Raw genomic sequence first — 72,089 nt, 5'->3', positions numbered from 1 at the left:
GCTGGGGGATTGGGCCCCTTGTTGGACAAAAGATTCCTGCATTGCAGGAGGTTGGATTAGATTATCCTTGTGGCCCCTTCCAACTCTGCAATTCTGCACTTCTATTAGATGTTCTTGGGCTCCAGCTTCCACCAATCGCAGCAACCAGGACTAGTGTTCAGGGATGCTGGGAGCTGCACTGCAAGAACACCTCATCCCTGATATATTCATTATAAAAAACTGTTTGCCCAGCTGCCTAAGTAATTAGCCCTTGCCTTTTAGGAAGGGGCTGTAAGTTAGTGGTAGAGTACGTGCCTTGATTTCAGGAGGTCCCAGGGTCCATGCCTGGCAACTCCTCTCAGGCTCAAGCAAGCATGGCCAATGCTCAGGAGTGATAGGAGTTGTAGTTTAACAACCTCTGGAGGGCCACAGATTACACACACACACACACACACACACACACGATGTAGACAATCTTGAGCTCGATGGGCTTATAGTGTGGCATAGGATAAGGCAGCTTCCTAAGGCTGCACAACTTCTGGATTATGCCGGGTTGGTGTGGTCATTGCTTTTCTGTTTGGCGTTAGGTTTCAAAGTTGCTAGCAGCATTTCTCATCAATGACACATCCTTTGGCTGAAGAAATCCAGCATCTCCTCTGCAGGCAGCAACCTGGCAAAAGGGACTGTGTACATTTTTTTTTTTTTTTGGTAAAAGGGCAAAGTGGTGCTTCTTCGCTAGCAGCCACCCCTCCTCTCTTTCTGTTTGGGGAACCACAGACAAGCCACACTAAAGCCCTTCTAGCCATGGGAACTCTCTGGCATTCCAGATGTAAACAGAGCTGTTCAACTATCTCTGACCTTCCACATGTGTTTTGCAGCCATTTCCTATGAATGGCGCACTTATGAGGACATTCGGGCCTCAAGAGCCACATAACTCTAGTGGTGCTTTTTACACACGCGAACCTTACAGCGGATTCCTTTTTGCCTACATCTCTTTGGAGATGAATGTCAAATCTACACTAGCCAGAATGCTCATCGAAGTGACCAGTGCCTTCCAGTCTGACAGCACAACACCACATAAGGAACGTGTGGGAGAAGTTCAATGGCTATTTTAAAGCCCATGCGTTGAAACTTTGAGGGCTGAATATTAGATTCCTGGGACTTCTGTCTTGTTTCAGTACCCTAACAAAACCAAATAAAAAAATTCTTTCCAGTAGCACCTTAAAGACCAACTGGGTTTGTTCTTGGTATGAGCTTTCGTTGGTGTTTAAGGTGGTACTGGAAAGATTTTTTTATTTTGTTTCGACTATGGCAGACCAACACGGCTACCTACCTCTAACAAAACCAGTGACACAGTCACAGTGTCAATACATTCAATTCAAGAAGATATGCCACCCAGCAGTTGCCTTGAGACCCTGAAGAGCAGAGAATTACAACTTGGAAACTGCTCAGCAAAAGATCTGGACAAGCGAAAGAGCTGCTTGGCTGCTGCTCCTTGGCTAGCCATGGTGGTGCTTGGAGATGGCTAAGGAGGAAGGTATTTTTATACCAGCCATTATTTATCAAGATAAACTCTTTATATACATTTCCACTGCAGAGGTGAATCATGCTTCCTGGAGATGAGCTTATCTCATCCTGTCCAGGAACAAAAATCCTGGAGACCTTGCAAAGTGTGAACTTTGCCGTTCCCAGAGAGCACACACCGGTCCTTCTAGTTTCCTCACTGCGTTTCCTGATTCTCAGATTCCCTCACACAAATCCTAGGCACACACACAAGGGGACACACCTAGCTGCTGTCATCATATGTGATGGAAGTCCAGCAAGTCCTCTCGGCCTTGAACACTCATTTGGAAACAGGGTTGTCAGGAGAATTCTTTTCATAAACAAACAGAAATTGGAAATGTTTCAGGAATGAAATCATGCGATCGTCATGCTAGTGCTTAAACTGTACCAACATGGGTCCCAGAGATGACACAGGGAGAATGATCCCAAAGCTTAACAGCTTTGCTGCCTGCTCTCTAAATCCCCTTTGTCTGATGCTGCGCACATAGTCTCCCAAGCTCCAGTGCCAATGTCTAGCAGAGAGGGCACCCAGCATCATAAAGGAAAGGATTCTCTCTCCATTCTTTGGTTCTTCACTAGATGGTTTCCAAAGCTAAAACTGTTTTTATATGTAATCTGCCCAAGTTGTGAGTGGTTATTTCAATTCATGCCATGCCAAATTGTTTTGCAGGTGAACAGTTTTGGTGCAAAAGGGGGACTTGGAGAGCAAACTACATTTCCTTTTATTTTGGTGCCAGCTTGCGTGCTTTTTACTTTTTACTTCCACAGATAACATATGCTTTGGGGTCATTTCTTTAAAAAGAATTCATCCTGATGCCCACATGATCCTAGCCAACCAGTGCTACCTTCTGGAACCATCCCTGGAGTTATGACCAGAACCACTTCATAACTGTACCAACTGACATTGGGCCTACCAGGCTATGCAATTAGGGTTGACCCACTTCTCCAGAGGATCAGACCTTTTATGATAAGGAAATGGATGGGGAAATGTGCTGGAAAGTGTGGGATAACATTGGCTCTGACACAATGTCATCTGACCTTCCTGAAAACAAATCAGGATGGATGCTTCAAAACCAGGTCATCTTGAAGTGCTCTACTATTCATTTGAAGAAGAAAAATGCTGATCACACACATCTAGTTTAGCCCTCAGCTGAGGGGAGCAATAAAGTGGGTTGAGCCTGCAAAGAAGAAACTGTTAACTAACATTGCTGGGAAACTTTGCTGAATAGAGTTTACTGAGTAAGCATTATATGAGGATATTTTACTATGGGAAAGGGTCATTGTTGGATAATATGGCTGTAAGTTAAGGCTGCATATTCTGCACCTGTTTTCCTGAGAGGAGACATCATTGAATTCAATAGGACATATTTCTGAGACTTCTTTTGTAGGCGAGTCTGTGTGACCTCTTTTAATATGCATCATCCAGGTAAGAAGAAGGACTCTAGCATGGAAACAGCCCAACTCTCCATGCAGCTAGACCTCTTTGCTGCTAAATTCATTGTATGATTCTCCTTTATAACTTGTAGCAATGTGTTGTGTTGCTTGATCCAATTCCCTTTGAGAGACAACTATGAACTGAATAATCTGGGTTAAACTGCTCGTTGTGTTTTCACATCAAACAGCATGCCCCAAATTTAGTAGGTTTCTCCATCTTCCACCCCATTCCATCTGAGCTATTACTCTTTTCTTTTGCTCTGCTACTCAATTGGTGTTGGATTATTCCGTATTTATTTAAGCAAGCAAATTCTCTTCTTTCTCTTAAATCACCCCCTGGCTGCATTAAGTAACAGAGGGCTGTCCAGTTCCCTGAGTGCTGCTGTCTTTCGGTGACTCCCTTGGATGGCTGAAGATGCCGAGGTTGCATTCATTCACACTCAGGTGACAAGCACAGCTAGTTAGAAAGACGTGTCCCTGCTCTGCTGGCCTCCAGTGTTGATTGGCAAGTTAGCTGAGCAGGAAATACTATTCCTGTCCTGTTCCAACCTTGCCTTCTCCGTCCACCACCTTTCAGCATCAGTCAATGAAAAAGAGCCCCCTTCTGCCTGATTGTACTGAACATTGCATTAAGGGAAGGGTGTGTGAAAATGTTTATAGTGTGAGCTCATGGAAAGAGAAGCGCTGGCAAGAATCTAGATTGCAGAGCAAATGCCAGAGGAATCTCAGAGCCCCAGCATAAAGTGCATCATTGCTTTTAGTGAGTGCTGACTTGCTGCTAATGCTGATGTGCTGGTCGGAGTGAGGGATTATCAGGGAATGCAATAAAATTGACATCATGCTTCGGAGCTGAGGCAAGGTTGCATCTGTCAACAGCACGACCCTCTTCTTTGCCCACAATTCTAAAAATATATCAGTATTGAATGAAGGACTTCATCTACCTCATCCTTGGCCGAGAGAGAGGCTTCCTACAAATGCAAACAGGATTTGTGAATCCATTGGGTAGCTTTCCAGCCATCTTTGATACTCAAGGGAGACATGGTGGGGGAGGTTTTTTAAAAATGCAATTATCCCATTAATTCTGAAACTTACACATACACAGAATATTATTCCCTTCCCTCAAAATAAGTAGCTTTTCCTTTTTATGTAATGAGGACACTCTGTGTGTACCAATGGGGCCTAGAGTCAGTGGGTGGGGGAATCTGTTTTTGCAGACCCTGTACCCATTCTTCCCACTGGAAGGTCCACAACACAGCCACACAATATATTTAAAGCACATGGTTTCTCTCAAAGAATCCTGGGAACTGTAGTTTATCCTTAACAGAACTACAATTCCCATAAACCTTAACAAACTACAGACAGGTGGGTGGGGTATAAATAATAAAATTATCATCATCAACATCACCCGGAGTCTGGTTTTTTTTGGGGGGGGAGGTGCAGATGTGACCATAGTCCTTACTTCCTGTCTGACATCTAGACTCTTTAGCAGAAGCTTCTTATACATCCTGAAAAAACAGGGAGGGTGGTCCTTCTGTACCAAGCATGAGAGATCCCAAATTGAGAAAAACTAACATTTAGGGCTGGGTGATGTATTGATATATCATCCAAAATTGGTTTGAAGGCCAGATCATGGTGACAGTTTCATAATATTTGGCATGGCGATATATCACAAATCAAGATATGTGTGTGTGCTATGTAAAAAATCATGCCGTGGGGGGAAATCATTATTCTCTCACGATTCCTGCCATCCCTGTTGCTCTATACTATAAAATAACAGTTGTAACAATATGTTAAAGGTAAGTAAAGTTTTAGACCCCCAAGTAGTAGCAGTTGTCAGGACATTCCCATTCGCTTCCGCATAGTTCCATCCTGATTTCAGACATTGCCATATATTGGTATATTGTGATGTTTAGCTGGTGATATATCATGATGTTGAAAACTGGACATCACTCAGCCCTACTATCCTTATGGATCGCAGGATCTAGAATCAGTTACGGAGCAAGCCAATCGGACACCTGGGGTGATGCATGTGCCCTACATCTGGGGGGGGGGAGGCAGTGGGCGGACTGTTGGGCAGCACGCAGCCTGAGGCCGCCAAGCACAGCATCTCTCCCAGGAGAGACGTGTGGCTCAGGTGTGCTGCAGGCCCCGCAGAGAGTGCCACCCGGCATTTTGTCACCCCCCTCAGTAGTGACACCCAGGGCTCCCCCCCTTCCTCCACTCCTGTCTAGAATCAATCTAGATGGAAAGCAGTATGTTGAGCATAGATGATTCCTGATTGAGGAAAAACTACATTTTCCTTTCAACAGACAGGTTTGTGCATAACCAACCTTAGCGTCATGATGTCAGAATCAACCCGACTGCAACATGTTGTCTTCTTACCTTATCACAGAGGAAACTGCAGAAACCTTAGGTTGCCCTGTTAACAGGTGGGTTCAATTCATATGGTGGCTCTTTGGCTTAGGTTGTCTGTTCCTTTCCTGAAAGTGCAAAGTTCAATTTTCAAGTATCCAGGATGGAGCTTAGATCATGAGTACAAATCTTCACCGGGAATTCAAACCATGGCCTTCTCCTCTGTTGACAGAGTATCACATTACTGCCTAAGCTTGATGCCTTATTCTAAAACTTCAGCCACAGTGACATTTCTTTATGGAGCCTTTGGTGGGAGGGATGACTGTAAAACACACCAGGTAAACAGTCACGGTCTAGTTCTTTATGTCTCCTATCGAGCCAAAGCTTTCCCCAGTGGGATTCTACAAAGCTGTTTATACTGGATTCAGTTATGACAGAGCTTGGATTCCACTGGAGTTCGCGTATTTTCAGGGAATAACACGTCAACTCATCGTTTTGGAGTTGCATTTGCTGTTTACTTTCAAGCCACCTGTTTTTGGCAATTGGCATTGCCACTCCATTTTGTATGTGTGTGTATATTTACAAGTATACACATGTATGTATCAAATCTTCATCTTCACAGATATGCTCAGAGGTCAGTGGCTACATAGCAGATAAGAGTTATGGCCCTACAATCTGCATCACAAACACACTATGGAGATTAAATGTCTGTTCAGGTATTATACAGGGGTTGTTTGTTGCCAGTGAATTCTACTCTGTCCACATTTCCCACCAACAGACTGGACTACAGCTGAAATGGGGGTGGGGAGGGTCAAATGGGATGAACTCCCCGTTTTGAAAATTCAGATTCTGATGGTGTGTGGATTCAAAAGGTCTTTGTAAGGCAAAAATATGATGCTTTAATAGAACTAGGGACCTTCTTAATTATTTGTGCCATTTATATCTCGCCACCAAGAAGCTCAAGAAGAAGAAGAAGAAGAGTTTGGATTTGATATCCCACTTTATCACTACCCGAAGGAGTCTCAAAGCGGCTAACATTCTCCTTTCCCTTCCTCCCCCACAACAAACACTCTGTGAGGTGAGTGGGGCTGAGAGACTTCAAAGAAGTGTGACTAGCCCAAGGTCACCCAGCAGCTGCATGTGGAGGAGCGGAGAAACGAACCCGGTTCCCCAGATTACAAGTCTACCGCTCTTAACCACTACACCACACTGGCTCTCACTGTGAAGTAGGCTTGGACCTGTGAGGTAGGCTTGGCTATTTATACCCTGACTGACTGACCTCCTGTGTATCAGAGTGGGCACCCTCAACTGCAAAGACCTCTGTATAGATATCCAAAACTATCAAAGTGGAATGTAGAAAGAAATGAGCCTCAGATGTCCCTATTGGTATAAAAAAAAATTTCCCTAAATACTTAGATTAAATTATTAAAAAAAATTTTGGTACAGCCAAGACTACCACAAACCCGACTTTTACTCAGATTACCATGATACCCAACATAACAAAGACACCCTCCTCTTCCACAAACCCACAAACACACCTCCTTCTCTATTTTGGAACTGACCGCGGGCAGAGCCTCAAAATGCTCTTCTGCCTCTTGTATTTTTGGCTCAGTCTCCACTTTGAAATGTGACCAAGGTGACATTTGGATGATTAGCGTAACCAGTGGTTATCAGCTTTCCTGGCTGCTTAGGACCTTCCCACAGCCTTGCCATTCCTCAAACGCTGTAGATGCTTCGTGTGGAAAAAAAACACCCCTTTTCTGGTTAGTCGCAAGAAGACGGCTAAGAGAGAATCGGGAATAACCCTCTAAGTAGCACCTGCACACTAGAGCCAGTCCCAGATGCTGAACGTTTATCATGGCGGAAACAGTTCATCGTGCAGCAAATACCTTCTTTGGGCAACTTTCAAGTGTCACTGGGAGGAACTCGGCATTGCATTAAGTTGATCGTTCTGACAGCTCAAGCACTTCAGCTTGCAGTGAAAGCTTCTCTCCACTTTCACGCTTTGTTTTGGGGGTTCTCCGGACCTGCCCAGAGCCAATATCAGTGGGTACATGGGGTGAGGTAAAGGGTACAAGCCTCATTGCATGAAAATAAGTCAGGTGAACCCCACATACTGATTCCTACTGTGACAGAAAAAGATAATAAACTTTCAGAAATTTTAGCCAGATTTTAATTGCTGGCTTACGTGTGTGCACATTTGTACAACCAGTTTTACATATTGGACAGTATTATATATTTAAAAATACTGATTAAGATTATATGGTGAATCTATTGGTTCTATTTTCACCTTTTTAATGGAGGGGTGGGGGGATTCTCAGATATTTAGGGCATGTCCAGAAGGCTACTCCCCAAGTTTCTACCCTTGCCAAAGCACACAGGAATGCAGGAAGTATCATCCTTGATCCTGAGAAATCTGGGGGCAATGTGGACTGTGGAGTCTTTAATGGTCCTTGTCAACTAATGGCCTGCAGTCTCCATCCACCTCGAGATATCTGCAATCACTTTAAAGAAAATTCTCATTTTTATATCCCCATTAACGCCATTCTTTTCTCATCCTCATGTATGTAACTGGATCAAAACTCTGCAAAATTTGAAATCCTGCTCCCAAGGAGAGCTGGTCTTCAAGCAGAGGCTGGACAGTCATCTGTTGGAAGTGATCCAGTTCTGTATCAAGCAGGGAGATGAATTAGGTGGCCTACAAGGTCCCCCTCTGACTCTATGGTCACCTCCACATCATACTTTTAACTCATGGTTCTGTGTGGTTTTGCACACTAGGGACGAATTTGTGGGATGGGCTGCTAGCTCCAATTGCAAGGGGCCCTCCTGGTCTTTTGTGGGATCTCAGAAGGTCTTGCCCTGCACTTGTGTGGCCTTGTGGGTGGAATGCTGGCCTTTCAAAAGGGCACGCCATGTCTTCCCTTCATCAAGTTTCCCCAGCTCACCATATCTCAGTTTAGAGTCTTTTCACTGAAGCTTCAAATAGCGGCTGGTTTTCTGGGCCAAAGGGGAATTTTACTCTCAGTCACCATTTGCTCATGGTTGTGAGGTGGGGTTTCTTTTGTGGCTTTTCTCTCAGTAAAACAAGCCATTTTTGTTAGGTGTTTGTCATAACTGTGGGTGAAAATAGCATTGGCTGAATGTGGCAGGTGCCCTGGGATTCTTTCCCATAGTCCATTCCAAACCCCACAGGATCACCCTGAGGTTAAGATGTGTCAGACATCCCCACTGTGCTCCACATTAAGGAATTTCCTTTGGAAGAGCCAAGGTCTGAACACGGGGGGTGCGTCTGATTCATGAGGTAACTGCTGCTTGTCAATGACATACAGCCTGGAGGCATTTGGGTTGAGAGGAAGGGAGACTGCCCAGGGAAGGAAAGGAAGAAAAAGAGGCAAGGCTCAGGGCTGTACGGCCAATCAGTCACGCCTGTGTGTACAGACAGAATCCTGGCTGTGTAGGTGGTGATCTCAGAACAAATCATTCACTAACATATCCTTCAAACATACAACGGGGCTTTGCCAAATATCCCTTCCTTGGAACAGTATTCAAACGCACATGTACTGTTTGTATCTCTGCCCAGCGGTTCATAGCAACGTGCTGTTGCATTGTCTCCTGCTAGTTCCACCCCACCCCCCTTTAACCCAGAACAAAGGAAAGAACAAATGTCTTTGTGGCTCACGATGGCAGTAAAGAGAAGGAAAAACTTATTCACTTCCAGGAATGCTAGAAGTCAAGGGAGCACTTGGCAGCACTTCAGCAGTTGATGACACTGCCTCTCTCCATGAGACCATGCGCTTCACATCCAACGAATAGATGGGGGAGCAATGTTGCTTTATTTACAGCGGGGGATGCTTCAGATGGTTCTGTTCCCAGAAATAATCAGTACCCTTTGACTAAGTTAATCCCTGATACAAAATCCTCTAAATGAGGGGTGGGGAGACTTCTTCAGCCTGAGGACTGCATTCCTGCCATACGTTACCTTCCAGAGTTGACATGCCAACAGAGGGTGGGGCCAAAGCTCCATATACCTTCCATTCACACTCATCCCTTCATCCATCCACATGCTCCCCACCCACCCTCACTCTGTGCTCATCCACATCTATGCATCAGCAGCACATGGTTCCTCTTGGGTTCTTCCCCGATCATGAAAGTTACAGTTTGCCTGATGTTATATAGAGAATTGTGAAAGTGCTAGTTGTGGCCTGATTAAATAATGGTCATTATGATCTGAGCCAAGGCTGGCCCAATACATTTGGGCACTTGAGGTGAACCACAAAATGGCACCCCCCCTTCCCTGCCTGGAACAAGGAGGAGGGGGATAAAGACATCAGGTTCTGCTGCCCTTGTGGGTCCTGCCACCTGAGATGGTCATCGTGACTAGTGTCATCTACAAACCCCATAGCCTTTTCCTGCGTGGCTGGATTTCATGCCACATAAGCAAAGCTAAACACTTTACTTGACATGGTGACATTAAGTGATTGACATGTGGTGACCCCACCCACCTGTCAAAATAGCCCACAGGACTTGCGGGAGGTTGGGATCTGGCTGACCGGCTAGATCCAATTCCCACCCCTGCCTTAAAGCAGCACTTGGACACCTAGGATCGGAATGTTAATAGCTCAGGGTATTCAGGTGATGTGTCTCCATGGGAGATAATTGTTAGATGATTGCTTCTTAATACAAGACCACCCTGCATTGTTCTGAAAGGGAAATACCTGGAAGGTCATGAAAAGTGACGTGCCTTTCTTCTCCCGGACAGAAGTTGCGGTTGGATTCGGGAAGAAGAAAGGCTGAGAGAACCAAGAGGGTAGAGAGGTGAGTTTGGGTTCTGTAAGCAGCTTTGGGACACACCTCTTTGGAGATCTGAAGTGGACAACGGTTTGGCTATCTGCTGTCATGTGCAAACTGGGGATCCAACTCTACTCAATCTATGTATCTGCAAATAAATTATACAAAATGCTAGCAAGACTCCAGTGACAACCTTCCGAAGGGAACAAAACTTGCGCAACTGCTTTGCCCCAGAAGCTTCCTACTGTGTGGAGAAGTCACAATAGTTTAACAATATTGGTAGCAGTGGTGGTGGTGGCTAGCAGGTAACAAAGAACCAGTGCCTGTGTCTATGGGTTGCACCATGCCCCTGAAACGGATGCAGAGAGGAAATGAAAGTGAGAAAGAGGCTGCAGGAAAACAAAGGAGAGAGGATGTTGTTACACAGTGTCCAGCCACTTGGAGTGGCAGCCTTCCAATGGACTCCAAACACAAGAAGGAGGGATGTTGACTTGGAGCCTTAGATTTCAGGCCAATCCAAGTAGCCCTGGCCTTTGTGGTTTCTTGCATTGTCTTTTCCCTAGTTGACTCCCTGCCAGTTGTTTGTGACTCCCACACTGTACAGCGTCACATGCACAGTTCCAGTGTGAGCCATGAGCCTGCCAAAAGGATGACTGAATCTAGATCTACAAGATGCATCTGGATTTCTTTCTTTCTTTCTTTCTCTTTCTTTCTTTCTTTCTTTCTTTCTTTCTTTCTTTCTTTCTTTCTTTCTTTCTTTCTTTCTTTCTTTCTTCTTCTGAGGAAGCCAAAAAAGTGCATCATTGTTTGCTTTGACAGCCTTGATTTCACCTCAGGGAAGCTTCCCCCACAGTGACTCTTCCAGTATTCCTGTTAGAAATCATTTATCTCGGATGCTTCCAACCTGGCAGCAACAGGAACAGAAATATCTCCTGCAAAAACATACCATTTACAATGCTCAGTCCAAACAGGGGTTTGAGGAGGAATTATTGTAGCATTGAAATGTTAGTGAGGGTTAGAGTTCTGTCATGGGCATCTGTGGGTTAGGAGATAAAGTGGGCAGGTGCTCCCTGCCATGACCCATAATCCCCAGATTCCTATCATTTTACCAAAAAAAGTAAGTTTCCAGCATTTTTAGAACCTCAGATATGAGGCAAAATGTACAGGCGGTATTCTCCTATTTGTGTGTATGTCAGAAACTAGCCTGCTCCTCCCCTTTCAGTGTTTTACCTCTCTGAGATAATTCCTGCAGAGGCTTGTGGGTATCACCATCACCTTGATAGGGAGTAGCACTTTGGTACTACCCACTTCACAATGTCACCTGTGGGCTATAACAACACTCTAAGGCCAGGCCACCAATTCAACAAATAAGTTTGTTGCCATTTGTGGTACAGTTGGGCTACGGTCTTCTATCAGCCCCTGTTGCTCAAACTCCATCACTAGGTATAAATCTTCCTTGGTCAAGGCCTCTGGTGGGCCCCACAGAACCTCTTGCCATATGGGTTGCCATGCTCAGTCACAGACTGCCTTCTTGTTCCATCATCTTGGCCAGCTGAGAACTTACTTCTCTGTTCCTGCTTCCTTCTCTGCCCCATTCTTTATGGTTTTTTAGTTCTCAACCTTTTGTCCTTTGCCTCCCCCACCTTTCCATAGAGCTCTGTCCATTTTCTTAAGGGGGAGGGCCATAACTCTGTGGTGTGCTATAAAAAAAACTTATCCTTGGTATGAAAAAGGTCCCAAGTTGAATGCCCAGGATCTCCAGATAAGGCTGGGAGAGGCCCCTGTCTGAAACCCTGGAGAGCCACTGACTGTCAGTATAGAGTCAATATTGAACTGGATGGACCAGTTGTCTTCTCAGTACACACCAGCTTTCTCTCACTGTCCTCTTGCCTGTTTTTGGCACTCTCTCTTCACCTGCTTTTGCCTGCTCCTCTGGGGCTCTTCATCAGCAATTTCCCACCACACCATCTGTCTAATTCTTATCCACCTAATCTCCCTTTCACTGCTCTCTGCCTACTGTCCATCTCTGTTTCTCTCCTTTCCTCATCTTCACTTTCTGCCAATGCCAACCAAACGTGGCAGAAATTGCCAGCTGTTTTACATAAGGCAGAATGTTATTGAGTTTTTGTTGAGCTCATAGGGCTAGAGCCCACCACCACCACCTCAATCTGCAAAACAACAGGGCTGATCCCCATTCATCAACCCAAGAGAAAGGGGACATTTGCAGCATCTGCATTGATGGAATTCTGCAAAATCTTCTCAACAGGGTATGATTGTTCAAATGATGCTTTGTACACTTTAACTTACCACAGGCTGACAGTGCAGGAAGCTTCCATGCAGTCACATCCTTAGAAAGCATAATCAAACTCTCACTTAGGCTCCCATGTGCCTAACTCTTCCATGTATCTGCCCTGCAGTTGCCTGGTAGCTGACACAACATGTTCTCAGTTGTAAATCTTTTAATTCCACCAAGGCTTGAAGGCAACTTAGCTAGCAGAGCTGCAGGATGCAAGATCCCTAAAATGGATGCATAATATAACTGGATTACTGTGCCAACTATGTCATAATCCCAGCTCCTAGCAATAATCTACAATGCTATGTTGGTGAGTGATATGAGGATGCCACAATGATTTACACCAAGGGAGCCTCAAGGAGCAGGGCAGAACAACAGCTGCATGAGTATCGATTCCTAATTCTATTTGCAGGAGAAAACTACTCCTACTAGCACGATAACACATGTGAGGGTTTCTTCCAGAGGGACTTGAAGTTCCCATTGCACCTGATAGTCAGGAAAGAAGAGAGAGCCTTACTTAGATACCATATACTTCTTGACACCAGGAAGGGCCGTAGCTCAGTGGTAGAACACATGATTTGCATGCAGAAGGTTCCAAGTTCAAACCTTGAAATCTCTAAGAAGGGCTGGGAAAGGCCTCTGCCTCAAACTTTGGAAATCCAGTGTCAGTCCATGTAGACCAGGGTTTCCCAAACTTTTATCTCTAGATGTTGTTGGACTACAACTCCCACCATCCCTAGCTATCAGGATGATGGGAATTGTAGTCCAAAAAACAGCTGGAGATCCAAGTCTTGGAAACCCTGGTGTTGACAGTACCGAGCCAGATGACACTAGTAGTCTATGAAATTAATAATAATAATAATTTATTATTTATACCCTGCCCACCTGGCTGTGTTTCCCCAGCCACTCTGGGTGGCTCCCAACAGAACCTTAAAAACATGATAAAACATAAAGCATTAAAAACTTCCCTAAACAGGGCTGCCTTCAGATGTCTTCTAAACGTCAGATAGTTGTTTATTTCCTTGACATCTGATGGGAGGGCGTTCCACAGGGCAGGCGCCACTACCAAGAAGGCTCTGTGCCTGGCCAAGGGCTTCAGGCTACATTGCTCTGTTTTGATCTGATTTAATTTGCATTGCTCCATTAGCCTAAAAAGAGGTGGTAAATGGCATGGAAAAAGAGATGCAGGGAAGGTAAAAGGTCTGTTTAGTACTGGTCCATGAGTAACGCCGAAAAAGCACTGGTCCCCAAAGGGCAGCTTGATTAATTATGGCAATGTGCATAAACTTTCATTCTGGAATCATAGTTTTTGCATGAGGCATTGACTACAACTGTTCATAGAAAACGCTCCCTGGTTATCGCACTGCCTTGTGTTGTGTGAAACAAACTTTTGCACCGAAGCGCCTCATAATTATGGAAGTCTATGATAAAACTCCCCTTCATTTTAGATGCTCTGTGAACCTAGCAATGTCCCTCGTGAGCCTTTATTTCCTTGAGCAAGACTTCAATATAGCAGCTCTATGGCAACCGTCCTGTTTACTGGCAGGCATTTGCAACTTTCTAATCTGCACCTACCTTCTGGGAGAGCAAAAGAAACAGAAATGCATCCTGTTTGCTGTGTGACAACCTGTATCTTACTAAGCCTGAAAAATGGATATTTTCTTCAAGGATCTCTTGGAGCCTTCTCAGAGGGACATCTTCAATCACTTGACACGGATGAAAACAACCATGGCAGTCCCTTTTAAGAGCGCACTGAAAGGTAAGGCATTCTGGGTTGGCTTGCTATATCACCATCAGAGAGCCGATCATCTATTGTGGCTAAATCCCAATCTGAACGAAATTACTGAAGAGTTGGGGTACTGTCCTCTATTTTGTTACGAAAGCTTATGAACTGCTTAATCAATAGGAACATCCAAGTGGTGTTATATTACTGGTATTGATGTTACAGGTGGGTAGCCGTGTTGGTCTGCCATAGTCGAAACAAAATAGAAAATTCTTTCCAGTAGCACCTTAGAGACCAACTGAGTTTGTTCTTGGTATGAGTTTTCGTGTGCATGCACACTTCTGAAGATACGGTATTGATGTGTTTCCCAGACATCTTCATTGAATTACATGTTTAAAGTTTTCTTGGTACATGCTGAATTTGCACAGTTGCAGTCCTGTATATTCAAATATATTGGATGAAGTGATGCTATTAATTTTTAAAGGTGGGTTTGGGGAAGAGAGTGATCCTTGAGATGGGACTATATAGTACCTGTGTTTAGCTTATGCCAAAAGAAATTAATAGAAGTTACCATATTCTCAGAGGCAGGGTGGGCAGTCATGGATGCAAAGGCATAAATTCACTTTCATTGAAAGACTTTCATACTGAAGAAGGAATAGAACTATGGCTAGGAAGATGACTCCTATCCAAACTAAACAAAAATGTTTTGCACCTATTTTTTGTGGAGTTCAAGAAAACAAGAAAGTGGAGAATGACCACTGAATGACAATAGAATGTGTAGTGCAGGCAGCCCCACTTCCTTGCATGATTATACTCAGCAGATCACATGAAAAATTGCCATACACATTTGTCCCAATTCAGCAGTAAGTAGCCGGTTTTCCCAGGGGAAAGTGGTGGGACAAGTGGAAGTGTGTGTGAGCCCTAGGTTGGAAATGTGCATTGTGAAATATGGAGAGCACAAATTTTGAAGCACTGCTGTTTTTCAGTTACAGGTAGGTAGCCGTGTTGGTCTGCCATAGTCAAAAAAAAAAAATTCTTCCAGTAGCACCTTAGAGACCAACGAAAGCGCATACCAAGAACAAACTTAGTTGGTCTCTAAGGTGCTACTGGAAGATTTTTATTATTTTTTTGCTGTTTTTCAGTTCACATATTGTTTTGGAAAGTGCAAATTATATTGGTCATCTTCATATGCAAACTGAATTTACTCTTCTCCCAGTTCCTAGGCCCCACCACTGGGCATGAGAATTTTGAAGTGAAATCCAATAATGTGAAGGTTCTGTGTTGACAGTTCCAACCTGATAATCTGGCAACCCCAGTTTGTATTCCTTAATCAACCACTGTCCTTGCAGCCAGAATTAATTTCCTTCTTTCTTTATATATTGGAAAGCACAATGGTTTGTTTTAGAAGAGAGAGTTCACTATTATTACTGCAAAAGTGCTGAAGCACAAAAGCAAACCCTTCTCTCTTAATCCACATGTTAGAGCAATGTTTTCCTTTTCACTGAGGTCTGAAGGACAAAGCCAGAAGAAAGCTCGGTGTGTGTTTTGGATAAGGTTTCTGGCAATACTTTCACTTGAAGTAGAGGTTTGGGGTAACTCATATAACTTTTGGTGTTTATTTATTTTTATCTCAGCAATTTCTAAGTGTTACATTTTGGTTTGAGAAGGCAATGAAAATGTTCAGAATTTCACCTCGATTGATAGTTACCTGGGTGCCAAGTAGGGGAGTCCACCCCACTGGTGCGGGTGGAACTGTGGGTTAAACCACAGAGCCTAGGGCTTGCCGATCAGAAGGTCAGCAGTTCAATTCCCCGTGACGGGGTGAGCTCCCATTGCTCGGTCCCTGCTGCTGCCAACCTAGCAGTTCGAAAGCACATCAAAGTGCAAGTAGATAACTAGGTACCGCTCCGGCAGGAAGCTAAACAGCGTTTCTGTGTGCTGCTCTGGTTTCGCCAGAAGCGGCTTAGTCATGCTGGCCACATGACCCAGAAGTTGTACGCCAGCTCCCTCAGCCAATAAAGCAAGATGAGCACCGCAACCCCAGAGTCGTCCGCGACTGGACCTAATGGTCAGGGGTCCCTTTACCTTTACCTTACCCCACTGGTGGAGGAATAGGGGAGCAGGGGGAGTGCACTGCCCCCGGCAGCACAATCCCGGTGGGGTGCCATCGTGACTGCTCCCAGCCTGCGCTGGGCGCCACGCCCCTGCAGATGGTGCGCCATGCCCCCAGGATGCGTGCCACGCTCCTGTGGGCAGCGTGAGTGCCAGCCACACACACCCCTGCTTTCCGCCCCCTGGTGCCAGAGCATGAAGCTCTGCCACTGGTCCACCCCATCCTCGGCAGGCTTGCTTCTTAGGGATGTGTAGCTCTCTTTGAGTGGCTTCAGAAGGCTCCTGTGGAAACTGCCCAGAGAAATTGGTGTTATGGGACCAGAGTCATCCAAGTCTCCCCCCAAAACATGAAATAAACCCATGACAAACAGTACTTCATGGCTTTGAAGCCTTAACCAGGTCTGTGGCTCCATAATGTTAACTCTCTCCATTAGCCTCCTTACCCAGCACATTGAGTGATGGCTAATGTGCAAGGGCCACGGGGAGTGGAAGTAACCAGGATTCACTGATATTCTTTTCACCTTTGTCTGCCTTAACACAAGAGTGTTCTGCTAGATCAGACCAAAGGCCTACCTACTCCATCATCCTGTTCTCACAGTGGCCAATCAGATGTCTTACTGAGGAACTTAAAGGATCCATTAGAGGTGCATCACTTCTGCCACTCTCCTCTTTCTCACAAGCAACCTTTAAGTTGCTTCTGCATTATTTGCTTCCCCAAAAAATGCCTAGGCTTGGGCCTTAGTGTGTTGTAGTAATGAAGGTTGCCATTCTATGTGACCTAGCTACCCTGGGTTGGTTCACTGATAGCAGCTTGAGAAAGGAAGCTGTTCCCAGTCATGGAGAGAAAGTCACTAGAAAAGTCATGAGGAACCTCTGGCCCTCTCAGATGTTGCTGGATTCCAGCTCCCAATCATCCCTGACATTTTCCTATGCTGAATGGCACTGATCAAACTTTTGGGTCCAATTATATGTGGCAGGTGATTTGTTCTGCATATCTTCACTAGACCCATCAGCCCAGGTGGGTAAGGGTGGAGCTGATGAGAGGCTGCAAGCTCCCAGATTCCCCCTGATGGCATATAAGCCTCAGAGGGAACCATGGAAAAGAGGGAGAGAACCAGCCTGAAATGGCCTCCTGAGGAAGGAACTGGTGGGGACTAGCAAACTGTGCTATCTATTCTCCCTTCCCAGGATGAACCCAGCTTCTCTGATCTGAAGTGAGCGAGGTACAGTTGTCCTGAGTTCCGAGGGGTTTGGGACCCAGAAAATGTGACACCTGCCTTTAAAACAGGGATGGGGAACCTGTGCCCCACATCATCCCTGATCATTGACCATGCTGCTGTAAGTCATAGTCCACAAACTCTAGAGGGTGCCACATTGGCCGGAAGAACTTCTAGGCCAGGGCTAGGACCAGAAATCTGTGTCTAGCTGCCCCACGTTGTAACCTATGAGAAGTACAGTTCCTGGCAGCAAAGTAGGCTATGGATTGGGTCGTCTTGGATTGGCTCCACCCCATTGGGTCATCTTGGACAGGAAGACCTATAAAAGGCTTGCCATTTGGGCTGGGATCCTGCCTGAGTAGCAAAGCCTTCCTGGCTTGGTTCCTCAGCAATGACTCAACTCCTGGCTCACCTTGCTCAGCTGCCAACAGCTGTCAGACAGCATCCGGATAAAGGGAGCAGATTCCAGAGCCTGTGCCTGGTGGAATGAAAGAGACTACCTCTTCCATGGCTGACATAGCTGTGGGTGCCCGAGCTGCTTTTGAGGTGAAACCTGGAACTTCTTTAAAGTTCTAGGAGCAGACGGCTGAGAAATCTGAATTGCATTTGCAGTTCTTCTCTCCCTCCTCCTTTTAGCAGACGACGGAGCTGCCTTCTGGAGAACAGGAGGGTCCAGCTCTGCTTTAGTTCATCCAGGCAGCAGATGTCCTGGTTGCCACCCAGGTGTTGGGGGTTATGAAAACACTGTCTGCAGCGATTGGGCTTGTCGGCTGTGGGCTGCGGAAGCACCGCCTCTGCCTCGGGGAGAGGGTGCTCTTCGAGCCAGAAAGATCATTAGCTTTCACTCAGAGCAGCCTCCTTTTCATGAGCCTTCTTGCGAGCCTTCGAAAGCGGGCAGGGCAGGATGGCGCTTGTGGCAGATGCTGCTGCTGCTGCTGCTGCTGCTTGCAGGGCCCCCACATGGAGCTGTTGCCATCTGAGAGCTTCAGAAGGCAAATAAGACATCACGGGCACAGATGGGTCTATGAGGCTGCATATTGTTAGAAGCCTGGCGCTCTGCCCAAGAAGACACAGAAAACAGATGTTGCTCCGATGGCGATCCAATGGATAAGCTGTGTGCACGCATGCTGCCAGCTCTGATGTCAGCTTCCTTCTCACTCCTCAGGGTCCTGAGGCATTTGGCTCTCAGCCTGCAGTGGAAGCTGCAAAAGCTGAGCAGCTCCCACTTGCTCTGGGTGGGTAAACGGGGGGGGGGAGGACTGTGTTGGAGCATCTGCTTTGCATGCAGAAGGTCCCAGGTTCCATTCATCCTCAGCATCTCCAGTTTGGACTGGAAACAGCTCCTGTTGGAAACCCCCACTTACAGTCAGCATTGATTCAGACCAGGCAACAGTGTGTATGGCAGGGTATGCTCAGCAAAACCCCGTTTGTTTGTTTGTTTGTTTGTTTGTTTGTTTGTTTGTTTGTAGCAAGACAAACCATGAGACCAGGTTTGCATGTAATGCTAAGCCAAACCTAATAATAATAATAATAATAATAATAATAATAATAATAATAATAATACCCCGCCCATCTGGCTGGGTTCCCCCAGCCACTCTGGGTGGCTTACAGATTATATAAAACATAGTTTTGCTCAGTGCTTTTTTTCTTTTAAAAAATGTTTAGGGGTACTTTCATTTTAACTCAAGAAAATCACTATTTTATAGTTCAAATCAGGAAATATAAATACAGTAAATGGACAAAAGTACAAAGATTCACAAAATGTTTAGGGGTGTGCATACGCCTGCATATCCCCAGAAAAAAACACTGGTTTTGCTGTTGGTAAGGGACGCGGGTAGCGCTGTCATCTAAACCACAGAGTCTAGGGCTTGTCGGTCAGAAGTTTGGTGGTTCGAATCCCCACGGCGGGGTGAGCTCCCGTTGCTTGGTCCCTGCTCCTGCCAACCTAGCAGTTCGAAAGCACATCAACATGCAAGTGGATAAATAGGTACCGCTCTGGCGGGAAGGTAAATGGCATTTCCGTGCGCTGCTCTGGTTCGTCAGAAGCAGCTTAGTTATGCTGGCCACATGACCCAGAAGCTGTATGCCAGCTTCCTTGGCCAATAAAGCGAAATGAGCGCTGCAACCCCAGAGTCATCCGTGACTGGCCCTAACAGTCAGGGGTCCCTTTACCTTTACCTTTGCTGTTGGTAATGTGGTAGCAGCAAGGCCAGGTTTCTGCTCTGCAGTGCCGCATCCTTGCTCATTCACACTAATCCATAGGATGTCTTATCATTATGTGTGAATCAGGCCACTATTTCAGACATCAGCCTTCTCTCTTCCAATATGCTTCAGGCAGCCAGTCGCCCTCATGTATCTTTAACAGTGTCTCACACAAAAGTTTGTGCACTTATCCATTCATTGCCAATTAAAAGAAGGAAATTTGCTTTTAAAAACAGAATTGTGTGTGGTCTGAGCAGGAGGTTTCTGGGTGATATCATGGGAAACTGGGGCAGGGTGGAATTCTGCTTTGAGCTCAGTGCCTGAGCTCCTGCTTTGAACTGACAGACACATTTCTCCCCAAGGGCTTGACCCTGCAAGAGAAAGGCGCATTTGGACTGTATTCGGTGAGAGTGCCTCTAGAGCTGCTCTACTGCTCTCACAATATTTAATAATGATGATAATGACATGTGTTCCTTCACCATGATGTAAAGTACAAGGCAGGCGCTCCATAAACAGGTTATTTGGCATAGCTCACAGCTAAGGGTGTGAGCCTATAGAACCGGTTGCTGTCATTCCCAGTAAACAAGCACCTGTTTCTAATTAGCCAGGAAGGGAGAGAAAATCTTACAAAAGCCACCCCTCAAGCATGCCGGCTGGAGGCTGCTGGTCCTTTGCCTCAGAGGAAACACAGATAGGAACAATCTTAGAGGAAACAGTGTCACTCTATCGTGGCAAGCAGACAGCTCTTCTGTATGATAAAGAGCGGCAGCGGGGAAACAATCTCTGAAACAGTCCCTCCATTTAGTCACCCCCGACGGAGGCCTTAAGGGGAATCTGGGCCACACACACCCATCTCAGCAAGAGTTGCTGAGTTCAAGGCCATGCTGGATTAGCATTCCTGAATGATGAATGAGGGGTTGAAGTGTTTTCTTTGAACACCGTGATCTGTGTCTGAATCTACTAGGCATTAAAATCTTTCAGATTTCTGAATCCATGCTGCAGTTGCAGAAGGGAAAGCTGGCAGCCCTTGTATTTCGGAATTTAGGCTGTAATACAATAGCCGCTTACCTGGGAATAAGCCCTGTTGAACTGGGTGGAATTGACTAGGAGACAGGTGTAGGATTGTGTTGTTGTGGTAGGCATTTTAAGCCCTACTCGGTGGTATTAATTGGCACCTAAAGTGGCACGAGAGACTGCTGAGAGACTGTGACTGATTCAACGCCACCCAGTGAACTTTGTGGCTGAGTGGGGATTTGAACCCTGGTCTCCCAGGTCTTAGGGCTTAGGCCAACACTCTAACTGCTACGCTACACACTGCTGTAGTGTGGGAGAGCTCTGCCTGAAAACCTAGATATGTGCTGCCAGTTAGAATAAACAAAAATGCACTTGACTTGACTAATAATACCTTCACTTGGTGTAAGACAGCCTCTCTCTGTTCCTAAAAGTAGATTAGGTAAATTTATGGCTAATCATAATAATAATAATAATAATAATTATTATTATTATTATTATTATTATTATTATTATTATTATTTATTTATATCCCGCCCATCTGGCTGGGTTCCCCCAGCCACTCTGGGTGGCTTCCAATAAAATATTAAAACAAAATAGTTTGTCAAACATTAAAAGCTTCCCTAAACAGGGCTGACTTCATATGTCTTCTAAAAGTCTGGTAGTTGTTTTTCTCTTTGACATCTGGTGGGAGGGTGTTCCACAGGGCGGGCGCCACTACCGAGAAGGCCCTCTGCCTGGTTCCCTGTAGCTTTGCTTCTCGCAGTGAGGGAACCGCCAGAAGGCCCTCAGCACTGGATCTCAGTGTCCAGGCAGAACGATGGGGGTGGAGACGCTCCTTCAGGTATACTGGACCAATGCCATTTAGGGCTTTAAAGGTCAGCACAAACACTTTGAATTGTGCCCGGAAACGTACTGGGAGCCAATGTAAGTCTTTCAAGACCGGTGTTATGTGGTCTCGGCAGCCACTCCCAGTCACTAGTCTAGCTGCCGCATTCTGGGTTAGTTGTAGTTTCCGGGTCACCTTCAAAGGTAGCCCCACATAGAGCACATTGCAGTAGTCCAAGCGGGAGATAACTAGAGCATGCACCACTCTGGTGAGACAGTCTGCGGGCAGGTAGGGTCTCAGCCTGCATACCAGATGGAGCTGGTAGACAGCTGCCCTGGACACAGAATGAACCTGCGCCTCCATGGACAGCTGCAAGTCCAAAATGATTAGGCCTCCTCTAATATATGTCATAGGGAACCAGGAGATTCACCCCTGGGTAGACAGATATGATCTTGTTTGAATGATAATTAGTGGATCTTATTTGGGGTTGGAAAGCTATTTCTGGAAGAAGAAGAAAATCGGTTCTTTAAAAACAAAGCTTCAGGATTCAATTCTCCACTATTATCTTAAGGTCAAAACAAATCAAAGTAACCTCTAAATTCAGCTGTGGCTTTTTTTTTCTTCTACCAAGAAGTGAAAGAAAGGTAGAAATGTCATCCAAATATGAGATCAGGACATTTCACATTTTAAACACTCCCATGAACTTTGGATTGGAAATTCTATATTGTCTTCCTGGAAACAAATTCAATATATCCTCAAATTGACATGGAAGCATGAGCTCATTTGGACTTCTATAAGAGAGGAGCAATATAAAGAGCAGGGTTAGTCATTACTGTCAAAAACAAATGGATGATCATTCAGCAGTTGTCTATTAGAAATGAGCAGCAGAATGCACTAAGCTTTGAAAATCTGGCATATTCAGAGGATGAATGGGTAGCTCAAATCCTCAGTTAAAACAACAATTTTGTATGTGCCTTCTACATCCCAGAGTGTGCAGTTCCTTGCTGTAAGTCAGGGATAGGGAAGCTCTGGCCCTCCAGATGTTTTATTATTTTTATTCTTTAATTTTTATACTGCTTAACACCAAAATAGTCATTCGACTCCAACTCCCAACATCCTTGACCTTTTGCCATGCTGGCTGGGGCTGATGGAAGCTGAAGTGCAACCTAATTTGTAAGGCAATTCTTAAGGTATCCTGGACCCAAGTTATTAAGGGCTTGTAAATCTACCAGCTTGGCATTCCATCCTGTATTTACAAAAATCACATCGCTCCGTGCTATAATTTTTTTAACTGAAAACATTTAACAGCTGATGAAACAGAGAAGTTATAGGCTGGTGATTAAGGAACAGAGCACTCAGCATTTCTGGCTTCCATAGCAGAATTCCAAGGATCTCTTCGGGGGGAGGACCCCCCCCCCCGAAGATTACAAGAATATACCACATATTATGTGAGCCTGAATTGTAGCTGAAGGCAATCTTGAGGAAAGGTTCTCCCTACAGAAAGGCTCGGGTTTTGGGGGGGGGGGTTGTTTTTTTGCTCCAGCTACAGGCCTTCACTGGGATTGAGGGATGGTTGCAGAATAATTTAACACAAGGTTTTTAAGAGCTTTTTTATGAATCCACAAGGAAAGAGCCCTTGGATAGGGATGCTGGCATAAGCATAATATCGGACGTGCCATAGAAACATAGAATTGTAGAGTTGAAAGGGACCCTGAGGGTCATTTAGTCCAACCCGCTGCAATGTAAGAATCTTCTGCCCAATGTGGGATTCAAACACATGACCTTGAGATAAAGAGTCTCATGCTCTTCAGGCTGAGCTCTATCCCATTACATTACATAAACAACTACCTGACATTCAGAAAAAACCTGAAGGCAGCCCTTTTTAGGGAAGTTTTTAATGTTTGATATTTTTGTATTTGATTTCTGTTGGAAGCCGCCCAGACTGGCTGGGGAAATCCAGCCAGATGGGCGGGGTACAAATAATAAATATTATTATTATTATTATTATCTGCAGAAGAAGAGCACTTCAATATTTGCAGCTATGTTTACTTGAACTTCATCATCTAGGGAACGGTTCAGACATGCCAGATCACATTTTGCAGGCATCTGCTTTGCCTCTGTATTCATGGTAGCAATAGAGTGGCTCTTAAGTAGCCACATGGTGACAATTTCAAAAATGACTCATGTTTCTACTCATGCTGACCTGGCCACATGAAGGCTCAAGAATAACATGCAGCCCTAAGATGACTCACATACATTGCATCCTTGAGACAGTGAGTGAAGGGTGATACTCCAAAATATGAGTTTTTATGGGGCCTAAGTGCAATGGAGTCGGCAGGGAGGGAGGGGCATACCAACCCTTCACTCCCAGTTCATGTTTACCTGTCGATACCTGTTTCTATTTTTAATTTTTTTAAAAATATAGCAGTTTTGTGCAAGAGCCATCTTTTGCAAAGCTTCCATATTAAAAATAATTTTAAAAGGTTGGTTTACCTTCTAAATAAATGAACCTGCCCTCAGTATGCAGCAATTTGAAATAGGCACACTTAATCACTCAAATTAATGTGTGTTGTTGTTTAGTCGTTTAGTCGTGTCTGACTCTTCGTGACCCCATGGACCAGAGCACGCCACCAGGCACTCCTGTCTTCCACTGCCTCCCGCAGTTTGGTCAGACTCATGTTGGTAGCTTCGAGAACACTGTCCAACTATCTCGTCCTCTGTCATCCCCTTCTCCTTGTGCCCTCCATCTTTCCCAACATCAGGTTCTCTTCTCATGAGGTGGCCAAAGTATTGGAGCCTCAGCTTCAGGGTCTGTCCTTCCAATGAGCACTTGGGGCTGATTTCCTTCAGAATGGATAGGTTTGATCTTCTTGCAGTCCATGGGACTCTCAAGAGTCTCCTTCAAAAGCATCAATTCTTCAGCGATCAGCCTTCTTTATGGTCCAGCTCTCACTTCCATACATCACTACTGGGAAAACCATAGCTTTAACTATACGGATCTTTGTCGGCAAGGTGATGTCTCTGCTTTTTAAGATGCTGTCTAGGTTTGTCATTGCTTTCCTCCCAAGAAGCAGGCGTCTTTTAATTTCGTGACTGCTGTCACCATCTGCAGTGATCATGGAGCCCAAGAAAGTAAAATCTCTCGCTGCCTCCATTTCTTCCCCTTCTATTTGCCAGGAGGTGATGGGACCAGTGGCCAGGATCTTAGTGTTTTTGATGTTGAGCTTCAGACCATATTTTGCGCTCTCCTTTTTCACCCTCATTAAAAGGTTCTTTAATTCCTCCATTAATTTAGTCAGCCCCAAATTCTTTTGTGTGTGTTCACACACACATACCGGTACTTTCTCCCTGTATGTCATGGTGGGCAACCCTCAACCCTCTCTAACATTGCCAGGGTTGAGTGGGATGGCCTTCAACAGCAAGGGCAAGATGAATTGGAATAGCAGTCAATGCACTAGATTCCTCACACTTGGCAAAATTTGAATTCTCATCAAAGCAGGAACTTTGATGCTACATTGATAATCAGTTTTATTATTGGTGTTTTTATTCATCATTTTACAGCTAGCTTAGTAAATTGTTGGCAATTTTGAATTTAATTAGCCGACAAACAACGAACAGTATATATTTTTTCCTAAATTATTTCAATATCCAAGAGCCAAACACTTAGAATTTTTAGACATTTCAAACTAAGCAATTTCCCCCCGTCAAAGCTAGTCAAGGTTCGCTGGGGCGGGATTTGAAGAGGGTGGTTTTAAATTGGAAAAGTCAAAGGAATTGAAAGGACTACTCTGTTCTTGAATTTGGGCCTCTGAAAGACCCACTTGTTCCATTCGGTCTCTCCCAATTTGCAGACCTGAAAGAAACAAGTTGAGCTTTGCTGGGACAGTTTTTCAGGAGGCACTGAAGCATTCAGCACATGTCGGGATTTGAGCTCATGTAAGCAGGTTCTATTTGAACGTAGTCAGCCAGAACAGGAAGCTTTGACAAAGTTATCAAGCCAAGCTGGACTTTGGGCTGAAGCCACCGCAGTATTAACACTGGGAACACTGGACCAGCCTGACCAATCCCATTCATCGATGGCTCCGAAACTTTGCGCTGTGTTTATTACGAGTTCCAGGGAGAAGCTGATTTAAACCAAAGCTTGCTGCTCGCTCAGTGGGAGGCAGGGTTGTGATTGCTGGCGTCTGAGGCTATCAAGCCGAGCAAGCGAGAGAGACAGAGAAGGGGAGCCCAGAGCCACTAGCCTGGTTCTTGTGGGGAGTCCAGGCAGGAAGGAAAAGCTGCTGTGTTTATTTATATGGTTTTCACCATGAAGGATAACAAATTCACACAAAACCTCAGCGCATAAGACAGCTGCCAGTGCTTAAAACAGAATTATTGTTTCATTAAACAGTGAAAACAAGCAGAGCGCCAAAGACAGCAGTGGGCTTTCGTAGTAGAGGAGCCAGCATGATCACCGCTGCCCAGTGAAACTATTTCACATGGTGCAGCCATTTGTTTGTGTGTTTGTTTCCTTCCCTTTCTGGCTAAATTCTCCTTTCTCGCATCAGAACTTGCAGATTTCACAGGCTTCTTCTTACTAATTCTTTTTAACATGGAACCGTCTTTATTAAAAAGACAGGGAGACCCACACTTCTGGTTTGGAATGGAGTAAATGTGCATCTGGAAGAGCTTCTTGGTATGAAAAAGCAGCTCTGTGTGTGAGTGTGTGCATGTGTGCGTGTGTATGCATATTGTAGTTTGAAGGGAGAGTTTTCCGTGAAAACTTTTCTGCTTCCAATTGCCCTCTCATGAACCTGTGTTTCCCATCCTGGAGTGGCCATTGGGGGTTTGGTGCACAGTCCTGCTTTTATACTGTAACTAAGCCAGAGGTGACCTATTGGTGATGCATAGCATGAGCCCAAACACGGATAGCATCATGTCCTGCTTGTAAAGCTCAGTTATTTTAAGATGATGGCAGATATGAAATAAGCCTGGGGCTTCTTTGGAGAGGAAGTGATGCCCAGCTTTTGTTTTTGTTTTTCTAGGGACCAGAGAAATATGCTTTCAGTTTATTCAAGGACTTAATGCATGGATACTGAGTTGGGGCTGCAGGAATGCATGATCCATTGAGAGTTCAGTTGGAAAATACAGCCATATTATCGATCCATTGTAGTAAAAAAATAAAATTAAAATAAAATAAATACAAGGAGCCCAGTGACTCCTTGTATACCTTATTGTGTGCACACCACTTTAAACCAAACATTTTATTTTGGCCAGAATATGAAAGTTGTCCCTTGAAGTAGGAAAAGTGATTTCAATTGTTATTTTGTATCTGCTATCCCATTATGTAATGTTGTCAGGGATTGGGGGGGGGGGTGCTGTAGGCTAGCTCAGTGTTTTTCAACCACTGTTCCGCGGCACACTAGTGTGCCGCGAGATGTTGCCTGGTGTGCCGTGGGAAAATTACTTTTTATATAGTCAATATAGGCACAGAGTTAATTTTTTTAACATTTTCTAATGGTGGTGTGCCTCGTGATTTTTTTCATGAAACAAGTGTGCCTTTGCCCAAAAAAGGTTGAAAAACACTGGGCTAGCTAAAAGGTAAAGGTAAAGGACCCCTGACAGTTAGGTCCCGTTGCGAACAATTCTGGGGTTGCGGCACTTATCTCGCTTTACTGGCCGAGGGAGCCAATGTTTGTCTGCAGACAGTTTTTCTGGGTCATGTGGCCAGCATGACTAAGCCGCTTCTGTTGAAACCAGAGCAGCACATGGAAACGCCGTTTGCCTTCCCGCCAGAGCGGTACCTATTTATCTACTTGCACTTTGACGTGCTTTCGAACTGCTAGGTTGGCAGGAGCTGGGACTGAGCAATGGGAGCTCACCCTGTCATGGTGATTCGAAGTGCCGACATTCTCATCGGCAAGCCCTAGGCTCAGTGGTTTAGACCACAGCGCCACCCGCATCCCTATTGTAGGCTAGCTAGGTAGCAGCAAAAAATACTGTGTATGCAGCAGGTTCCAGGTTCAATCCATGAGATCTCATATACTGTAGAATCATAGCATTGTAGAGTTTGAAGGAACCTCATGGGTCATCTAGTCCAACCCCCCACAATGCAGAAATCTCAGCATATAATAATAAAATTTAATCAGGTATCAAGTGAGGCTGGAGAACCAATGCTGGAAATCTATCAGCAGGCAAGAGTAGAAAATGCCGTCCTAGGAGGACAAATATCTGGCCTCCTGATACCAGGCACCTGGTATCCCATTCCTTTCCTAATAATCTCAGGAAAAATAGGATCTGGGATGTATTAAGCATTCTTCTTCAGAACTTCAGTCCTTTGGTAGCATTTTTTGCATAGTCTGCAATGGTCCTGAGTTGATCAGCTTAGAGAGCTCCAAGGATAGTCCCATTGAGGTGTGAAATCTTAACAACTGAGTGCTGTGCAAGTGGCTAAGTAGCTGAGGAAAAGTCAACATCCACTTACTTCTTTACAAGCACCAGCATGTCTTATATTTCATGGTTTCATATGTGTTGTGCAGCACACCTCTAATCACATTTGCTCAGAAGCACATTCCTTGAGAATTAGGCCCAAGTAAATGGTATTGCTGCCCCGATTATACCTTCATGGGTTTTTCGGTGCCCAAGGGTACTTAATCACATTGCAAAATTGTACTCTCAGGCAGTGCTACGTCCTCAGGGGGCTTCATAAAGATTTGATTCCTATTATTCTTAGCTGCTGGGTGACTGTTGCTTTTGTTAGGCAGATTGCTGGCTGTAATAGTGAACTCCTGTTGATAACATATCACCGAGGTTAGGAGATGGTCTCCTGATAAGTGGAGGCATCTCTTGAGAGTTCAGAAGCACCCAGCCATCGTTATAGCTTGGAGAAGGACACATGCACACACAGCTAAGTTTGTGGGCGGGTGTGGTGGATGTGTTTGTGTAGAAACATCGGGTGTGTTTTAGGAAAAAATGGGCAGAGGTAGGCAAGAGAGGGAGAGAGAGAAGGGACGCGGGTGGCGCTGTGGTCTAAACCACAGAGCCTAGGGCTTGCCAATCAGAAGGTTGGCGGTTCAAATCTCCACAACACGGTGAGCTCCCGTTGCTCAGTCCCTGCTCCTGCCAACCTAGCAGTTCGAAAGCACCCCAAAAGTGCAAGTAGATAAATAGGTACCACTCTTCTCTCGTTCACCAGAAGTGGCTTAGTCATGCTGGCCACATGATCCAGAAGCTGTCTGCAGACAAACACTGGCTCCCTCGGCCTATAGAGCGAGATGAGCACGCAACCCAAGAGTTGTCCGTGACTGGACCTAATGGTCAGGGGTACCTTTACCTTTACCTTTAGGCAAGAGAGAGGGAAAAAGAATGAGGCGTGAGTTAGCTCAAATCACCTGAGGACTGTCAGGCCTTTCTTTGGAGATCTGATATGGGGTAGCAGATCCACCTGAATGAGTGCCTGTTCTTTCCCCCTCAACTTGTACTCAACAGTCATACCTTGGAAGGCAAACGAAATCTGTTCCAGAAGTCTGTTTGACTTCCAAAATGTTCGGAAACCAAAGCGTGTCTTCTGATGGGCTGCAGGAAGCTCCTGCAGCTAATCGGAAGCCGTGGAAGCCCTGTCAGACTTTTGACTTCCAAAAGTAGTTTGAAAACCACAACACTCACTTCTGGGTTTCGATAGTTTGGGAGCCGATTTGTTTGGGAGCCAAGGCATTTGAGTTCCAGTGAGCATCAATCTCTCAGTGGGCTTTGCAGCCCGGATACCGGAATTAGTTTTTAAAAAAGAAAAGGTGTCTGATGAGGTTGGTGGTTATTACCTACCTTGAATGAAGGTGGAATCTAAACTGCAATAATGAAGAAAGGATTTAACCTATGTTGTGAGCATTCATCCTGACTTACTTGCACAAAGATCACATAGTTTGATTATACCGAGTCTTTATTGAGCATTCATTCTGATTTGCTTGCAAGGAGGTTATACGATGATGAACATTCCTTTTGCATTCCTCCTAATTTGCTTGTGGGGTGTTGGCATGTATTCCCATCAATGAATCATTCATCATTCATTCCACATTTTCTGTCCATTTCCCCATCACTTTCTGAACTGCAAAGAAACCTGTTTCTTTTGTAAAAGTGGATTTGTTGTGCTAGGCGACATAGCGCTTTAATCCACTTTAGTTGCGGAAACCTCAATTTTCTGGCATGCTCTTGAATCCCAACACTCACTGTCAGCGGCACCCTAAATAAATGCACATGGTCAACTTCCTGGGTCAAATGAGCCTTAAAAGGCAAGTTTCACAACAGTGCCACCTAGTGATATCTGCCGCCACATGGAATTGGCATTTGCTCACGGGTAATTTCAGGGCAAATAAAATTAGCTGCCGCCTAATTTTTGTAGAAGGAGGACCGTTGGGTCTTTCATCCCGTGCCCTTTGCAGGCTCACCATTCACTCCTCCTCAATAACATCAGCAGAGGGTTAATGACAACCAGATTCCACGGACTTTTCAAACCTGGCATGTATTATTAGGACACGCAAGCTGGGAATGATAGCCATGTGTCCGCTCCAGAATTTGCGGCGCTTTTCTTAGAACAGTTTGAGAAAAACTCAAATGTCTTCAGACTTAGCTCTGCTCTGAAACGGCAGTGCCGGAATTTCTCACTGGAGTCCCGGGGAAACGCCGTCTGGATCGGTTGATCCCCTTCTGAACGATCCTGCCAGCCTAGCATGTAATTTTTAATGCCGTGTTGTGTTTTCCTGGCTTGTTCTCCAAGCTCACAAAGGCGGCCTTTGTTCAGGCTGCTACAGCACTTCCTCTCCCTCTCCCTCTCCCTCTTTCTCTTTCTCCGGCTGTTTGGAAATTGGGCAGTCACTTATATCCAAGGATTCACTGTCTGATGGGCATGGAGGAGCGTCTGTGCAGCAACAGCAACAGAATACCACTTCAGGGGAAAATGAGCAAAACAGCTGTTGAATGATGCTTTAGGAGCAGATCACTGCTGAAAGTGGCAAGGATTTGCTCTGTGAAAGGCAGTGCTCTTTGGCAGGGCTGGTTTGAGCATCGAAGCAAAAAGCAGCTCAGCCTTTGTGTCCATCAGTGTTGTCCATGTTGTCTGCTCTGACTAGCAGCTGCAGTAATCAAAGGTCTCAAGTGGAAATGACATTTACTTTTAAAATGTCTGCGTCATGCAGGTGTTAAAGGTGAAAAAGCACAGGGTGTCGGTAGTGGTCAACTGGCTACGTTACCACCCTCTGGAATACGTTCATGTTATTATGTGCCTCCTTCATCTCTATCCACAATGCCCAGGATTGTTTGCACTATCTACAATCCCACTGTGGGTCATGCTCAAGCTGCATTGCTAACTCCCCCTCCGCTGCCACACTTGGCGCCAGAGTGATTTGCAGTGCATACCATTCAATTGCACGTCCTTGTCTTAAATGGCCCTGATATTATCTCCCTGTATGCATGTATTTGCCATGGAAATGGTGGGCATGTTCAAAAGGGCTTTAAAAGTGATGTCTTCAATTCCTCCTACACAAGGTGGGAAGCGGGCAGAACTCCTTGTTGGTGGTCTAAACCCAGCTGCCCATATTGTGTAATTCCAGATTTTGAAGTTGTGCATGGTACAGGGTTCACAAGTTGCATCTAATGAATCAGAACAGCCCCCACCCCCAAGTGCAATGCACTCCAGTTTAAGTAATTGCTTATTGACTAATCTTAGGACTCAGCTGTACAGCTGCAAATATAACGTTTTAGGTGCATTATACAAATGTGACACTAGATGGCTATGGTGAGCTGATGGCAAATTTAATATATTTTTCAAAACGCTTTTTTATTTTTTTAAAAAAAGCATTTTCACAGCATTTTTTATGTGTTTCTAGATTCCAGTTTAGATTTCATTCTGGGAATTAGGATGCTTTGGGATCCTAGTGGCTAGGGAAACAATGAAGTTGTAAGGTCTGGCTTGATGAATCTTGGGTGTTAGGATTGTTCCTTTGGCTGGCAGTGCCGCAAACAGCCAATGTTTAACATTCAGTTGGTCTCTAAGGTGCTACTGGAAAGAATTTTTGATAATGTTTAATATGGTTCATTCACTGTGCAGCAATGCTTCCTCTTCCACCATTAGCTATTGATTAAATGCTAAACTGCTGGGGCATTTTGCATGGTGCCTGTGTGAGGCCTTTCTAGCTGCCTTTTTGAAAAAAAGAGAAAAGAAAAGAAAAGAAAGTCTTCTTCCTGCCTTGCGGTGCTTTCGTGCTCATCTGTACCCAGTACACACAATGAGCTATATTTCCTCCAAAGTCCTTGGAAAATGCTCTATCCCTGCCACAGAAGGAAACCATCTGGATCCCCAACAAATGAGTAACAACTGTGCATCTATTATCATCCAAGAAGGCCCTTGGAGTAGAACCACACTTTATTTATCCAAGTTACGTTCCCAAACTTTGGGCAGTGCTTCTTCACTGTGACAGAACTATGGGTCTGGAACTGTAGGTTGGGGCAAAATGGAAGGAGGAGGCAGGCACAGACAATGCTGCAACTAAGTGACCTCCTCCAACTGCTCCTTTTATAAATATCCCTCACTGGATTCTGCTTTGCACCAAAGAAGCAACACCTGATGTTAGGTTGTGGGTGGACACAACAGACAACACAGCGATTTCCAAAACAGCTCTTATTTATTTGCAGGCTGGAACAGAACTGAGCTGGAGGCCTCAGCCACCAGCTTATATAGAGCTCAGCTACAATGTAACAGCAACAACATTCTGCAGCTAACCAATCCCTGAGTGTCAGTTTCTAATCCTTCATTTGCATAAGCTGACCTGAGTGAAAACCGCAGCAGAATAAACTATATACACACACCCCTGGTGGCCAAGGTGAGAACTTCAATACATAACACCCCTCCCCACCGAGATAAGGCATTAGGTTACAAGCATAGTGGTTCCATTATATACAGCAATATTCATTTAAAACACATAGCATAACAGTTCAAATTACGATGCAGCATTATGTGTGCAAATTGTGTGTAACATAGTCTTTTAGATATGCTGGGCGTTTGGGAACCCTACCTGACCGCCGTGGGCCAGTATCAGAGCCCGGTTGGCTTCCCGAGTCCCGTTGCGACTGCTGTGCTACCACTGGTGTCGTTGGGCCTGAGGTCTCCGGCTCCGCTGCTGTTGGAAGGCCTGTCACGATCGGACTTGGTGGACACTCAGGCAAGGCGGTGGTCGGTGTCTCAAGGGAGTCAGGCAAAACCCCTGCAGTGGCTCGGCTTGGCCCCATGTCCGCAGTTTGTGAAGGGGGTGTAGATGGAGCCTCGCCTTCCAATGGTGTCGGTTCTAGAGCTGAGGCTGCCGTTGAGGGTACTGCGGTATCGTCCAAGGTTCCAACCCGGCGCCTCAGTTGGTCTATGTGCCGGCGCCACAACCGCCCGTCCTCAAGTGCCACCTGATATGAGCGGGGCCCAGTGACTCCCACTATCGTGGCCGGCACCCAAGGAACGTCCCCCACATAGTTTCTGGCAAAAACCTTATCCCCGGGAATAAAAGACCTTGGTGCGTTAGCACCGCCCGGGGGCTCAGCTACCCCGAAGTCTGGATGCAACCGGTCGAGCGGAGATCTGAGGCGACGGCCCATAAGCAGTTCAGCTGGACTCCGCCCTGTGGCTGCATGCGGGGTAATGTGTTGCACGAGCAAGTATTCCGTAACTCGCTCATGCCAGTCCTTCTGGTCCAGGCGTGCCAGTGCCTCTTTCGCTGAGCGCACCATTCGTTCTGCCTGTCCGTTGCTGGCCGGGTGGAATGGAGCTGTTAGGGCGTGGCGGATGCCCAGCCCCAAGAGGTACCTTTCAAAAGCGCCTGATGTGAACTGTGGCCCGTTGTCGGAGACGAGGACATCAGGACATCCATGCGTTGCGAATAGGCCCCGCAGTACCCGGACTATGGCTTCAGTAGTGGTGGAGGGCATCAGAGCCACCTCCAGCCATTTCGAATAAGCGTCCACCACTACCATAAAGGTCCGGCCGTGAAAAGGGCCAGCAAGGTCAATGTGCACCCTCGACCAGGGTGCCTTTGGCGTCTCCCAGGTGTTGCCCTTAGCTGCTGGTGGTGCAGGTCTCGATTCTTGACACGCTTGACAGGAGGCAACCCAGGAGGTGATGGCCTCGTCCATGTTAGGCCACCAGACGTAACACCGAGCCAACGCCTTCATTTTAACGATCCCTGGGTGGCCGATGTGCAGAGCCTCAAGGACGCGTTGGCGGAGTCTTTGGGGAACCACGACTCGGTCTCCCCACAGTAGGCAGCCGCGATGAGCCGAGAGCTCATGCTGTCTGGTCGCAAATGGCTGGAACTCAGATGTGAATGGCCCTTCTGGCCACCCCCTCCACACCCAGTTGAGCACACGTCTGATGGTGCGGTCCTGGGAAGATGCGGAGGCCACATCGGTAGCCGACACTGGTGCAGCTGGGAGGTCCTCAAGCAGGAGTACCGATGAAGCAGGAGCTGGATCTTCCACCAACGCCGGAAGGGGGCAACGACTGAGGGCATCAGCATGGCCCAGCGACTTTCCCGGGCGATGAATGAGCCGATAGCTGTATGCTGCCAGAAAAACAGTCCATCGCAGCATGCGTGGCGAGAGGATCGGCGGAGTTGGTCTGTCCCCTGCAAGGAGGCCCAGGAGCGGCTTGTGGTCAGTGATGAGGTCAAAGGTTCTCCCGTAGAGATATTCGTGGAACCTCTTCACTCCAGCCACAAGCGCCAGTGCCTCCTTGTCGAGCTGGCTGTAATTCCGTTCCGCCGGAGACAGCGTCCGAGAGAAGTAAGCAAGTGGTGCTTCCCTCCCATCCGGGAACCGGTGACTGAGGACTGCACCGATGCCAAAGGGCGAGGCGTCACAGGCGAGGACCAGTGGCCTGGCTTCACTGTACTGTACCAGCACACTGTCCGAGGAGAGAAGGGACTTGACCGCGTTGAAGGCCGCTGTCTCCCGATGACCCCAGGACCATGGCGCCTTCGTGCTGAGCAGGCGGTGGAGAGGCTCAGCTAGCGTTGCCTTGTGGGGCAGGAACATATTGTAGAAGTTCAGCAGCCCTAGGAACGCCTGCAACTCAGTCTTGTTCTTTGGAATCGGGGCCTCCTGGATGGCCCGGATTTTGGATGCCGTTGGGTGAAGGCCAGAGGCGTTGATGAGGTAGCCCAGGAACTCCACCTGTGGAACGGCAATCAGACACTTTTCTTTCTTTACCTTGAGTCCGGCCTCCTGGAACCTGGTCAGCACAGCGCGGAGGCGCTCGAACAGCTGCTGATTTGAGTCTGCGGATACCAGTACATCATCGAAATATGGTACCACGCCTGGCAGTCCCTGCAGAAGGCGCTCCATGAGGCTTTGAAAGATGCCAGGAGCCACGCTCACCCCGAACTGTAGTCGGCGGCATCGGAACGCTCCTCGGTGGGTGACGATCGTCTGAGCTTCAGCGGTGGCGTCGTCAACAGGCAGTTGTTGATAGGCTTGGGCAAGGTCCAGCTTAGCAAAGACCTTGCCTTCGCCCAAAGAATGCAGCAGGTGTTGGACGACGGGAACGGGATAAGCGTGCTGCTGAAGCGCCTTGTTGATCGTGCACTTGTAGTCTGCGCATATCCTCACCGACCCATCCGGCTTGACAGGTGTGACGATAGGCGTTTCCCACTTGGCATGGTCGACCGGCTCCAAAACCCCTTGCGCGATTAATTTGTCCAGTTGTTCGTCCACCTTAGCCTTGAGGGCGAACGGAACCCGGCGTGGCTTTAGCTTGATTGGAGCTACTTGTGGATCAAGGCTAAAGGAGATGGGTGTGCCTGTATATTGGCCCAAGGTGCCATCGAAAACCTCGGCAAATTCTTTAGTTAACTTTTCCACTTCCGCGTTGGAGATGCAGTTGATGCCGGTGACTTCCAGACCGAGGGCGCCAAACCATTCTAGCCCTAGGAGGCTGGGCCGCGGGTCTTCAACTACCACGAGTCGGAGTGGGCCCGAGAAGTTTTTGAACTTGACCTGGAACTGGCCGACGCCCGTCACGGGAATGTCGTTCCCCTGGTAGTCCCTCAGGTGTACACGATGTCGGTCAAGCTGCCTCTTAGACAGCTTGGGCACAAGTCTTTTGATAGTGCTCCAGGACACAACGGACAGGGCAGACCCGGTGTCGATCTCCATGTCACACGGAGCTCCTTCGATGAGCACCGTGATGTGTAGTTTGCGTCGCGTAGGCGAGTCGGTTTGTCCAATCGTGGTTCCGGATGAGCAGCAACAGTTGGTGAGAGCGAAACAGTTACTGTTTGCGGACCGGGTTGACGACTTGGACTTGCGAGATGGTGAAGAGGCTGTGTTTGATGGCGTAGATCGGCAGACCTTGGCGATGTGACCCTTTCTGGAGCACTGCCGGCAGATGGCGTCTCTGAATCGGCATTTGACGCGGGGGTGGTCGCCTCCACAGCCGGCGCATTCTGATTGGCCCTTGGACTTCTGTTTGAACTTCCCGCGTTCCCGCTTCGTCTGGTGCACGTCATCGTCTTCGCTGGTTGATGCCTCGTCGCTGCTAGCCTCTTCATGGTGTACGGCGATTGGCTTTTTTGTAGGTCGTGGGCTGCTGGCCTTGCGGATCTCCTGGGCGGAGAGTTCAGCCGCTTCTGAGGCCGCAGCCTCCTCGATGGCCTTCTGCAGCGTGAGGTCTGGCTTGGCAAGGAGGCGCCGTTGCAGACGGTTGTCCCAGACCCCGCAGACGATCCGATCCATCATGGCATCGTCTAAGTCTCGGAACTCGCAGGTTAATGCGGCCTTTCGGAGAGCGGCGACGTAGTCGTTGATCGACTCCCCCTCTGCCTGGTTCCGGTGGTAAAAGGCGTGGCGGGCCGCAATTTTGGACGGCTTGGGCGCGTAGTGGCCGCGTAGCTTTTCTTGTAGTGCGTCCCACGGTGCTCTGTGAACTGCGAGTGGAGCGACTAAAACTCTGGCCGTCTCAAACACATCGGGCCCGCAGAGGCTGAGGAAAAGGCCTCGCTTCCGCTCCTCTGATACCTCTGTTAGCTCGTTTGCTTGAAGGTAGCATTCGAACCGAGCGAGATATGAGTCCCATGATTCAGAGGCCGGGGCAAACGGCGGTAGAGGCACTAGTGTAGCCATGACTCCGATGCCGACGTGGTGGGCGATGGATGGAACACAGTGCTCTAGCCAGAACGGGCAGCTCTGAGTTGGTTCTGTTCAGTGATTTCGCTCAGCGTTTCAGCTCAGTGATTCAGCTCAGTGATTCAGCTCAGTGATTTGCCCTTGCGCTGACTGGCTGTGTGCTGTCTGTGTTCTGATGTCCATGATCCCATCCTCGTCGCCAGTGTTAGGTTGTGGGTGGACACAACAGACAACACAGCGATTTCCAAAACAGCTCTTATTTATTTGCAGGCTGGAACAGAACTGAGCTGGAGGCCTCAGCCACCAGCTTATATAGAGCTCAGCTACAATGTAACAGCAACAACATTCTGCAGCTAACCAATCCCTGAGTGTCAGTTTCTAATCCTTCATTTGCATAAGCTGACCTGAGTGAAAACCGCAGCAGAATAAACTATATACACACACCCCTGGTGGCCAAGGTGAGAACTTCAATACATAACACCTGAAGTCTGCAAACCTGACTTGGACACCCCATGTGTAGCTCCAGACCTAAGCTTCTCTGGCCTAGCACCTGTCAACAGTTCTGAACAACTCATTCCTTGGAGGTTTTTAAGCAGAGGTTGGGTGGCCAGGGCCGTCTTTACCTGGGGGTGCAAGGGGTGCGGGGCACCCAGGCGCCAAATTATGGGGGTGGCGCAGGGCACCCACCGCTGAAGCTGCTGAGCTCTTAACTATCTACCTGCTATGAAATAATAAACAATTTTGATCAAGCTAGAAAAACAAAATACATATATACCTAGGTATTACCAAAATGTATACCTCCTGTTTCACTAAAGGAATTTTGACTTTGTGCACTCATTTACCAAAGATGTGCCGCGCCAGTGGCGGCGCTTGTCATTCACAATGGTGCCACTTGTTAGACTCAATGACGGCACTCACAACGGTGGTGCAAAAGTTAATTGGGGGGCTAAACTAAATTTGGGGGTGCTGGGCGGATCTTTGCACCCCAGCGGTGCAAACGCTAAAGACTCACCTGTGGGTGGCCATCTGCTATGGATGCTTTAGCTGAAATTCCTGCATTGCAGGGGGTTGGGACTGGATGACCCTTTGCTGTCCCTTCCAACTCTACAATTCTATGAATCTTTGGTTCTGTGAATCAGTGGAAGGCAATCTAGGCCACCATGCTGTGCACAGCCACAGACCCTGCAAATGTCCCTATTTTCCAGGGACAGTCCTGGATTTACCGAAGCCATCTTGGTTTCTGATTGATCTCAAAACATCCCACTTTTCCTTAGGAGTTATGCAACCTCCAAGCCAAGGAGCTAAGTAACTACACAACCTTTAGAAAACATCTGAAGACAGCCCTGTATGAGGAAGTGTTTTTTTAATGTTTAATGTTTTATTATGTTTTTAAATATGTTGGAAGCTGCCCAGAGTGACTGGGTCAACCCAGTCAGATGGGTGGCATATCGATAATAAAATTATTATGATTATGGAATAGGGCATCCCTACTTTCATTGGAGAAATGCTGGAGGGTATGCAGCCAGGCTGCCTAAATTTGTGGCAGGATTGTTGCCATGGATGTTGGATGTCTCACCAAGTTCTGGATGAGGAGGAATCGGCTGGGGTGGGCGGGGAAGGCAAATCCATGGTCACGTGAGACCCCGGTGGCCTTTTGCGTCCTACGTGGTCTGTGCATTTCAAAGCACAGGCCATTGTGCTTTTGGGATAGCAAACCCTCCCCAGAAATTCCACAGGCCTTTCCCTAGCTATCAATATCGTTTCTGTATTTCTCGTTCTGTTGCTTGTCTTTAGCAGCGAGACAAAAAAGAGGCCCTTTGTGTGAGCGCCTGAAAGGAATAGCCTAGTCCCACAGCCTGCATGCAATTCTAATGTCAACTATTTGTTGCCTTGGCATTTCACATAAGCAAGCTCTCTCCTCCACCCCCAAATATCTGTGAGCTGTGCCTTCCTGCCAAGGGGCTGTATTTAACTTTGCTCCTCCATAGCATGCTGCAGTCGGCACCAGGCAGAAGGGTCCATTCAGATAGAAAAGCCATCTCACCCTCAAAGGGGGAAAAGGCATACGTGAAAACACTGGAATTGAGGCCAGGGTCACTGACCTGGATAGGCCTTCCCAGTTAAAAACAAAAAAACAAAAAACTGGTCCAGGAAAAGTTTCCCAGCTCTCTTACTCAATGCATTCCTGGGCTTGCCTTAAGAGTTTGCAGAATCACTCCCACCCACCCTGCTCCACCCCAGCCATTTTACTGTTGGTGCAACAGTGGTAGCCGAGTCATTCCTGCAATATGAACATGATCATTGTACAAACACAACGGAAAATATAGCCTCATTGCAGGGGGGCACAGGGGGCTGTTTCTGTGTGCAGCGGCGGCAGCCCAAACTCAAGTGTATTTTGTTGCAGGAGAAAAGGGGGGGAGGGTCTTCAAAGAAAAAAAGATCGAAAATTGTGATTGAGATGGCACCTTCTCCCCCCCAAAAACCCATCTCTAGGAACTGTTCTAGCTTTCTAGCTAGATTCACTTAAGGTCTAGTTAGATCTATCGGAATTAGACTTCCGATAGATAGATAGATAGATAGATAGATAGATAGATAGATAGATAGATGATCCAATGTTAAAGGGTTATTCAGTGCAGCCAGTCATGTAAGCTACACCTGCTGAAACTACCTCTTCTATATAGCTATTAAAGGTGTCAGATGTCTTGTCCTTTTTTACAAAACACACACACACACACACACACACACACACACACCTGACCACCCTAAGATAGAGATAGAGATACAGCATTCAGGCATGCATAAATGGGAGAAAAGGATGAGAAACCAATCTATAAGACAATAACATCATAAGGGGGGGGAAAGGGAATTCTTTAAGTTAAATGTAATAGGAAGTCTATGGCTGGTTCTCTGTTACCTCCTGCTATCTATACAGTGGTACCTTCGTTTTTGAACGTAATCCATTCTAGAAGACCATTCGACTTCCGAAACGTTCAAAAACCAAAGTGTTTACTTCTGGTAAAGGCACATTCAACTTCCGCAAAGCGTTCGAAAACTGAAGCAGTTACTTCCAGGTTTTCGGTGTTCGAAAGCCGAAACGTTCGACTTCTGAGACGCTCGAAAATTGAGGTACCACTGTATGTGGTTTTGTAGCAACTCCACCTCCTGAACAGAGCAGCTGTATTTAGATGGCTCACTGGGTCCCTTCAGTTTCCTTCCTATTCCTCCCTCATTCTAGCCTCAGTTACAGGAAGGTAGCTGTGTTGGTCTGCCATAGTCAAAACAAAATAATATAAAAAATACCAAGAACAAACTTAGTTGGTCTCTAAGGTGCTACTGGAAGGAATTTTTTATTTTATTTTGTTTTCATTCTAGCCTGTTTTTCTTTCCTTCTTTCTTTCTTTCTTTCTTTCTTTCTTTCTTGGATGGGAGGGGGACTCTGACTGGTTAATCCCTTCCCATGAGTTGAATCTAGAGTGACACCAAAGCTGAAATTCCAATTTGATGCACCACTGCAAATGCACTTTAGGGATTCTTCTCAATGGCACAGATTGCATGGGTTGTGTTTATATGAGGGAGCACATGAATGTGAACTTCACCATACAAGTACTCAGTCTGGGCTGGCAAACAGAAGCAAGGGTTGAAAATAAATGGTCCTGCGGACTCCTGAAAAGGCAGGCCCCAAAGTAAGAAACATCTAAAAAATTTAAATTAAAATGGAATATGAGGCACCTCTTGGCTTCAGTGCACTCTGATGTTCTGAAATTACAACATAAAGTATTTTAAAATTGAAAATACTTTACAACTTTAATGCAACTCTACTGGAAGATATAATTCTATATTATTTAATGGGGCTTATCATGACATCTGGAAGCTGGAACATTGCTAACTTTGTTTTCACATGTCTTTCAAAGTAATGTACTGGAAATCCTAATAATGAGGTTCCATCTCCCTTCAGAAAAAAATAACTTCTTATAAAAAGAACCTTTTTTTTTCTTTTTAAAGTAGCAATGACTACTAAAAAAAAACCCTCTTTTCATCTTTTCCTGCCTATGTCCTCAACAGCATCCTGTGGAGATGAGTTTCAGTATGTATATATTTAAATTTGTATGTATGTATTTGCATTTTTAAAAATTATTATCCTCATTTCTAAAAACAAAAAAACAAAACAACCTGCAAAAGTGGCTGCCCCCACTCCAAAAACATCAAACAGTATTTCAAAAAGCACATGCCAGTCATAAAACTCCAATAATAACATCATAAACTGACAACGATGACAATTTCTGGGCACAGCAAGCCATGAGTACTATGAGAAATGAGCCTAGCATCCCTGAACTGCCTGACTTCGTGTATCTGAACCTCTGCTGATTTCTAGTGGGAACATGAATTCCTACTTTTTGTTTTCTTACAGAGTCTTTATTATACTCCCCCCCCCCTTTGTGGACTCTCCCCCTCCCTCATTTAAGAGCATCATGATGATGACAACCAGTTGAGCTACAACAAACTCACTTGCTTTAGGCCAGACTGTACTCAGCCAAAGACTGAAATTCAAATACGTTGTGTGTAGGGGTAGCTATTTATGCCCAATCCAAGACAAGTGTTTTGCATTAGTCTGGCTCTCCATTGCAAAGTGAACAAAAGCATTTGCCACACCTCTCCCTACCCTCGCTAGTGTCTTGAGGTAGGAGCGCCTTCCAATTGGAGGCCCCAGAGCGAGCGTATATGGAAACCACATGGCAAAATAAATAGGAGACAAGCTCTGGGGCCCTACAACCTTTATGCGTGTGTGGCGAGGAAGGGCTAAAAACACACAGCTTTGAAACGAGAAAGAGCAAAAGACATTGTAGCTCTGCAACCCCCTTCTCAAATAAAAAGCCCACCCATTTGCGAAGCTCCCATCTCCAGTGTATAATTTCATTTCCCCTCGTTTGCTTTTACTGATCATTCTATACACTGTCAGAACATGCTGAGTTACAGCCAGCAGGGTTTAACTTTATTTCACATCTCTTTCTCCCTACCACAGGCAAATGGTCTTTAAATAGAAGAGTGTGGAAATTGCCTTCATGACGGCTTCTTGTCAGAACTAGAAGCAATTATCCATTTTAACATGTGCTGTTGGATAGGTTGCCATGATAGCAATACGTTCTCTGCCTTCTTTCATAAAAAGCAACGTTCTTCAGTTGGGGGAATCTGGAACCCACCCCACCCCTTATGCAGTGTTGGGTCACAAAATCTCTTGGGATGTCATAGGAAAACTACAAGTGAACCTGTCCATGCTGATTCCGCTGTGGCAAACTCCTTTACAAAGGCTGCCCAGTGCTAGGGAAAACTCTTCCAAGAGGGACATTTTTATCTGTTGAGTTTTGTTTTGTGGAATTTATATTCCCATCAAATGGTTTCCTGCCGTCCCCTGTAAACTCAATCAGCCTAATGGAAGTGACACAAAAACAAAGTGTTTCTCGGCTGGGGTAACCATGGAGAAGAGAAAAGGCATGCAGAGAGCTAGCCAAGTGTTAGGATTTTATAGGCACAGTGTTAAAGGTCTCAAGGCAGGATGGGACTTTGTTCAGTGAAATATCAGCCGAGGCAAAAAAAAAAAAAAGGCAAAAGGGAAGGGAAGGGGAAATATGGAAACGACAGAGCCACATGGGTACAAAAGCTGACTGATGCTTTGCAATCAAAGATGCAGGCAGGTTATGGGGAAGAAAGGTGTTCTCTGCAGAAAGGCACTGGCATCTTCACTGGGTTTCTTTCTATCGTCATATCTTTCTTGCCTGGAGAGGAGGTGGGGGAAGATCCTGGATTTTGAATGCTGTCATTCAGAAGCACTGAGTAGAACACAGAAATGTTTATTCTACTTCAACATGCAGCCCTCCATCTTGAGATCAGGGGGAGGGTTGGCTATTACTTTCACTCAGCACAAGTTTCCATGAGCTTCTGTGGATGTTGCAATACAGTGCTTGGGAACCTGTGGCCCTCCAGATGTTTCTGGACTCAAACTCCTATCACCCTTAGCATTGACCATGTTGGCTGGGGGTGACGAGAGTTGGCTTCCAACAACATCCAGTGAGCCTTAGTTTCCCCAACCCTGATGTAATTTATGTCAAATTGTGATTCTTAAACATCCATGAACTGCTCACAGAATAAAGGATAATTTTGACTCATCCCTTCCCACTCAAATCTACTGGGAATTTTTCAGTCATGTAAAAATTACCCACTTTCACCCATTTGAAAGCTCATATTTTAATTTCTTAGTTTTATCCTGAATTGAAATTCCCCAAATATTAGACCAAAGTAGAACATAGCTGTCAATTTTGTCCCTTTTTTAAAAGGGAAATTCCCTTATTCCGAATAGGATTCCTCGCAAGAAAAGGGAAAAGTTGACAGCTATGAAGTAGAATATCGTAGATCAAATGGAACCAGCTTTATGCTGGAATTCAAGTATTCATCTTTTGCTCAGACACGAATTTCCATTGCAGACACCAGTTTCCATCTTTAGATTCTTTCCATCCATTTGTTTTGTGCATTTACTATTCACCTACTGTAAGCCAATACCTTTTATTTTATTTCCCTCGTTTGAATCTCTTGCACGGTCACCTGGAGGGGATTGTTGTTCTCTTTCCACTAAATGTAGTGTAGCTTGGGCAGCTTAATGTGTCAGGTGGTGCAACAAACAAACAAAAAACAACAACAACCCGTGGCTGTACCTTTTTGCATTGTAACTAAAGCTCCTTCTAGATTTTGATCCAATAATTTGAATGAGGGCCAATTTGATTTCTTGCCAGAGTCAGAGTGGGACTGGCAGCCAGTTCTGAGAGGGCTGATGCAGGGGAAAGAAAGAGAAAAGAAATAACAAAAGGACTACAAAATAGCTCATCCAAGAACATTGGGGTGGGGGTGGGTTGTACCTCCACATGTTCTTTCAGGGAAGGTGCATGTGCAACTTACAATGGAGAGAAATCCAAGATGGTTTTGCACCCCATGTGAGGCAAGATGTCAGTGGTAGTTTCACAGCAGCTGAGCCAAGGAGTCCAAAGGCAGCAGGCATAATTGTTAGACTGTTACAGTGAGGTGTCATGCTCCCAACACAAAACCGTCTGGCCAGTTCTCTCCAATATCTGCCAAAGTGGATTCAGGCACAGCTTGAGGTTGTGAAATGCAGCTACTGGCGCATAAATTTTTCTTGGCCTTGCAGTGTGCCTTTTATGGACCACTGCACCCAATACGAATTGCTAGATCTTGTGAATTGAGAGCATTTTTGCCCTGTAGATACTTAGCTGCCGGTGTGCGATGATAGCAGTAGTTTTATTTATTGAGGGCTTCTAACAAAACAATGTCATGCGGGTTGGGAAAGATCCTTCTGAAATAAATGTTTGTATGTCTTGGTCAAGAAGCTACTGGTTTATGATTTGTTTATTTTTAGATCCAGTACTACAAAGGTGCTCCAGGATTTCCAGGGACCTTCTTCGTGGTTCTTTAACTTTGTGTCTTATTTCTGTGAACTTCTCTGTCCTCTTCCTGTTTGCAGGCCAGTCTAAAGGGAATTTCTCTTTCCTTGAGATTTCCTTGGAGAAACCTATTCTGCACATGATGCCAAACCGTGGCTTATTAAACAATATTTTGTTAAACCATGACATAGCGCTATATGTTAACCCTTTCCAGCTTAACTATGGATCATTTACTATAAACAAACCACAGTCAGAAGCCATAGTTTGTTGTTGGTATACAAATCTTGGTATGTTTCAGCTATGGCTTACCTTTACATGCGAACCCAGCACTCATCTTTAATTATAGTTTTGACCATCCCATTCCAGAAAGGCACTCATCAGACTACAAAGGCCACATGGCAAGAACAGCTAGAAAGCAAAGAAAGCTTTGGAGAAACGAGATGTAGTTTGGTCAATCATCTGTGAGACAACTCGTGCTTAAACAAACTATGGCTTAAACAAAACACAGCTTAGCATTATGCACAAACCGGTATAGATAGGCAAGGATTTGTTTTCTAGAATCAAAATCCTTGAAACCGAAAATCCCAAAGCTAATATATATTCTCTATCTTTTGGGTTTCAGATCGGGCTTTGGTATCAAGCAATATTGGCATTCCACCGCATCTGATCCACCGTATCCAGTATCCAGCCTACACTAGTTACACATCTCCCGTGGTCAAGAAGCTTGCGGAGCAGGACAAATTAAGAATTTCCAAGTTGCTGGCAGCACCTCGGATAAGCATTCAAGGACTGAGCAGCAGGGAGGGCAGCCTTGCTCACATCCCCCAGCAGAAGCGCAGCCACGGGTCTCAAGACGTAGGTGTGGCTGCTGAACAAAGTCCAGCAGTGTCACGATTCAGCATAGCAACTAGTCCCTTTTACGTTAGCAGGGAATTCTTTGATGGTGGCCTGGTCCCCATAAGCAGCTTTTTCCCAGAGGGAGCCTCAGCTCCAGGTAACTTTGTCATTTTTGCCAAAAAAAAGGTCCCTTTCCGTGTGTTGCCAATGAAGCTGCTAGATGCCTCCAGTATCAGGAAAGGCAAGATTGGTCCACATTAAAATCTTTTGGCAACTAATATTTATATTTGAGCCGTTTTCTTTAGAAATGCAGGCAGGAGGGTTCATTTATGGCTGATATCTTGTGCAGAAGAAAAGACTGACCAGAATGAGAGCGTATGAAACCAGATGCCAAACATTAGAGGCCTTTTCACACACTCACAGAGGCGGCTGAGCACAATAGGTCCTGGGGCCACAGGTCTGTGCCTGATCATGCCAGCTCCTGCCCACCCATCCTTGCCCCAGAAATGCTTTGCCTTCAAGTGTTTGACACAATTTCCAAGTGATGTATCGCGCTGATATAAAAAATGGTTAAGGATATTGTCACACTGCAGTTTGCTTGGCTGCAGACAGTTGGCGCTGTAAACTACAGTGTGGCAAGCTGGTGGGCAGGTAGGCAGCCCAGGTGAGGAGAGGAGGAACGATCCAGAGGGTAGAGATGCAGGGCTAGGTGAGGTGAAGTGAGGAGGAGGGAACTGGAGAAGGGAGACATAATAACGTTGGGATAGCTCAGTCGGTAGAGCATGAGACTCTTAATATCAGGGCCATAGGTTCAAGCTGTGTGGGGGGCAAAATATTCCTGCATTGCAGGGTGGTGGACTAGATGAACCTCGGGGTCACTTCCAACTCTACATTCTATGATAAGCAGGAGGCCCAGGCAAGAGAACCAAGTGAGGTCGTGAGGAGGTGGGAACCCAAGGACAGAGATGCAGGCAGGTGGGTGGCCCAGGAGAGTGGTCCAGGAGACCCTCAGAGGTATGGCAAGATCTGAGACATTCTTTGGGTGAGCTGTAAAGGCAGGGGGAGAGGATTGGTGAGGTTGGCGACTGAAGTGAATAGCGATGCAGCCCCTATTATGTACATAGAATCCTACTGCCTATAATTAGTGCATGCAATTGTGAGAAGTTTCACGTGTTATTAAGCATATGAATGTAAGATGCTATATGGAAGTCGATTATAAGCAGAATCTTGGCAGCTGCACTTTTATTGTGAGGGCAAATAAGAATGCACAAACAACCCTGTAAGATCAGTTGAAGGCCCATCTGGTCCAGCATTCTGTTCGTTTGGTGTTGACTTGCGATTCCCAGCATGCTGCTTCTGACTGTGGAGGTGGAATATTGCCAAAGTGGCTCATAACTGTTGTTAGCCATTGTAATTTTACTGAGTGAAAAACAGGGTATAACTTGAGGAGAAATGAACTCAGAGGTTCATCTTCCTTAGGCCAGGTCTACACAGAGGAATAACTCCTCCAGAACCGCTTTCCCCTCCAGCTCCTCAAATGGTCAAATCTCAGCAGTCTTCCTCAATGCCAGCCAACTTCCAACTGAGTTGAGTCTCCAACTCATCAGTCTGCTGTCAGACTTGCCAATTACAAAAGTACCCCACCACCACCACACACAAAGTTGCAGACTGACCATTTGCTGTGCTTCCAACAATTCTCTCATGACCCAGTTCCTCCTTCTCTTTTATGGACTCTCCTGCGGACAGCAGGGTTGGAAGGGTTGTGCCCAGATCAATTTAAATGGCCACCCTTATACTGATGATGTTTTCAGTCTTGTTTGCTGGTTACTTAATTCATTCTTTGTATTATGATAATAGCCCTTAGGCTGGCTATGTTTAATGCATGTTGCCATTTCCCCAAAACTGAATAAAGATAATGTTTCGAGACAAACAAGCAAAGGACAAACCTGATAAAGAAGGGAAGACTTCACAATAAGTCTCTTCCTGTTTTCTGCTATTTCTTATATGAGAAATATCTCCCTAACCTTCCTAAATAATGTCTGAATACATCCACTCCTCATTATTTTCCCCTACCTCACCCCCAGATCCCAGTATTTTTTTTGGGGGGGGGGGCTTCTGATTGATCTGCTACCGGCCAAGAGAAAGGCAGAATGTAGCACTTTCATTGTTGTCCAACCGTGTCTGGTGGTTATGCTAAATGAACAGTGAAAGGTGAGCAAAGGGTTAATATGGAAAGACATAAAGAGTAAGTCAGCACTCCTGACTGACACTAGGTACAAAAGTGGCAGACCCCGCTGATTACTATAACATAAAACACTGACTCCCCACCCCCGTCCCGTCCATTCCTGCCCCTGCTCTGCTCTAAAGGGGCTTTGTTGTGCTATGTCTGGGTAGATTGAATCCAGGTGTTCCTGTTGGTGTACCAACAGAATCCAGGTGCTGTCTGCCTTGTATAAGTGATATATCGACTGACCTCACACCAATGACAATGTGGTCAGATTTACACGTACACACATACAGAGGCAAACGAAAACGACCTGCAGGAAAGGGCGAAAAGTCTGTATTTTTAAGCAGCCAATTTGAGAATTTAATATTGTGCAGTTGGGGCAGATGGATATTGGACATGAGAGCCAAATTAGCATGGTTTATAACTTCCTTGCTCAGAACAGCAATAACTTTGCTGGTAATGAAGGGCCACGGGTTTGCTTTGCCAAGTAATTTCTGGATGAATCCAGTCTAGTTATGGATGGATCTGGTCCAACGTTAAGCCCTGCATGGTGTTGGAAGGCTCACGGGTAACACTTATTGAACAGGGATGGGCACACTTGTCCTGGATAAAGGAACAGCCACGAAGAGAGATGAGGGGTTTTTCTAAGGACATTGTATTGATGTAATGGTTTACGGTGGGAAGAGCCAGGTTTAAATCCCTACTCAGCCACAGCATTTCATGGGTAGGCCTGGATCAGTCAAACATCTGGCCACATAGTGCTGTTGTGATAATAGACTGGTTTGGGGGGTGGATGTTGCCCTGAACTCTTTGGATGAAGGGCAGAGTCAGTGCAGAATGTAAATGTCTGGTAATAAAGAGTCTCTGAGCATGTGCGCGTTCCCTTTCCGACATCACTCAGTAAGGAGGGCTTGTCCCTACCAGGGCCGGATTTAGGTTTGATGAGGCCCTAAACTACTGAAGGTAACGGGGCCCTTTATATGTCCAGCTGTCCTTTGTCAGCAACAAATTGTCACTGTTTTTTGTGTTGAAAATATGCTATATGGCAATTTATGGACCTAATAGGTATCTAAAGCCATTTGAACATGCAGAATATAGGCACCCTATATATAGAAATGAGCAAACCAGTGATATTTTAGAGAGCAGGCTAGCAGGCGGGGCCCATTAATTACATCATAGGAGCCTACACAACACAAACACTGTTGCTGTATTTAGGTTTTATTTTATTTGGTTTTTTATCTTATATTTTGGGAATGTTCATCCAATTTTTCCCCCTTTAAATTTTTTTGGGGCCCCCAAGAGAGCGGGGCTGTAAGCAATAGCTTGTTTAGCTTACATGTAAATCCGGCACTGTTCCATATGCCTATGGGAATGGATTCCAAACACATTCCAAGCACAACAGTTTTTATTTCTAGTAAAATGATCCATAGCTGCTGTTTCTCCAACTTTGATTGCTCTGGGGATCCAAACTTCAAGTGCATGTGAAGCCATCTTTGTTGCAGGCTTTGTTGTTAGGTAATGTAGGCTTGAAATGTTACCCAGATATTCCATCCTTTTCTGGTGCTGCCCAGAAGCCCAAGTGGCAGTCAGAGAAGTCGCCATTTCTAGTTTTTGTGCCTCACTGAATGCCAGTGGCTCTCCCCTTTTCCAGGCTAGCAGCAATTTCAGACATTGATTTTTAGGAGTATAAAAAGTTCTAAGATCCATTCCAATTGCCACTTTGTACTGCTTCCATGCTTGCCAGTCTCATGTATCTCTGAGAGGAGACACCCTTTCAGAAACAAAAGGAAGTCTGTCTTTGCAGAGCAAACCTCACATGCAGCGGCCATGCATCTAATTCTAATTCCCAGCAGTGACAATGTTGTTAAGGTGCGGCTTTAGATTCATATTGTTGCATGCCACCCCAATCTCCGAGCAGTGCAAGATTCCAGGGGTTCCAGGCACTTTAAATGAAAATGCACACACTCGCACATAGAAATCACAAATGGCTGCAACGATCCATGTCCGGTCTTTTCCTCACACTCCCTACTGGTCTGCCATGGTCCCACATTTCAGGGGCAGCGTTGCCTCTGTAGGAGATTGGTATGATGTTAATGCTTGGAGTGGGCGAGGTGGGGGAGGCAGAAATAAGTCTTTTATACATTTTCCCAGCTCTGCAAGTGTGAAAGGGAGTGTTTATGGCTCTTTGCATACACACAAGTGCTTTGTGTATGCCCAGCGCTGATGGCAGTGTGTGTGTGTGTGTGTGTGTGTGTGTGTGTGTGTGTGTGTTTCAGCAATAGCGCTCAAAGCAGCCTGTTTCTGGACATGCCCATCACCCTGAGACGTGACTTGGGAGAGAACACAGCCCCGAGTCTCAGCAGGTTGAATCAAAAGTTCAGTCCCAGTGAGTTGAACAGGTTGTGTGCTCAGGATGGCAAGCTTTAGTCCCGTATGAGGGAAAGGAAACACTGAGGACCTCTTTGGACAAGAAGGGGGGTCTGGTGTAGAAGCTTAACAACAACAACATTACGGTTGTAGACCAGCATAAGGAGGGAGGGGTACAATCATTTTTAAAAAACTCAAAAGAGAAAAGTTAAAATAGAAAATATATATAAAAGTCTATAAAATCCAAAAGAAGCTAAGAGAGTCTAAAAGAAGGGTTAGGAACATTAGACAAGAGTGAAAGAGCGTAAAAGGTTAGTATATATAAGACTATAGCTGTCAGTCTACAGAGAACTCTAATACGAGTGCTCATTATATCTCGTTTGTGGCACAGGTCATCATCTGACAAATTTTGAGCACTGCTGTGCAGAATCCAGCAATGTTGTATGTTGTAGCAGGATTGGTATCTGAAAGCATTAGGGAGGTATAGAATTGCCCTGTGCGCCCTGGGTACTTATGCAGTGATGGTAAGATGAGGCTAGTATGAATGTCTCTATAATAAAGACATTGGAGAAGCACATGCTCTGTTGTTCCTGGAAGCTTAACAAAATGTGGGTGCAATCCTACAGACAGGGTGCGCATCAAATGACTTTAGATGCAAATCTGGATCTGTGAGATCTCCACTACACCCACTTCATGAGATCTCCACTACACCCACTGGTTGTGTCAGAATTAAGGATGTGATGATGGGTGTTCCCACATCTTGCATCTGCAGGAGCAGCTCAAGGGCATTGTAGTTTCACTCTATGATGTGAATGCTAAAATAGGAAGGATTTCTCACTCTGCTGCTGTGCTTGAATAGTTTGCAGCACCATGGCTTTCTCAAAGTGAAAATCAGCTGCAAGGGTAATGAAGCAGAGACCCCAAACATAGCTTGATATCAGAGGACACTGAGGGAATACATTCCACTGATGGGGAGAGATACCTCCATTCACACCATACATTTAAAGCACCCTTATGCCACACAGTCTTGGCTTATCCCAAAGAATCATGGGAACTGTAGTTTGTTAAGGATTCTGAGTGTTGTTAGGAAACCCCTTGCAGAGCTACAGCTCGCAGCACCCTTAACAAACAACAGTTCCCAGGATTCTGTGGGAAAAGGCAAGACTGTCAAAGTGGCCTAAGAGTGTTTTAAATGTGCAATGATCACATTCAAACATGCCTTTAAAAAAAAAAAAAGCGCCCTGTTCAGGATCAGAACAGTGTAGCTCACAATTGCAGATTTCCTTCCATGGGAGGTATTGTAATCTGGACCGTGATATGGGGTGGGGGTGGGTGGGAGACCTATACTCACCCATGTTCCACATTTCCATTCTTCAACCAACACCCTCCCACCCCCAGCACCGCTTCTTTGCAAAAAAAAAAAAAGTATATTAAACACATGATATTTAAGTTACAGGTGGGTAGCCGTGTTGGTCTGCCATAGTCAAAACAAAATCGAAAATTCTTTCTAGTAGCACCTTAGAGACCAACTGAGTTTGTTCCTGGTATGAGCTTTCGTGTGCATGCACACTTCTTCAGATACCAAGAATCTGAAGAAGTGTGCATGCACACGAAAGCTCATACCAGGAACAAACTCAGTTGGTCTCTAAGGTGCTACTAGAAAGAATTTTCGATTTTGTTTTGACATGATATTTAATACACTGTGTAGTTCAGTGGCAGACTTTTTTTCCAGGAGCTGGATGCCAGTGGTAGGTGGAACCAGGGGAAAACTTGGCAGAATAACAGATATTATTCTTAGGGCTCATCCACACTTGCCTTCATCCCATATGAAAGTTTTGCCTTCAGTCCTACTGCCTTCCCTGGGAAATCCCATGGTTTATCGCTGAATCAGAACAAATGCCAATTGGGTTTCCTGCAGGGAAAGTGGCAGGATGAAAAAGGAAAACTTCTCATGCCCATGCCTGGAAATCACAGTACAAATGGAAATGCGCATGAGCCTTGGCTTTTGTGCAGCAGGCTACATTCCAGCCATGCCAAGGCGGGAGGTTTCTACCCGCTCATCTCTGTCAACAGACATGCAAGAGGCATTGCCACAGTTCGAGGACACATTCCAGCCAGGCAAAAGCACTCAAGGAGGGCGCAGAGTAGGGCTGGTAGAGGCAGGGCTTCTTTTCAGCAGGAATGCACCGTAAAGCAGTTCCGGCACCTCTTAGGTGGGCGCCATTGCAGGCCCCATAGCAGGGAGGAGGAGAGGATGGGGCCAGAGAAGAAGGAGTGGGGCCTGTGGGTAGGGAGATGCCTGGGGAGTCTTGAGGCCTGGAGGTCTGCATTCAGCCCCCAGGTCTGAGGCTCCCCACCCCTGGTGTAGTTTGGCCTTAAGGTTGAAAATGAGAAGAGGAGAAAAGGTTATTGTGCTCAGTCTGCCTGTAGTTTGCCATCTGAGCCAATCCGCGCTTGGCCCCCTGCATTTCCAAAATGCAAACACAGACGTTGCAAACTAAAGTAGAAAGCCAGTACAAGAGAACTGTCCCCCCACAGGCCGTTTCCCCACTAAAATCACGCCCACCCCCCAATCACATACATAAACTTTGTTTAGCTCAGATCTGCCAAGGCTTAAATGGGGCTTCCCTTGCTCTTACTCACTGCTGTAAGTTCCCACATCTTCGCTGCCTACCTGTCAGGCTTTTTACACATGATTAGCGCAAAACAGAATTTCCTGTGTTTCCACTATGAGTCAGCCGCATATTTTCTGCAATACGGTATTTGAAGGGCTTTTGGTTTCTCAGAACTGTGACCAGCACATGCCTAGAGAAAGTCATGCTCAAGGGTGGTTGCATCAGCCTCAAAATATTGCCAAGCAGGTTTAATTGGCCCATGAAGCAGAACTGCTGTTGACACCTACTACCCTGCCTACTTTTGATCTGGAAAGGCTTGTGCAAATGAATGGCTGGGACCCCAAAAGAAAGTGATTTGGGGCTAGATTGAGGTTAATCCAAAGTCTGAATTTGCTGACCAAGGTTATGTTTCTGTCAGTAATTTACGCAAGAGCAAGCACTATTGTCTGAGGAGCCTCAACCCTTGTGATTTCATTCTAACCAAGAAGGACAAGCTGCAGAGTTTATTCATATGACCGCAAAGCATGTCTTGAGTCTTTGTCTCTCAGCCGCAGTTGCGGAAGCTGTTGCTCCTTTTCTCCAGGATACAGCAATTGTGTGTGACTTTGAGTCCGAAAGAGGATTTCACTGCTGGAGAGGAAAGAGTGCATAATGGCCACTTTGTTAGAAATACTGCTATTAAACAGAAAGACCAATTTTGGGGTAGCATGCTTAGTGCCATATCAAGTCATTTGCTCCTCGATCATTCTGTTGAAGATGATGGTCTTTGTGACTTGTCCTGGTGAGACAAGTCAATGTTCCTTTAGTACAGGGATAATCAATGTGGTGCCCTCCAGATGTTGAATGACAACTCCCATCAGCCCTAGCCAGCAGTCAGGGATGATGGGAGTTGTAGCTGAACAACATCTTTTGTCTACCCCGCTTTAGAATGTTAGCCTGTCAAATGGCCCTGACTTCAAACAACTATGCTTTTAAATGAATTAATGCAGGGTTGTTATTTTAATGTTGCTCCCTATCTCAAACACACCTCAAAGCACTCTGAATTTTCAGCCCAGGAAAAACTGGGGCTTCAAAGAACAACACATTTCTCTTACACCATACATACACTTAGGCTGCCCAAGCTATTGCTAGTACATTATCCATCTCTCACATTAGCCAGCAGTCTGTTCAAGAGCTGTAGTCATTGCCATATGCAGTTTGTGGTTATCATTTTGGTGCACTTCACTTTCTGTAGTAAAGTATCTCCACCAACCTTCCTCCCACCTAGGGTTGCCATATGTTTGGAAATTCCCAGACATTGCCGGGATTCGGCCATCGGAAACATTGTTTGGGTAGAAAATGCTGAAATGTCCAGAAAACTCAAGACGTATGGCAACCCATGTTGGAAGTGTAGCTTTCTTTTCTTTTCTTTTCTTTTCTTTTCTTTTCTTTTCTTTTCTTTTCTTTTCTTTTCTTTTCTTTTCTTTTCTTTTCTTTTCTTTTCTTGCTTTTTTTGGGCAAATTCCCTTAAAAATATCTCTAAAATTTCACTTGTTTTCTTAGATTTTACAAAAAACTCGACAACTTTTGTGTCTGGATTTTCACTTTTTGAAAGATGGCAACCCTACTCACACCCAAACAAAAATCTTAGACTGTAGATTATGAGATCCCAAATGGGACATTCCGTGGCACTTGCTCTCCATGGGGCTGCATTTGCTGTCAACTGAACTAGGAAAGAGTTTGTTCTCTATCGTCCATAACCATTCTTGTGAATTGTTCAAGAAGGCTCTCAAAGCGAGCCCTAGAGCACACCACAGGCCAACAGGTGGATCATTTACTGTCCTTCTTCCTGTGAAACATTTGCTCCTCTTGCCACAGGAACCAAGAGACCAATTATTTCTTCCATAGCCATGTGTATGTTCTGCTACCATGACTTTAAACATCACTCTGGCCTCCGATAGCTTAGTCACTTGTCCTAAAAACTAATGAAACTGGGTCCTCATTGCTGCATAAGATTGGAACACTGGGCAACCCAACTCCCAACTTCAATTTAAAATGGATAAAGGATAGGAACTTCTTTTATTACAAAGTACCAATTGACCAATGACTACAAACAGGCTACTGTGATAGTCTGGTATTTGCACAAACATGTACAAGGGAACAATCCTGGGAAAAGTCATTTGGCCTTTACACTATGCCTTTGGTTTTTTATGACATTACTTCCATAACACACCATGATATTTCTGATGCGGTAGAATTTCCCTTAGCTTTTGATGCTTCATGGCTTGGCTTCATGTTTCACATTCAGGTTGTGCACACACTCCCAGTTTACTCGGCATCCAGGGTGCTCCCACCACTGGTTTGGAAAGCAGTGCACACACAACATCCCACACAATTCATATCTACTCTTGTGAAATGCTATATAATAATAATAATAATAAGTTATATGTATATAATTTATATATAATAATAATTTATAATTTATAATAACTATATGCTGTAGTTTGATGTGTTTTCCCCAAAACCAGATTCAATCTGAACCGAGAAAAAGAACAATCTAGCCACGTTATAGGCTGGGGTGGGACTTCTCCTTTTACTGTTTTCCCACCTGGTTGGTGACAATTCTTTTACCAGGGCGACTGACAATACTGCACGGAACTCCATCGTTAAACCTCAAGGCTTTGCATTGTATCCCTGTAAAAAGCTGGCTGCCCGTCTCTGAAATATGAGCGCATGGAAAGGGGCCCCAGAAGTGAACTGACGTGCTGGGGAGATCCATGCAGCAGACACAGAAGTCATTGTACAGGCCTAGATTTGCCTGCAGGAAATTTTTTGCTGCTGGTGCTCTGAGAAGGCAACAAGTCACACTGTGGGCAAGAGTAAACCTGCAAGATCTGAGTGGCCTACAGGGGAAGTGGGCTGCAGATCCCTGGGCGGGCTTGGCCAGCACTGGGAGGTAAGCCTTGCCTTGTTTGGATGAGTCCATACGATGCCGCTTCCCAAGGCACAGCCAAAAAAGGGCTGGCCGGCCTGCTCCCTCCTCCCTCCCTCTACTCTGTTTACTATGGTTGTAACATCTGATCCACCCGGAGGATCCTCTGTAGTGGCAAAGCTGGAATGACAAGACTGTTTTGGTCAAAAGATGTGTGTCGCTCTGAGGTCAAAGCGCTGCACGTCCAAATAAAGGCGGCTGCGGCTGCCCGGCCAGGGCTTCTGCAGATTGCCTGAATGTCAAAGCTTCCATTACAGCAGACACGGTAGCATGGGGACGGGGGAGGGGGAATGAAGAAGAAGAAGAAGCAGACAGGGAGATGCCTGGCACGCCTTGGCCTCCTGAACAGGGGGGAGAGAGGAGAAGCCGCACGTGCTGTCCTGTCCTGCAGCCGAACTCTGTTCTCGGGCTGCAGGAATTTGGGATTGGCAGCATCCCACAGACGGAGAGGAATAGAGGCGAGCTGCATGGAATCAGGGATGTGGCTGGGAGCTGTGCAAAACAATAGTAGGAGCCTAGCGAAGGGGCAGCCCCTGAAAGTGAAGAGGTGCCGTGGAATTTTGCAGAGTTTGCGGTCTTGAGGGTTTCTCCAGCCCGCCAGCAGTGAGGTGCTTTGCGAACCGGCTTAAGGTTCATGGTTTTCACATTGCGTCTGCCTCTTTGGTGCTCTCGTTATTTCTTTCTCTACAGATTCTAGCAAGGCCATCTCCGAGGTGTCTGGTTTTTCTCCCTTCACTTCAAGTGCTGCGGCAATGCAGCACACAGAGATGCAGGTGGTCGCTGGAAGCAGGGCCGTCCCTATCATTGGGCACAGCGAGGCAAGTGGCCTGCTGCCTCAGGTGCAACAGAGGATACTATCATCTCACCAGTGTTGAAGGATGATTCAACAGCCGGTCCAGTTGACTTCTGTACATGGAAACCGACAGGAAAATGTCTTGGGCCAGCTTGCTGGCCATGGCATGGCTATGCATGGCTTGCTTACAGCTCTCTCCCCACCCATTTCTTTAAGAAATTTGTATGCTGCTATTCAGGGCAAAACCCTTCCAAGGAGGTGTACAAACATAATTAAAAAACAATTTAAGTAATAAAAACGACATACCAAAACATTTACTTACAAAGCTGAAAACAGCAGCTGCTTAAAAGTGCAGCACAACACTGCACAGACCAAAATTAAAAGGTTTTTAAGGCCCTATTCAAATTAGCAAAGAGGGAGTCTTACATGCTTCCTCCAGGGAAGAATTCCAGAGATAAGGGGCAATCACTAACAAGGCCCTGTCCACCAGCTGTACAACTAAAGTGCAGAATTCAAACCCCAGCCCAACCCAACCTCTTGTGTGATTCTAGCCTGTCAGGGCCAGCCCAGGACATTTTCTGCCCTTAGCAATACTGAAAATGCCACAGACGCACATGCATGAACTCTGCCTGAGGCAGCCTGGAGAGTAAAAGGAGGTGGCTGCTGGCAGCAGGTGGTCATTCTGGCAGTCAGCAGCAGCACTGAGGAGGAGCATTGAGGAGGGATAAATCAGTATGGGCTCATTATTGGGGTCCCAGCCTCCTAAAGCTCAGGTGAGATGCTCCTAGTACAGCTGAACTCACAGCTATCTTACTCTGTCTCTTCCCAAATTCATAACTCTCTCTTTCAGTGTCGCACACACCACTTGCAGAGTACTGCTGCAAGGACCCTTCTGCAAATGAACTGATCCAAAACATTTCCTGACCATCACCCCACATTGAGGAATTGCACAGGCACCCCACACTGGCAATGTCACATGGCTCATGTGGACAGCATCCTTTCCCCCATGTTTTGTGCAAATTGCCAGGGGACTGCTGTGCACCCCTTTTAGCAGTGTGGCTTAGGGACTTAGTTGTGCTAATTGTGCGCAATCTGCATGGCCACCACCCACACAACAAACCACACCAAGTGGAAGTACCCTTAGGTGCCTCTCAGTATATATAGGAAAGAGTCAGAGGAAGCAGACCAATGGAGCTTTCATGCACAAAAGCCGGCAACTATGCAATGCGCAACCAGATGTCCTTAGGTCACCCACACCAATTCTTCTACAACTTGCTTAGTGGGGTACATTATTATTATTATTATTATTATTATTATTATTATTATTATTATTATTATTATTATTATTATTATACCGTTCTGTAGCCAGAGGTCTCAGGGCAGTTCACAGAACAAAATCAATATCAAAAACAACAAAATATATAATCAAAATAAAAACAACAACCCAATAACCAGCCCCCCCCCCCAAATACCCCACACTTTAAAAGGAAAAGCCATAGGATGTCAATCAAATAAACCAAAGACCTGGTTAAAAAGGAACGTTTTTGCCTGGCATATTCCACAGATGGAGAGCCACTGCAGAGAAGGCCTATTCTCGTGTTCCACCCTCCTGACCTCTCAAGGAGGAGGCACACAAAGAAGGGCCTCGGAAGATGATCTCAGGGTCCGGGCAGGTCCATATGGAAAGAGGCGGTCCTTGAGGTATTGCGGTCTTGAGCCATTTAAGGATTTATAAGTCAAAACCAGCACTTTGAATTGCGCCTGAAAACTAACTGGTAGCCAGTGCAGTGCTGGTGAGCAACCTGGCCACTGAATTCTGCACCAGCTGAAATTTCCGAACCTTCTTCAGAGGCAGCCCTGCATATAACGCATTGCAATAATCTAACCTTAAGGTTACCAGAGCATAGATAAGAGTAGTTAGGCTGTCCCTGTCCAGATAGGGGCGTAGCTGGGCCACCAGCCGAAGCTGATGAAAGGCACTCCGGGCCACTGAGGCCACCTGAGCCTTGAAATATAAATATTTCAAACAAATATTTTGAAAGCCACCATCATTTGGGAAGGGCGAGAAGGCTCCTTAGAAATCATATCGATTTCATTCTGCCTTTTCACCACCATCTTGGAGAAAAGAAAGGCATGAGTAGAGAGATCAAAAGAATCTGTTTCTCTACGCAGCTGCAGCATCCCAGATGGTATTATGCAAAGAAATGGAGGAAGGGAACAGTATCAACAAAGGGGGAGAGACAGATGAAAACGATGGAATACGCAGAACTGGTGAGCCTAACCAGCAGAAGAAGAGATCAAGAAGAAAGGGCATTTAAAGAAGATTGCGAAACGTTTGTAGAACATCCGAAGAATCATTGCAAACAGGTAAAAACGTTAGCGGGATTAGAGCAAATTCAGCAGTAAAAAATTATGTTGAGATAAAATGAGAAAGGGAAATCTGGAGTAATTAGAATATGCAGCAGTAAGGGGTAATACATGGAAGGGGGGAAGGGAAGTTCAATGTAATGCTTTGTTTTGTTTATATGATTATGAAAAAAATATAAATAAAATTCATTTTAAAAAGGAAAGGAAAGGAAAGGAAAGGAAAGGAAGGAAGGAAGGAAGGAAGGAAGGAAGGAAGGAAGGAAGGAAGGAAGGCATGAGTACAAACTACACTTGTGAGAATCATTTCATGCCATCACACATCCTGGGTCTCCCTCCACCCATGATTTGTCATGGAACAGATACCAGTTCCCTATTTCCGGTGCTTCTCCTATGGTATCTAGTCAAAGAAGGAAACCATGTGTACTTCAATCTAGCCATAAGCTGCATCTGGAACTGGAAAAGAGGGTTTGATGTTGGACACCATTGCCCATTTGGGACATGGTTGTTTCTCCTGCCCTGTTGTTAGGTGTAGCCAGACCAGGCATGGAGGTTTTTGAAGTGCTGCAAACTTCCACAAAGCCTGTTTACTAGCTAAGACAACTGAGACAAGCAACCCACATTAGGTATGCTGTGTGCATACTATACCTTTAACATACATTTGAAGCATGCTCTGCCTCTCAAAGATTTCTGGGCCCTGTGGTTTGCTAAGGGTTGCTGGGAACTGTAACCCTGAGAGGGGCGTGTATGTGTTTGTACAGTATAACATCCAAGGGAGAAGGCTTGAGTGGTAACCAGTTCTGTCACCCAAAAGCTCGTGCTGGTCTCTTAAGCAAAGGGAATGGAATGCCAAGCTGATCTAAGCTTCTGCTGCCATCCAAAGAATGCCACCCTCTAGGCTGGAAACCTGGGTCGGATTTTAGCAATGTCAGGAGATGGATGGCATACCAGCATCCCACATTTAGCTAATCCACCAGCTAAAAACAGCTTGGGCAGTGAATAAATAAATTCTATACTAGATGCTATTGCATCCTACACTCTCGGCCATAAAATGCTGCATGTTACATTGGTTCATATGGCTCTGTCTTGTAGAACAATCCACCAGAAGCACTGGCATATCTTTTTTTTTTTTATCAAGTCAGATGAGCTGCCCTAACCCCCAGTTAACAGAAAATGGACACAATTATTGGATTCTGAAGAGAATCCAAGTGGATGGAGAAATGGTATTCCTTCTGCTGAACATTCGTTTTTCAGTCTCTGTAAAAAAAAAAGCAGAACCTTTTTTGTTCTCTGTCATTTCCAAGGAACGAAAGCAAATGCTTGTTGTTTGTTTGTTTCTGTTTGTTTTCTGCTTAGTTAAGGAGATTGTATTAGGCCCCCGATTCAATTTATTGACAACTCAGTTTTAAAGCTCAGCAGGGCTGAAATCATGGGAATGCACAGTTGCTTGTGTGGAGCTGCCCTCGCACTCAAATTGTCCTCAGGTTGTGGGGCAATTTGGCAGGATTGTAAAAAAAAAAGAGAGAGAGAGCAAATCTCTGTGTGTGGAATGAATATGCATGAAAAAGAAGCTCTCTATCTTGGCTCTCCTCTTCCTTAGTCTGTTCCCCAAATGTGCAAGTTTTCCAGATGGAGAGTTTTATATGAAGGAGCAGTCAAACAAGGACTCCCTTGTGTACCTTCTTAGGCAAAACAATTGGGCAAAAAGGCTGTATATCACATGAGGAACTCCCACTAGTGGAGAGGGGGAGAGATGCAGGGCAATAGAACTTGGGGTTTGTTTGTTTTTTCAGAGCAGGAGCTATGGTCTGAGCACCAGGGCAACTGATGGACTCAACTTGTTCTGGCAAATGAATTAGGTGATAATGAGACTTCTGAGTTTGTTTGTGACATATGCACATCGAGGTACTCATAGAATGAGGAAAATAATCAAGCAGATGCTGGATACTGCTCTCCTTTTCTTAGTTGGAGTTTCTAATTTACACTTGCCATTTAAATGGTAACACTTTATTTGCATTTCTGATGGAAAGCTAAGGGTTGCATTTGAGCTGGCTGCTTTAAAAAAATTATTTTTATAATAATTATTATATAATTTTTACCAATTGAGCCCATGCACTCAGAAGTAAGTACCACTCAACTCAGTAGTGTTTACATCCTGCTGGTGCTGTTATTGTGCCATGCATTGAAGCTAATGGTGTTTATGTGTGTAGAATTAACACAGCTGCCTGCATTTTTCGAGTCTCCTTGGGTGTGTAGCTGTGAAGTCTATTGTGATTAGAGGCTGCACTTCAACATATCCCAAGACACCACTGAAGGCTCCCCATTTGAACTGTATATGAAGAGGGTATTTTGACTGAAGGCCTTTTTGAATGTTTATTTTTCTCATATGATGATGTAAAAGGTTTCAGACCAAGCTTGCTAGTTTCACCGGAACCCAGATTCTGACCTCTGTGAAACTGACAAAGTTTGTACCTAAATATGTCAATTTTAACAGGAGTTCTCTCTCTCTCTCTCTCTCTCTCTCTCTCTCTCTCTCTCTCTGTGTGTGTGTGTGTGTGAGAGAGAGAGAGAGAGAGAGAGAGAAACAGCCTACCCACTGATGTACATGCCCATGAGAAACAAGGAGGAATCACATGTCAAAGAATTGAAAAATTGTGGAGTTGAAAGAGATAATGCGGGTCATCTAGTCCAACCCCCTGCAATGCAATAATCTTTTGCTCAACCTGGGACTTGAACACACAACCCTGAGATTAAGAGTCTCATGTCAATCAAGAAAGAAGAAGAAGAAGAAGAAGCGGAGTTTGGATTTGATATCCCTCTTTATCACTACCTGAAGGAGTCTTAAAGAGGCTAACATTCTCCTTTCCCTTCCTCCCCCACAACAAACACTCTGTGAGGTGAGTGGGGCTGAGAGACTTCAAAGAAGTGTGACTAGTCCAAGGTCACCCAGCATCTGCATGTGGAGGAGCGGAGATGCGAACCCGGTTCCCCAGATTATGAGCCTAAAGAGGAGACATTAAATATCTAGGGGGTGGTTCTTAAATGTTTACAACATTATGGAAGTAGTAATGGGTGGAAGACTAAACATTTATTTCAGATAGAATACATCTGAGTTGCAATGTGACACAAGAAATGTAGGAAGGATGAATGCATTTATTTTCTGGGAAACAGCAAATGGCTATTTCATGGCACTTTGTACTCCCCCCCCCCCCCGGGAACTAGTTCAGGAGTGGTTGAAGCTGCTCTGCAAATGCATGCACCCCTAAGCAAGGCTCCTGACACCTTAATGAATCCAATTACTATTGATTGCCTGAAAAGGACGCTTCCCCCACCCCTCAGTTGATGCACGTATCACCATTGTAAGTTAGCTGGCCGGGCAGAAAACACACACCCGAAAGGTCCAACCTTTCTGTGGCTGGAAAGAGCTGTCCAAACAGCCCTCCTTGGACGTCCCAAGTGACAACACACGGTTAGCATAATTGTAGACTTTGGTTTTCAAAAGGAAGCCGATACATCATAAGTGAGTTGGACATTTGCTGAGTCACTCGCTAATGGATACATAAGGAATGGGTACCGCAGACATCAACTCCTGGAGAAGATATCACCATTTGCAACTCAAAGAGATATATGCATTTTGGCAGTACAAATGTTGCAAGAAGACTAGAATATAATCACAATATACTATTGCTGCTCTCCTGCAGCACTTTATATTGAAGAAGGAATAGGCAGGCCTGTGGAGTTATTGCTTCCTACCATTTTCTATGATTAAGGGATAGAAATGCTCAAAAAAATGCCATCGGCTGCAGAGAGCAGCCATCTCCAAGGGTTGGGATCATAGAATCATAGAATCATAGAGTTGGAAGAGACCACAAGGGCCATCCAGCCCAACCCCCTGCCAAGCAGGAAACACCATCAAAGCATTCCTGACAGATGGCTGTCAAGCCTCTGCTTAAAGACCTCCAAAGAAGGAGACTCCACCACACTCCTTGGTAGCAAATTCCACTGCCGAACAGCTCTCACTGTCAGGAAGTTCTTCCTAATGTTTAGGTGGAATCTTCTTTCTTGTAGTTTGAATCCATTGCCCCGTGTCCGCTTCTCTGTCCCTTTCTCCCATGAGACATAGCTCTTTCTCCCATGACACATAGCTCCTGTTTAAGGAATTTGCTGCTGTGGGTCCCAGGGCTGCTGTTTTTGCTAGAGGAAGTGCACGGGCACATTCACTTTGGAGATGCTATGTCTGCATCTAACAAAGAGAGCGAGAAGACTTGAGAAAAGGTTCAAGCATGGGAATTAGCCATTTATGTACTCCAAGGGTATGAGAAGGCAAGGTGAAGCTCCATTGCCTACATTGACCCTAGTGGTAGCAGTTGGTGGTCAGAGTCTGAAAGAAAAGCAGAACACTATATCATGCTTCAGAGTTTTGGGTGGGGAGATGAGGGAGAGGTGGCCCAAGCATCCTAAGGTTTGCCCGTTTTGTTGACGTCTCTGGGGAGACATGTGTAGAGGACAGAAATATCATGAGACATCATGGGATATGAATTACACCACGGTCCCTTGGCAACAGACTGGCAGCATCTCTCGACAAAGTGTGAGTTGACACAACTGCTTCTTGAAGCCACATGTGGGTGACTCAGAAATAAATGTCGCAAAATGGTTGTCAGGTGTGGTCCCACTTGGGCTTGAACACTCGAATGTATTTCGGCACTCCGCCTTCATTCTCACACCGGATTGCTAGCTTATGGATAGCCTGAAGCAGGGCTTTTAATTTTCAAGAGCTGGGCAATGTGATTATTGCTGAGGTTCAGGGTCACACTTGTTCGCTGCCGGCACTGAAGGGAGGCCAAGAAAGGAAGTGGAAGCACTGGATTCACTCTTTTTGAACCCAGCCCCAGTTTAGGGATATCTAGTAGCAGACATCATTTGCTTGCATGGGCACAGCTTCCTTGGGTGCCTGTTTCCTCTAGGAAGAAGAGAGGTGCTGGACTTTCACCTAATACAGTATTGCCATTATATTCTTTATTTCAATGGCCCTGATCCAGCAGGAGAGAATTCTGGGCCACTTCTGTGAATGTTGCAGGTAGAGATCTTCATTCCAAGGCGCATCCACACCTGTCCTGTGGTTCTCATTTGAACCCTGTGGAACTGGTTTGAGTGCCAATGGGACTATGCTGTGCATCGGCATCTCAGCCTGACGGTCGTTATGTGTTATTATGTGAAGCTGGATCAGGACTGCAGGCTCTGGAATCCTAAACTAAAAACCCTAAATTCCACAACAGGAGCACATTTCAACAGACAGACAACTGTGATAAATTGCTCATGCATTAAATCTAATGTGATTGTAAGCCTCTTGGTTCCACTGTCCAGGACAGCCCTGGCCAGCTGGAAACCTCTGTTTAGTTTATTTCATCTCAACTTCTACTCCACCCTTATCCCATTGGGGATAGTATAAGTGTTGTCTGGCCTTCTTGTGGGCCTCCGCCCTACGGGGAATGTTATCCTGTCTTTATTTACACAGCCTAACAATTAAACAAACATCCCACCGACTGATCAATGCCAGATCTGAGGAGTCTTTCCCCACCCATCATCGGGGCCTAAAGCCAGCCCAGACCCCACCCACTCAGACAACTGATTCAATACATTAAATGGAAAGACCACACAGGTCCCTGCAGAAATGATATTGCCTCCATATTGTGCTACATGAGAGCAGAGTCTGGAGGAAGACATTCCATAGAAGCTGCCTTATGCAGCAGAGACAGATCATTGACCCATGTAGCTCAGTTTTGTATTTGCATTGACTGGCAGTGGCTCTCTATAGTTTCATGCCATCTGTCCCAGCCATGTCAGACGTGCCAGATATTGAACCCAGAACCTTTGGCCTGCAACGCATGTGTTCAACTATGGCCCTTCCCTTGGCAGATTTCCTATGGATTGCCTTGCTGCATAGCACAGCAGCAGAAAGCACACCCTCAAAAGTGCCTTTCGGAGCTGCTGCTGAGCATCCTTTCCTCCACCCACCAATGCAGCATCTCCAGATCTTGGCATTCTGCTTAAGATTTTGGAGGTTTTTCATTTTGGGTGGACTTTGCACTCTTTCATGCTTCCTGTGTGATGCAGACAAGTCTTCCCCTGCCCTAAAAACAATGACGAGTCTTGTGCTCAGGGCTTTGTAGAACAGCACTAAAACTTTGAAATGGGCTTGGTCAGAGCTCTTCTCCCCCCCCCAAAAAAAATGTTTAGGGGTACTCTCATTTTGACTCAAGAAAAATCATCATTTTAAAGTTCAAATCGGGGGGAAATAAATACAGTAAATGGATAAAAGTTCAAAGAGCAGGCATTGCACCGGGAAAGGAAATGAAGCCGCCATCAGAGGTGGTAACAATGAAACTGACCAATCACCATGCTAAATTCCAACTCCTACTTCACACATTAAACGCTCGCTTCCGTCTGAGACTCAGGAAGTACCGGGACAGGAAATGAGGCCGCCATCGGGGGTAGCAACGGAACTGACAATTCACCATGCTAGAGAAGAAATTATTTTTATTTTTATTTTTACAATTTTTAGTTTCTTCTCCCGATAGATTCACAAAATGTTTAGGGGTATGCATACCCATGCGTCACCCCAGAAAAAAAGCACTGGGCTTGGTAGTGTATCAGCAGGTACACATTTGAAGCTATATGGGACTGGAGGAGAATACCACATGAACAGCAGTTCTGAGATTAACTCTGCAGCAAGATCAGATAAAAATCCATCTGAAGGGAGACTTTCTTTCTTCTGCAGAGGCCAGTCATGCAAACAGACATACCTTCCCCACCCTTGGACAGGTAAAAAAACAAACAAACAAACTGTAAAATGCAGAGCATGTTATACACATTACTTGCAACAGCAATAGTCTTGGGGAGTGGGCTGTTGCAGATCTGACGCAGAAATAAGAATGGGAAATGGACGCAGCGTACTATCAATGGCGACCGAGTGCAGTTCTGAGACACAGAGCAAACAGGGGTGGGCTGGTGGTTTTCACAAGCACACAGAGCCGTAAATAGCAAATTAATTAGTCAACAAATTAAGGTACAGGGTTGGAGAGGAAGCCAGATGCAAAAAGGGAAGCAATGAATCAGTAAATAAAAATGCCGCTGGTCCTGAAGGAATATATCTCCGCAGCTTCATGCTTCCTGCATCTACATTTCTCCCCCACTTGGGCCTCAGACACATTTTATACAGTACTCTTCTGGGGCCAGGACCAATGAAAACAGCCCCCTTTTAATGCTTTTCAGGTTATGAAAAAGAAGAGCCGGGGAAACTGAGAAGGGAACCGCAAAAGCCGTTAAGACTCGGGAGCAGCCTTGCCGCCCGTTTCCTTGGTGAACTAACCGGGGGGGAGGGGTGACTTCCTGCTACCACTCTGTTGAAATTGAGCTGCTCCCTTTCACCCCCACCCTTTTTTATGTTTCCAGGGCAAGCGAAGGGAAAGTGTTGATGTCTTCTCTTGAAATATTAGCTGCTGCCATGAGCGATGCTGAGCTTTGGGTACAGACGCACATGTGGGATTTCCCCAAAGATATCTCAACATACTTCAGAAATCAACAGGCCTTCCCAGTGCTCAGAATGCTTACTCTTTGTCCTGAGATGAGTGTCAGTGAGTAGCTGTTCTGCCTTTCTTACAGATAATTAACCTGACAGAAGCCAGACTCAGTCAGGGGCGCGATGTCCTCATCTTTGAGTCAGGCAGATTTAAAAAAAAAAAAAAAAGCAGAGAGAGCAGGTTGCACACGTTATGTTTCCAGGACAGGCTCATACAAACTGGGAGTTGGGCAGCCATTTGCAAACTCCCTGCCCACCCCCCACCCCCAAGAAACCTACTAACACAAATGGTTAAAACAGGGAGGGGGCGGGAATTATACAACGACGCCAGGCCCAATTAAGCTGCCTGTGAAAAAGGTCTGGAAGGATTCAGAAAAGGAGAACAAGCCACCCTAGAAGCCCCATTTCACACGTTGGGAAGCCCTTGTGGCAGATGGTTGTCTGCCTTTGAGTCATTAGCAAAGCAAGTTCTCTGGCTTTTTGCTAGGGGGTGCTGTGCTACTAACGGTAATGGCATCTGTGACTATTCACAACTCCACAGCTGATAATTGCTTCTTCAAAATAGAATTTGCAAGCATCCCAGGCTGTGTTACCCTGAGAAATTTGGTACCCATATTATGCATTTACGCTAAGTGCTCCGTCCTACAGCATTTGCTGCAGTCACTCAAATACTATAATGGCAGAACGTATAATTATTTGATGTGGTATCCTCCTTCTCTGCACCAAGATGTCATTATGCATCCATTAGATTCCCCCCCCCCGCCCCGCTTTACTTATTTCTGTTTTGGCTATGTGTCAGCCTCATACCTTAGAAGAAAAGATGCTCTTGTTTACTTTAAATGCCTCTTTGCATTTAGTCTGCTCTTCGACCGCAAGGAGTACAGTACAAGGAGTTACAAAGAATATTTTCACAGGTAAAACAGAATCACTAACATGAATTTCAGGTACCCCTGCGATGACATCACAAGCCCCCTATAGAATGAATATTTATATCCTGCAGTATATCCGGTTTCTTTTTTTAGATAATGATGGGCCCCTCCCTTGGGCGGTGGGTGGGGAGTAGTCTGAATGCTTTCATTTCTGATCACAGCACAAATCCATTGGTTCAAGAGCCACCCAGTCGCAAAGAGCATAGTGCTCAAGCACCGCCATTGAGCCTTCTGCTTCAGCACAATATATCCCAGCCTCATGTTTACAGTATTTTCTTTCCACATAGTGGATTAGAGCAATCTCCGTCTAATGCAAACAAGTATTTCTCCGGGGAAGCCAGGCCTGTGAGCAGAATTTCTTTCTCTCCACATTTTGCAACATATATGCATCTCACCAAGGTGGGTTTCTTCTGAGAGTCACCCAGGTAATCATAAATCAGTGGTGACGCCGGCATAGAGGCACAAACAGCTCCATCGTAGGCATGGAAGTTTTGATACAAGCACTTGAAAGTCCAGTATCTATGGAAAGTATATCTGAGATGTGTGGGCTTGAAGAGTCAGAGTTAATTTGCCAGAGAATCCAGACTTTGGTTACCCCACTACAGTGACTCAGATGGAGGTTAAACGTGTAATGGGCCGTGATTAAACAGTCTACACCCAAACCGTAGGTCTCTGCACTTTTGGCCATTTCATGCTTGCAAACCTGTTTAGTCAACCTGGCATGAACGCTCACTTTAATATGGAAAAATACAAGATTTTACATGGTCAATGTGCAGGCCAGAGTCAGTTACCCGGCTACAGAGATAACAGAACTTTATCCAACACTGGTGTAGCTTTGAAAGAGAATGGCAAGAAGTTTCAACGGTGCTAGAAGAAACAATTTCTTTCTCATTGCAAGCTAGTCATACATACATAAATGGCTGGATATAAGGACTCCAAGCTTATTCAACTTCAGACAAATTAATTTGTTCTTTCAAGACTTATTTCTAATTGGTTCAAAATTTAGAAATAATTACAGTGATGAGATTCTCACTAGCCCACGTATTTCAGATCCTAATGAAATCAAAAGCACATTAGCAAGCAAATTTTGAGCCCCAAGCTTGCTTATTTTAGCTCAAACTCATCATGTTTAGATTCATTGGGCATTGCAAGTGATACATGTAGAGGTTTTGGTGTGCAGGTGAAGTTCCCCCAGACACAAACATTTCCATATTAATGTAGATGGGAGGAAGCTGCCTTGCATGCACAATCTTCTACTGAAATAAGTGGAGTAGACCTGTTGTTATACCAGAGAGTAGACAGCAATCACATTGGTATCTGCTTCTCAAGGCTAGCTCTATGAAAGGCTGGCCAGGTGATGTTAGAGTTCTGGAAGAAGAAGAAGAAGAAGAAGAAGAAGAAGAAGAAGAAGAAGAAGAAGAAGAAGAAGAAGGGTTTGGATTTGATATCCCACTTTATCACTACCCAAAGGAGTCTCAAAGCGGCTAACATTCTCCTTTCCCTTCCTCCCCCACAACAAACACTCTGTGAGGTGAGTGAGACTGAGAGACTTCAGAGAAGTGTGACTAGCCCAAGGTCACCCAGCAGCTGCATGTGGAGGAGCGGAGACGCGAACCTGGTTCCCCAGATTACGAGTCTACCACTCTTAACCACTACACCAGACTGGTAGCTCAATAGGAGGCATCTTGGCCAGGTATGAATAGAGCCAGAGTGCCCTATCTTTGAAAAAGTATGAGTTCCCTCTCTGAACACAGCTATTCTGTTTAGGATGAAGCATCTCTCCTAGCAGCAGTCTTTTCCATAAGATTAAATCACTAGAATTGTAGCAATCCATCATTCTCTTTATTGTGAATGAGAGCCTTGTCCCGTATCTTTAAACTATGGCCTTAAAGCTAGTGATATTCTGTTCTTAGAATGATGGTAGTTACAGGAGCGCTTTAAACAGGCCCATGTCCCAGCTCCTAAATCCATCCTAGCACAAGCTAGTGTTTCATCACTCAGCTTAGAGCTTGGTTCCTGAAAACCCGCTAATTGGTGAACAAACCCTGATGCATTTACCCACAACCGGCCTCTCAAAAACATCATTTCAGACATTAATGGCCCTCATGTTAGCAATTGGCAGTATATCAGTGGAGGCACTGGGTTCATGATGGATTGCAAACTGAACATAAATGAGTTAGGAAATGCAGCAGCATAATCTAATCAAGTGGAAGGCACAATTAGATTCCCATTACATTCAAGACTTTGGATTCAGGCCTGCAGTTCTGAGATGGAGGACGACAAGCAGCAGCTCCTCATTATGGGTTTGAAATGGCTTTGCTCCACAAATCACGAAACAAATTTGAGTTCCGGGGGCTGGAGAGCAAGAAGCCCTGCTCTCAATGGGAGAAACACAGAGATGCACTATAAGGGGTGGGACTTTGGAATTTTTCTCTTTTTTTTAATGACCCAGAAATCAACTATTCGATTTAGTTGGGGAATTGGGGAGACAGTTAGTGGGGAATAGCTGTGTTCTCTATTGAACCACGACTACTGAATTTGGGCTTCACACAGGTGTTGGTAACTGCCATGCTGTGACTCAGAGCCAGACACTGGCCTCTTGAATGAAGAACTGACCTTCCATTGACTGATGACTGAGCAGAGGTAAGGATTCCTTTTGCCCACCTTGGGGATTCCTAAAACTCAGGAGCAGCCTCTTCAGGGCTGCTTTTGAACAATCTTCTAGAGGGGCCTTTGGAATGGGTTCCAGTCTGAGTGCCAGTGGATGAGCTACAGTAGACTCAAGGGAAGAAGTCAAGCAAATCCCCCAGGCTTCTAGGATACTGGTGGCTAATGACTCCAGTCCAGGCCACACGCCCATGACGAAGAGTGCAACTGAGAGCCTAAGTTGACACGTGACTCAGGATCTATGTAAGCTCCCAAGTAGGAAATCTAAATACAGTGCTACAGCAGGCTTGCCCCTCATCAAAGGGAAGAGACTGGACCATACTTAAGGGAAGAAAGTACAGTGTCCATTCTCTTTGTCATTCATAAATTAACTGACAAAGTGGTTCTTTGCTCTCATGAACTGACTTCTGGGGAGTAATCAACAGGTAAAGTTTCACAACCACCAAATAACACAATTGCCACTGTTTTTATTTTATTGCTCCAGACTGTAAGTGTCCAGTATCAGGATGTGAAGCCAGTTCACTTTCGAGCCAACTTGGCAAAAATATTTGGAGTTGGATATTCTTTCTGGATATTCTCCGGATGTTTGCATTTGACACCCACAGATATGCAGTTTCAGAATCTGATATCTGGCAGTTAATATTTTGGCTTATTTTGACTGCTGGCATGCAATGCAGTACTAACATCTAGTGTGCAATGGTACATCACTTAGCAAAGGAAAATGGGAACTGGTGGATGAATAATAGTCTCTCAGTTGCTCTTCCTGTGGAACTTGCTAAGCTTCCAAACAACCCCAAATTCCCCAGACAATATACCATAGGTTGCATCCTGTTTAGCTGTATTTCATGGTGATACTGGTAATGCAGTAGTAGTCAATGTTAAATAGTATTTGAAAGTGGAGATGTAAGAGAATTAATATTGAGCAGCATAGATGGCATAGATGCCATGGTAATGCAGTATGTATTTCAGCTTCACAAAATTAACCTATTTAAAGACAGAGATTTGGAAGGGATCTCAAAGAACAGCTAATCAAACCTCCTACTAATGCACAAGCACAGCATAGGGTGTGCATTTCTGCTAGCAAAGTATCAATTGTTCTTTTCACACATGCATGGAGAAGTGGGATCACTGCAAGTTCTCTGTGGGATTGGGAACCCTGGTTATGTTCATACTTGTATATTCCTGCAAGCTCTGTTCACATTTCACTAGATATTCTGGGAGGGGTGAATTAGGCAGCTTTGTGTACTGTACAAAATGTCTCCCCTATCCTTACTCGCTAATAAATGTCTTGAAGAATTGCAATCCTAAATACCCTTATTTTTTTTTTGGTATTCTGTGCCCTTCCTAAGGGGAGAACTCAGGTCGCAACAAGTGAGATAAGTTAACCATGGAGACAGTCTCTTGCTCAAAACCACCCAGGGAGCAAGATTTGAAGCTGGCTTCTCCACCTCCAACCAACACTCTAGCTGCTATGCCATACTCTCTTATTAGACAGCAGCAGTAAATAAACTTGCAGCACACACAGCCACCCCTTCCCCTCCTTCCTCATGTGCAGCACTCCTCCCCCTTTCTATCTAATCCATTCCAAATATCTCTCAGCTTCACACACAGGGATTGTTCTCTGAGCTCCAGACAGCCCTCCCTTCTTGAGTGTTCCTTGTCCTCTGCTGGGAACATTACTCCCCCTTGGTTGTGAAGTATCTGCTTCAGCTTCATCTGAAGCCTATGCATTCTCAGCATAGTTTTGCTGGCGGGGGGTGGGGGAGGGAGGGAAATCTAGGACTTCTCAGCTTAGCAGCCTGCTTTCTGGACAGCGTCTGGAGGAACTCCCACCAACTTGGAGCTTTCTGACCAAAGCTATTATGAGGAAGCCTCTTCTTTCCTTCTGCACCCTGCCCGGTGGCTCAGATGGAATGCACTAATTGTTCCTGGAACAAAACAGACTACTTGTGCGCCTCTGGGGCCACATGGCCCCGTGCCACTGCATGGAAAACACTGGGCATTTTCACTCGTTTGCACCTTTAAATAACATTGATCAGAGAAATAGCTTGGTTTCCCCATTTTTGTCCAATCAAGCCTTTTTGCTTTGGGGTATAAAGAAGTTATTTCTCAACTACCAGACTCTGCCAATGGGCATGTGGCAACATATTTATTGCCTGCATTAATATCGGCTTCTCTTGTAGGTTCATATTTATGTGGCTGAAGACTTTGTGCCTGGACTTGTCCTTCTCCGTGGAATTCCTGTAGAAGGTTAGCCCTGTGAAAAATTATGAGGAAGCTGGGTTTCTTTGGATGATATTAAGGATCTGGTAGAAAACTGGATTATGGGAAATGGACTTCACACATAGCTACATCCTTGGGATATGGGCAGGATACCCCACCCAACAAGAAGAGTTGCCAGTCTTTCTTATGCACTAGCCCATCGGGAGAGTTTTGTGCTGGGTACCCCAGAGTTCTGGCCATTTAATTAAGGCTTTTTATTTATTTATTACAAAAACAGAGTTGTCCATGGACCTTTACCACAAGAGCCATCTGTGGCCAATTCCTGTAAACCTAGGGAGACAGGGCTCCACAAATACCAGAGGGGGTGAATACCAAGGAGACACAGGTGGCTCTGTGGTCTAAAACACCGAGCCTCTTGGGCTTGCTAATTGCAA

At 45.5% G+C, this 72,089-nt stretch overlaps 1 long non-coding RNA gene across 1 annotated transcript; it reads left to right on the top strand.

The window, feature by feature from the left end:
- Positions 1–12,732: 12,732 nt before the first annotated feature.
- LOC117042909 lies at positions 12,733–45,160 on the top strand. Its single transcript, XR_004426108.1, has 3 exons — positions 12,733–12,795; positions 14,078–14,168; positions 44,706–45,160. It is a non-coding gene; the product is annotated as an uncharacterized LOC117042909 (long non-coding RNA).
- Positions 45,161–72,089: the final 26,929 nt, after the last annotated feature.

Source organism: Lacerta agilis, chromosome 2 (assembly GCF_009819535.1).
Source record: "Lacerta agilis isolate rLacAgi1 chromosome 2, rLacAgi1.pri, whole genome shotgun sequence".
NCBI lineage: Eukaryota > Metazoa > Chordata > Lepidosauria > Squamata > Lacertidae > Lacerta > Lacerta agilis.
This window is presented reverse-complemented; position numbering and strand designations above follow the sequence as displayed.